The sequence below is a fragment of the Vicia villosa genome, unplaced genomic scaffold, assembly GCF_029867415.1.
Source record: "Vicia villosa cultivar HV-30 ecotype Madison, WI unplaced genomic scaffold, Vvil1.0 ctg.003239F_1_1, whole genome shotgun sequence".
Taxonomy (NCBI): domain Eukaryota; kingdom Viridiplantae; phylum Streptophyta; class Magnoliopsida; order Fabales; family Fabaceae; genus Vicia; species Vicia villosa.
The window spans coordinates 96,979-169,067 of NW_026706147.1; the positions used below are offsets into that span (position 1 = coordinate 96,979).

At 35.4% G+C, this 72,089-nt stretch overlaps 1 protein-coding gene and 2 long non-coding RNA genes across 3 annotated transcripts; all 3 read left to right on the forward strand.

Moving 5' to 3' along the window:
- Positions 1-27,654: 27,654 nt before the first annotated feature.
- LOC131640615 (uncharacterized) lies at positions 27,655-29,749 on the forward strand. Its single transcript, XM_058910996.1, has 5 exons — positions 27,655-28,151; positions 28,251-28,371; positions 28,456-28,677; positions 28,823-28,924; positions 29,138-29,749. Exons 1-5 carry the CDS (start codon positions 27,655-27,657, stop codon positions 29,747-29,749), a joined length of 1,554 nt encoding a protein of 517 aa, XP_058766979.1.
- A 19,786-nt stretch (positions 29,750-49,535) lies between these two features.
- LOC131640612 (uncharacterized) lies at positions 49,536-50,028 on the forward strand. Its single transcript, XR_009295289.1, has 2 exons — positions 49,536-49,628; positions 49,707-50,028. It is a non-coding gene; the product is annotated as an uncharacterized LOC131640612 (long non-coding RNA).
- Positions 50,029-61,389: 11,361 nt separating this feature from the next.
- Positions 61,390-61,885, forward strand: LOC131640613 (uncharacterized). Its single transcript, XR_009295290.1, has 2 exons — positions 61,390-61,485; positions 61,564-61,885. It is a non-coding gene; the product is annotated as an uncharacterized LOC131640613 (long non-coding RNA).
- The last annotated feature ends 10,204 nt before the right edge of the window (positions 61,886-72,089 follow it).

The window sequence follows — 72,089 nt, forward strand, 5'->3', positions numbered from 1 at the left end:
TGTGATCAGGATTCTCTAGAAGACTTAGTCGTGGGCTAAGTGGAAAACCATTGTAATCTGTTGAGATTAGTGGATTAAATCCTCAGGTGAGGTAAATCACTCCGTGGGGGTGGACTGGAGTAGTTTAGTTAACAACGAACCAGGATAAAAATATCTGTGCAAATTGTTTTTATCGTTCAAGTTTTTTGACTTCACTTATTCAACCCCCCCCCCCTTTTTAAGTGTTTTTCTATCCTTCAATTGGCATCAGAGCGCCGGTTCTAAGGTGCAAGCACTTAACCGTGTTTAGAAAAGATTCAGGAAGAGAAAAACGCTTCAGTAGAAGATGGTTGGTGAAATTCCAACAAATCCATCTGCATCTACATCTGGCTCTGCTGAGCAATATATTGGTAACAATGGTTATACTAGACCACCAGTATTTGATGGTGAAAACTTTGAATACTGGAAAGATAAACTGGAAAGTTACTTTCTTGGTCTAGATAGTGAACTATGGGATCTTCTGATGGATGGTTACAAACATCCAGTAAAAGCTAGTGGCGTAAGGCTTACAAGGCAAGAAATGGATGATGATCAGAAGAAGCTTTTCAGAAATCATCATAAATGTAGGACTGTTTTGCTGAATGCTATATCTCATGCTGAGTATGAGAAGATATCTAACAGGGAAACTGCCTATGATATATAGGAGTCATTGAAAATGACCCATGAGGGAAATGCTCAAGTCAAAGAGACTAAAGCTCTTGCTCTAATCCAGAAATATGAAGCCTTCAAGATGGAGGATGATGCAGATATTGAGAAGATGTTCTCAAGATTTCAAACTCAGACTGCTAGATTGAGAGTTCTGGATAAAGGCTACACCAAGGCTGATCATGTAAAGAAGATCATCATAAGCTTACCCAGAAGATGGGGTCCAATGGTGACTGCATTCAAGATTGCAAAGAATCTGAATGAAGTTTCTTTGGAAGAGTTTATCAGTGCCTTGAGAAGCCATGAAATAGAGCTGGACGCAAACGAGCCTCAAAAGAAAGGTAAGTCTATTGCTTTAAAATCTAATGTTAAAAAATGCACTAACGCTTTTCAGGCTAGAGAAGAAGATCCTGAAGAATCTGAATCTGAAGAAGAAGATGAACTGTCCATGATCTCCAGAAGGGTTTCTTTTAACATTGTACACTGTTGGTTTTGATTAACCCTGAGTAATAACTTTCTGGTTTGATTTTTTTGTTTTTTCAGTTGATTTGAGTTCAATACTGCTGAGGTTAATGAGAGGTATGTTTAGTTAACTTTGTGGTTCAACATTTTCTATTGTCATTTTGAAGATTATTGTATTTTTTTTTCAAGATTACACTTTTATTGAGTATTCTTGCAATATTCAATTTATAGTATGATTTCATGAGATTGATTTTTCCTGTATGCTTTTCTTCAAGTACAATAACAAGGATTTGCTATTGGTAATTATGACAAGGATTTGCATTTGTCACATGGTTTCATGTTATGTTTTACATGGTTGTTCAAAGTCTACACTTTGGTTTTGCTTGCAGTTTGCTTACAAGATCAGTTTTGGTGAGATTTACTTGAGTAAACCTATGATTATAGAAAATGATGGAGAAACTAAGCCTTTACTTTTTATAATAGAAGCTCTCGAAGGTAAATCCGCTGAAATTGTCACTGAAAACTACGAATATATGTTGCTGATTTTGTTGTTGCATATCTCTGCTCATATACTTTAATATATGTTGCTGATTTTGTATAGTTTTGGGCTCATAGTTAAAGTATATTTTCTCTAAATCACATGATTGAGTATATGTTCCTTTCTCTTATTTTAGTTTTAGTCTTTAAACTCTGAGAAGATTTGAAGTGCGGAACTTGTCATAAACCTTTGCATACGAGTGCAATGAATTAACTCTATTTTATGTTTGATTTCTCTTATGATGTTTTTGTATTAACTTCTATCTACAAAATTTTCAGATCTTCATTAAAAACATATGGTAGATAGGTTTGTAAATGTTGAAACAATCGAGAAATAGACTGAAACTAACTGGACAAAAGCTATTGAAATTTTGATTCAAGTAAGCCACTTAATGAACTTCTAAATCTTTTCATTATATTCATGATGAAGGTGATTTCCAATCCTGTTTATTGAGGATTTTTGTCACACTTGTTTCTTCTATTCACGATGAAGGTGATTTCCAATCCTGTTCAATTTGAAGAAAAAAACACACCATATATATGATGGAATTTTTGTTTTATTCTGGATGTTCTGAATTTTAACATGATTGCTAAATGCTACTACAGAATGATATAAAAACTGGTTATTCAGGTGAAGGCTAAAATTTGTGGTTGGATGGACCTGATGCATATGGTGACTTCGCTGATGAAAGACAAAATTATGAACAAACAGAACCAGCAACCTACAATAATGCTCCTTTTATAGGTGTTCTTGCTCGGCTCGGTGGCGATCATGGTGGTTATAACCAACTCCGTTCAGGTATTGTCATCACTATTTGCCTCACTCTTACTATAAACAAATTTTCTGGTGATAGTAAAAGTAATCGTTGTATTATTACTATTGTGGAAGTTTGCTCATCTTTGTTACCCCTGATTTTCAGTGAATGTGCAGCCTCTGTATGGTTCACCTTCAAACTTTCTATGTGGATGATGCTCCAATCAGGGTGTTCAATAGATTAGGCTTGAGCATTAGGTCGTTAAGGTAATTTATTACGTGCTCTTGCTATACCTTTTATGCTGCTTTTGAATTTTGATCTGTGTAGGATTTTTGGATGTTGGACCGGAAAACTAATCAATGGGAACAACATGTCCACTTTAAAGCTTTGTTTTTTAGTGGTTCATGAGCCAACTATTGTTGCTTTCATCAGAAACAAACAATTGAATCATATTCCAAAAATAACAAATTTTATATTTATTAATATTACTTGTGTAGGGAAAGTTTCCATCTCTACTTTTTCCAGTTGAAGTTAAGAATATCCAACTAGGCAAACATGGTAGTGACACCGGAGTTTATGATGCTGAAGGAAGGTTTGTTAAATAAAAGTTTAAACAAATCTTCATCAAACATGCACATACACATCCAAATGCTTTAACACATGATGAGCTCGGTGAGTTGATTAAGGCTAACAGAGAGCCTAAAGATATCAAGGAAGGTTTGTTTGTTTGTATATGATGCATATGGAATTTCATTTTTTTGTATAAGTTAATTTTTTTCATTATAGAAATATAATAACCATTGATGTATGCTGACGTGTAGCAGATTCACAGTAATGATTAAATCGATACAAGCTAACAAGCACGAGAAATTAGAAGATACTAGCTCTGATTGTTTGTTAAAGATGATGAAGGAAGATGATGTTGAACCGTCTCACGTTGTGCTGCGGAGGATCCGCAAGTGATGTGTTTGTTAGAAATTTGTATGATAATCCTGGATATCTTTAAGAATCGTGTTCGTTCACTTTCCGAACAAAGTATTTCGACCCTATTCTTGTTTGGGTTCACGAAATCTTTGCGGGAATAATTCTCGAAGAACAATTTGTTTCTGACAATGGAGAACAGATCACAGTGTAGAGGAAGTATGTTTTTCGTATTAGAAACCGAGGCCAAATGACTCCTTATATAGGAGATCAACAATAGAAACCGAAATGACACACCTGTTCGGTAAAACAGTTATGTTGGTTGGGAAACGAAGCACCTGTTCGGTAAAGCGGTTATGTCCGTTGGGAAAGGGTGCAACTATTCAAACAAAAATTTTGCTCGGGACGCTGCCCCGCACCCCGCCCGCTGACCTGGCAGCGGGACCCCAGCCAGGGGCGCTGCCCCTTGGACCTCGGCAGGGCGCTGCCCCGCACCCCGCAAGGGGATCCGCCCCGACGGGGCGCTGCCCCGCACCCCGCCAGGGGCTCCGCCCCTTGGAACCCCGTTTCTATTATTCGTATTCAATTGCACGTTTGGCTCTACGAGCGTATACTCCGCACTACCCTAACTCGTTTCAAGCTTAACGCGTAATTGCATCGGCCTACAGTAAATCACATTATTACCAAAATACATTAATGATACTAAAATCACCAACAAACTCCCCCCATTTTAGTATAATCCTTGATTTACTTACAGGTATAACGATCAAACAAATGCATAGAAGAAAATGTCTTGCGATTGAATTTTCACCTTAGTACAAATACACATTCCAAATATTCGAAAATCGGGGTGTCACAATGATTGAACTCGTCAATCCATTTGAATATCTAAAGATATACTACACATATGTTTCTTACAATACTCTACTATTCATACTTGACACTTTACAAGCCATGTGTCCTTATCCATTAATAAGCAAAAAGGAAACCAAGTCCAAGCTTCTTGAAGCGGCAAAACTTCATGCTCACATAGGTGATTCTTTTAATCTTGCACCTGCATTAGCAATTTTTCAAAAGAACCATTAAGAAGATATACTTCAACCTAGCCATCACTTGCAGGTCTGAGCACATACCTTGGAAAGATAAACACAATTGCTCCAATCTTTAACTATGATCTTTCCACATTGAATTCTGCTTCTAACGTTGTATTAGAAGGGAATTGGGTATACCATAACTAATAGATTTAAATGGACTTTAATCCCATCCCAATTACCGACTTCTTCACTAAGTCTCTTGCTAACCCCTTCGTCAAGTGGTCAGCTAAGTTTTGTTGCGACCGAACAAACTCAATAGATATCACCCCATTCATGATTAATTCTCTAATCATACTATGTCTAATACCCAAATGTCTAGACTTTCCATTGTATATTTTGCTATATGTTTTAACCAGTGTGGCACTACTATCACAACGGATAGAAATTGGTGATATCGATTTAGGCCATATCGGAATCTCATATACCAAGTTCCTTAGCCATTCCGCTTCTTTACCAGGAGCAGCTAATGCTACAAACTCAGATTCCATTGTGGATCTAGTTATACATGTTTGCTTCTTGGAAGCCCATGAGATGGAACCTCCCCCAAGCAAAAACACCCATCCACTTGTAGAGGATTAATCTTCAACATTATTTATCCAACTAGCATCCGAATAACCCTCTAACACCGAAGGAAATCCCATATATGACAATCCATAATTCATAGTACCCTTCAAGTACTTGAATACCCTAGTTATCGCATGCCAATGATGTCTACTAGGATTACTAGTAAATCTGCTCAACTTTCCAACCGCATAAGCAATATCCGGTCTAGTGCTAATCATAGCATACATCAAAGAGCCTATAGCTCTTGAATATTCGAGTTGATCCACAGGTTTACCTGTATTTGGCATAAGCTTTTCTCCCGGATCCATGGGAGTACTTACTGGAGAACAATTTTCATAATTGAACTTCTTGAGTATTTTCTCAATGTAGTGAGATTGTGTAATTACAATCCCCTTATTCTCCCGTTTAATCTTAATACCAAGAATAACGTCTGCTTCTCCCATATCCTTCATGGAGAACTTTGATGACAAGAAATTCTTTGTTTTATCAACTTGATTTTGGTCGGTGCCAAAGATCAACATGTCATCAACATATAGACAAATGAAAACTCCTTTACCGGATGTATCGAATTTGCTATATACACATTTGTCAGCTTGGTTTAGAATGAAACCATTAGATAAAACAACCTCGTCAAACTTTTGATGCCACTGCTTCGGAGCTTGTTTCAGCCCATACAACGACTTAACTAGCTTACATACTTTGTGTTCATTACCAGGCATTACAAATCCTTCAGGTTGCTTCATATACACTTCTTCTTCCAAATCACCATTCAGAAATGTTGTTTTGACATCCATTTGATGGATCACTAGATTATGAATAGCCGCCAAGGCAATTAACAATCTAATGGTAGTGATACGGGCAACTGGAGCATAGGTATCGAAATAATCAATCCCTTCTTTTTGTCTGAAGCCTTGGATAACTAATCTAGCTTTAAACTTGTCAATTGTACCATCGACTTTCATCTTCTTTTTGAAGATCCATTTGCAACCCAATGGTTTGCAGCCTGGTGGTAAATCAGATAATACCCAAGTATTATTTTCCATGATAGAACCAATCTCTTCATCAATTGCTTCTTTCTAAAACACAGAGTCTCGAGATTTCACAGCTTCATCATACGTTCTTGGATCCTCCTCTATACTATAGAAATAATAGTATTGAGTCTCAATCTGATCCTTTGATCCCTCAACTAAATATAGTTGAAAATCAGATCCATAAGATCTAGATTTTCTAGCTCTTTTGCTTCTACAGGGTTCAAATGTCTCACTTGGTACATCATTTGAATGATCATCCCTTAGAGATTCCTATGAATTAGGTATAGATATCTTTGGTCTAGGTATAGAAGAGAAACAATTCTCATCAAATATGGCATCTCTTGATTCTATAATTGTGTTAATAGAAATCGAGTCATTAGGTTCTATAACATAAAACCTATAAGCCTTGGAGTGTTCAGCATATCCAACAAAGATGCAACCTACACCCTTTTCGCCCAAAGTTTTCCTTTTTGGGTCCGGGAGTCTAACCACGGCCCTACAACCCCAAACACGTAGAAATGTTAAGTTGGGTCTTTTCTTATACCAAATTTCATATGGGGTAGTCTTGTTCCTTTTATTAGGAACCCTGTTTAACAAGTAGCAAGCCGTTAACATAGCTTCTCCCCAAAACCCTTCACTCAAACCAGAGTAAGATAACATGGCATTTACCATTTCTTTAAGAACTCTATTTTTCCTTTCAGCCACACCATTTTGTTGAGGTGTATAAGGTGTCGTAGTCTCATGAATGATTCCTACGGATTGGAAAAATACAGGATCATAATATTCACCACCTCTATTAGTACGCAATGTTTTAATCAACACATTCTGTTGCACTTCAACTTCAGTTTTATAAATTTTGAATTTATCTAAGGCTTCATCCTTAGCATGCAACAAATAAACATAGCAGAATCTAGATGCATCATCAATGAAAGTGACAAAATATTTTTTATTCCCTAATGATGGAGTAGCATGCAAATCACATAAATCACTATGTATTAACTCAAGAATGATAGATTTCCTTGTTATACTTTTAAAAGGTTGTCTAGTGATCTTTGTTAACATGCAAGTTTTACACTTTTCGTTATTTTCATCAAAAACAGGAATTAAATCGTTTTTAGACATTTCATGCATTCTTTTATAATGTACGTGTCCTAGACGAGCATGCCATAATGAAAAATTGATAATATTCGAAGAAGACATAAATATAGAACCAGAATCTTTAGGAACTCCATTCAAATTCATCATAAACATTCCATTATTATAATAACCAAATCCTACAAACACACCAGACTTTGATAAAACATATTTATCGGATTCACACACTTGCTTGTATCCAAGCTTATTCAATACAGGACCAGAAATTAAATTCTTACGTAACTTAGGAACATACAATACATTAAACAAAGTAATAGTCTTTCCAGAACTGAATTCTAGCACCACGTTTCCTTTGCCTTCAACGGGAGCGAAATGATCATCTCCCATGTATAGAACCGAACCATCTTCCATTGGAACAAATGTCTTGAACCAGAAACGATCCTTGCAAACATGTGTTGTGGCGCCAGAATCAATCCACCACGCGATAGCATCATCCTGCACATAAAATGCCTCAGAAGTTAGTGAAACCGAATGTTTAATCAAACTATTCAAATCACAAATTGATTTCTGACCTTGGTTTTCGGATTGGTCCTTAGACCCCTTTCCTGAACCACTTGCGTTCGCGTTGTCGTGCTTTTTGCCAAAACGACAATCCTTCTTGAAGTGGCCTGTTCTGCCACACTTCCAGCATTCTAGTTTCGGTTTCTTGTTAACACCGAAATTACCCTTTTTGTTATTGAAAGCACGTTTCTTTCCTTTGTTTTTGTTGTTATCGTTCTTACCACCCTCTTCGATCATATTAACCGAGGGTCCAGTTTCTTTGCCTTTTCCTTTTTTATCCTCATGCGCCCGTAGAGATTCCTCTATGCCCAAGTGACTTCCAAGTTGGATCAAAGATAGTTCGTCTTTTCCATGTTTCAGATTGTGTTAGAAATCCTTCCATGAAGGAGGCAACTTGTCTATGATGCTTGAGACAGATATTGTTTCATCCATATTCAATCCATGCAGTGTAAATTGTCCAAGGATTCGGAGGAGTTCATTGAATTGTTCCATGACAGACCTCGATTCAACCATTTTGTAATTATTGAAGTCGGTCACCAAGAACTTTTTACTGGATAAGTCATCTTCCATGTACTTGGCTTCAAGACAATCCCACAATTCCTTTGCAGATTCCACGTTTTGGTAAATATCAATTAAGGGATCAGACATACCGTTAAGAATGTGTTGTCTGCATATGTAGTCGTCGTTCTCCCACTTTGATCGGCGTCTCAGATTTTCAACCGTGTCATCCTCCTCAAGTTCTGGAATTGGTGTAGACAGGACGTGGGTCACCTTCAACGTTGTCAACATGAAATGCATCTTCTTCTGCCAACGCCTGAAGTCTTGTCCTTGAAACTTGTCCAATTTTCCGAAACTTTTAGTCATCTCCTTCACGGTGCTTCCTCCTCCAGCCATGATTATCAGAAAGTATACTTTGTTCGTTTGTTAGAAATTTGTATGATAATCCTGGATATCTTCAAGAATCGTGTTCGTTCACTTTCTGAACAAAGTATATCGACCCTATTCTTGTCTGGGTTCACGAAATCTTTGCGGGAATAATTCTTGAAGAACAATCTGTTTCTGACAATGGAGAACAGATCAGAATGTAGAGGAAGTATGTTTTTCGTATTCGAAACCGAGGCCAAATGACTCCTTATATAGGAGATCAACAATAGAAACCGAAATGACACACCTGTTCGGTAAAACAGTTATGTTGGTTGGGAAACGAAGCACCTGTTCGGTAAAGCGGTTATGTCCGTTGGGAAAGGGTGCAACTATTCAAACAAAAATTTTGCTCGGGACACTGCCCCGCGCCCCGTCCGCTGACCTGGCAGCGGGACCCCAGCCAGGGGCGCTGCCCCGCACCCTGCCAGGGGATCCGCCCCGACGGGGCGCTGCCCCGCACCCCGCCAGGGGCTCCGCCCCTTGGAACCCCGTTTCTATTATTCGTATTCAATTGCACGTTTGGCTCTACGAGCGTGCACTCCGCACTACCCTAACTCGTTTCAAGCTTAACGCGTAATTGCATCGGCCTACAGTAAATCACATTATTACCAAAATTCATTAATGATACTAAAATCACCAACAGTGTTGTGGTGTGTAGAGCTGTGCTGAGTTGTTATTCTCGGCTGAGGAAGTTGTCGCGAGTTGCCTATTCGTTGATGTCGGTGTTGATTGTTATGGCTTACGGTTGACGTTGTTTACTTCAGTTCTGTTGTGATGATATTGTTGATGGTTGCTTGTGCAGGTTCCATTGTTGTGTTGCCTTGGCTGATGCAAATCGGCGGATCGATTCAATTTGAAAGATCACAAAGATAGTATGCTACTGCAAAGACGATGATGCTGTGAGTTGAAATTGAGAAATGTTGAAAGAATTTGAAGGTGAATTGCAAGGAAGTTGAATATTGTGAATAGGTGGAGATTTGGTGTATATTATTATGGTTATGATTGATTTTCCTTTTGAAGGTTGTGGCTCTTTTTATGGTAACAAATGCATCTACTTTGGCCAAGGTTGTGAAAACAATGAAGAAGAACATTAGTTAATGTATTTTAGATGTATTTTAGATATACTTGTTGTTTCCATTTTCTATAATTTTTGTTAATTATAGTGAACACTTTCTACAATATTATCATTCTCCCAATTCTATTTGACATTTGTTTCCTTTATTTGTATTAGATTATATATGATTGCTTTCTACATTTGTCTCCTTCATTAGTATTAGACCATGTCGGCTTTGATATAGGACATTTCTTTCTTTGTTACTCAATGCAGCAAATCATTTCTTCATACATGACCATGCCGGCTCAACCAACCACTGTTTGTAGAACAAATTGGAGTAATATATCTAAATAAATATAACGGTCTTTAAGTAATATATCTCCTAAATATTTTTTTTTTGACAGATATCTCCTAAATATTTTATTACCATGACTATCATCTCTTCTGTTTCTGCATAATATATCAAGCGTAATTTTACTGCATTATTTAAGTTTTATATCAACAATTGTTTCAAACTTTATAAACTAACTAAAAAATGATCTCCTAAAAGGATTCAAGTTTCCTATCAAACATTGTTCACCACAAACATTTTTTAATAATCAAACTCAATTCTCTCTTTTGAACTAACCCTTACATATACACTGTATATCACTGTTTTTTCAATGTATAATATGGAATTTCATACCGATTTTTCTAATTATATTCAACATTTCCAGAATCATTCAAATCGTATTAAACAATTCTGTTTCATTAATGTTTTAATATATTGATATCACTTCCAGTATTATCAATAGTATTAATATTGGATGATATCAAACTCATAATTATTTAAGATGAAGATTTATGAGATTTAAAATGTTTTCAGTATTTTTCATTTTCCATATCGGAATTTTCAGTTTTTTTATTTATTTTAAAATGATGATTTATTACATGTTTAAAAATGGTCAATTATTTTTGAAAGTTTTAATATACTATTTATTTGTACACTAAAATTATATAATAAAACTATAATTACAAATGCATATAAATACTTTTTAAGCAAGAAAAATTTTTTTAAGTTCATTGAATAAATAATGTATTCGATCATTATTTTTTTTCTTGCTTATTATATTTTTAAGAGGGTATACCAATTAAAACTAACGGATCAGTACGGACGTACAAATCCTTCTGTAAAGTTAAAATTAAACGATTTTCAATACAAATTGTCCGATGATTGTATAGATAATTAGTAGAAGACCCGTGCGTCCGCACGGGTAAATCAAATCTTAAGGTGAATAATGTATTACAAATGCAAAAAAAGAAGATTAAAAACTCGAATAAGAAATGTTAATTTAAGATTCAGAAAACATAATATAGATGAAACGAATCTATATATAGTAACTATGTAAAAAAAAAACTATGTAAAAAAAACATGGAAATGGAATAGTCATTCATATCTTACAAGTATAACTAATAACTATAAATATTTACAAATATCACTTATAATTATAAATATTTATAATATTTTATTGTTTAAAAAAAAGGTATTGTGGTGATAGTGTCCCGTGAAAATAGTGAGTTTATGATAATTATAAATATTTATTTAAAAAAGTATTGTGGTGATAGTGTCCCGTGAAAACTTCTTAGATGAATAGTTTTTAATTTTAATTGGTATATAATTTATTTAAATACAATTATAAAATATGAAATATAGTATTTCTTAGATGAACACTGATTAATGAGATAGAGAAAGTAAAAAAGTAAGTATTTTTTTATCACAGTAATTATTTTTCTTTTAAGATTTAAAAATAAAGTAATTATTTTACATATACAACCAATAAAAACTCTTACATTTGCCATGTCATTTCAGTATTTTTTTAAAAAAATTGAGATTTATTGTGATATATATATATATATATATATATATATATATATATATATATATATATATATATATATATATATATATATATATATATATATATATATATATATATATATATATATATATATATATATATATATATATATATATATATATATATATATAATTATTTTTAAAGCAATTTATATGATCAAATTTAATAAAAAAAGTGATCTTAAAAAATCAAAAAAGACTATAGGAATTAATTACCAAGAGAATGTTTCAAATGCTCGACAAATACATTACCAAATGAATGTTTCAAATTCTTGACAAAGAAGACACTCGTTCAAACCATTTAATATGATGTTTGACTTTAATTTGAGTACAACTCTAGTTTTGCTTTATCATTTAACTATTAACAATGTTGGATGATTTGCCAACTCTTTTTTCCAATTTTTAAAGGCGTTTCAATTTCAAGTTAAACTAATACTACAATTTAATACTATAGTATGCATATTGAAATTTAAGTTGCTTATGTGTTTGAACTTTAAGTAAAATATGAACAAAAACATAAATTGGTCTCAGTAATACAACTAAACAAAATATTATAAGAAGCTATATTTAGAGACATTATATTACCTCATTCAGGTTCAAATAAGTCTCGATAGTTTTCACGATATCATCATCATTAAGTGATACAAGTGAGCATTGTCAGTACAATGTTTGATACTTCACATGAAAGGCAAAATTTAAACCTAGAGAAAAACCACAGCAACATTATGTATGTAGATAGTTAAACATATAAACAGAAACAAAATAGCAGAATCAAAACTGACTTTGTAACATCGACATCATCACTTGCACCGTAGCTGCATTGAAGAAAAGAACGTCATTATCAACATCATGAGAAAAGAACATCATTAGTATAAAAATTAGATCTTTGCCATTTTGTTTCAATATCCTTAAAATCTCTAACAACAAAATCAGTTACTTTGACATTTTGTTTAAAAATCAGAACTTTATAGTTACTTTGACATTTTGTTTCAGAACTTTGAGTTTAAAAATCAAAATTTTGAGAAAAGGGAGAAATGAAGAACATAAATAGTTTAAAAATCAGAACTTTATAGTTACTTTGAAGAACATAAAGACAGAAAATCAGAACTTTGAGTTAAAAATTCAGAACTTTGAGAAACGGGAGTAATGAACAACATCAAGGCTAAAACCAAAACGTTAGTTTAAAAATCATAACAAAGAAGGAAGAGTTTCGGGATCAAGGCTAAAACCAAAACGCAGAAGGAAGAGTTTCGGGAAGCAACAGTCATTTCTATACGCTAAAACCAAAACGTAGCAATCATATATGCCGTGAATCAACAATCATTCATGAAGAAGAAGAAGAAGAGATAAGACCATTTACAATGGTTGGTTTAATGAAACTCAACACCACAAAATCAAGTGCAATGGGGTGTTTAGTGGAGTGTTGAGTGTGTGTTGGAGGAGAGAGGTGTTGAGAAAACTCAACACCATGTAAACTGCCACGTGGCTGGTTTTGATTGGCTGGCCAGATTTTTATCCATTTAAATACTTTGAACACAATTATTTCGTTGCAAATTAATTTTTTATTTTTTATTTTTTATACCAAAATTCACGATTTTTTTTTCTCTATAAATAGAGACTTGGTTCATTTGATTTGGACACAAAAAAAAAACCAAGTTTTTCACTATCTTTCTCTATTATTATCTTTCTATTAGTGTTCTTTTTAAGTTAAGTGTCTTTTTTTTAGTGAAATGGATTTCAATAATCATTTTATTACAAAAAATTAAAAATAAATTATTAAGTATTTATTATTTTAATTTAATTTTAATCGATAATTGTAATTTTATGTAATCATAAAAATAAAAATAAAATTTAAAGAAGAATATGAAAATAAAAAGTGGTGGGGTAGGGTGTTGAGTGAAAAACCATTGGAGAGGGTAAAAGTTGAATGGGTGTTGAGTTATTAGGTGGAAGAAAGAGAAAATGATGTGGAGTGTTGGGAGTTGAAAAAGTGGGTGTTGAGTTTTTCAACCATTGTAAATGGTCTAAGGGAGAAAAGGGAGAGTATTACCGATTTTTCTTCAATAGAGGTGTGATGAAAGAATGGTTTATGCGCTTGGAAAGTGGTGAGAGAAGACTCGGTTGGAGAATGATGGTTAAAATGCAAAAGAGAGAAAAATATTGAAAGGGTTTTGTCTAACATGTAAAAGGGTTTACTCATGTACCGTATTACCCAATGGATCAAAGACATAATGAATAGATATTATGGGCAAAGCAAATGCAAAATTGAGAAAGGGGTGCCACTTGGAATAAAGGAGAGACATTATTGGTTCATAAGGATTTTGATTTAGCAAATTACCACAATGGGCATTGTTTAGTGCAAATTTTAAAAAGCAAAATGGTAAATTAGGGTGTTAATAGGCATATTCTAATCTTAGTTAGGTAGTTGATTAGATTTTCATCTCACGGGTCAGTATCTTAAGTAACTCATTTCAAATTTATCAGGTGTATTTAAACTTTTTTTGTGGATCATTATTTTAACTTAGAACTTAATTTTCATACTATTAATATCTTTTTAGTAAAACTTTTTCTTAAATGGTTAATTTACATTTTATATATGTAATTTGGTCAAATATTATTTACTTCACATTTTTCGTATCGTTTAAAAAAATACTATGTTCTCTAATTAATATTATGTTTTATATTTTTTTCAAACACTTTAAAGAACTATTTCTATCAATTTATAATCAATCAAACTTATCTATAAATTTATTTTTATGCAATCATATGTTTGATTTATAGCACATTTATAAAAATTAAATACGCGTGCGGATGTACTATTAAGTGTTTTTCTTTTAGCGTTCAGAGTATGAAGCTCTGATACCGCAACATGTTCTAATCATGTCCTTTGGTGTACCAAGTTTAAAAAAAAAAGATATTGCTTTTGTACTTTCATAATGTAGTATGATGTAACCTTTGCATGAATTGTGAATCTTTATTGGTTAACTTCTTACTTGGTTTTTCTTTTTATTCAGAGACATCCTTATGAGTGGACAACGTTTCGGTTCGGTTCGGATTCGGGCCCAAAATCCAGAACCAGACCAACTCTCGGGTGGGATTGTTAGGCCCAACTTCCGACCGTTACACCATTCGATTATCTCGGGTTCGGGTTCATACAGTTCGATTAGCAGTATCAGTTTTTTTTGGTTTATTTATTATTTGGTCAATTTGAACATCAAGCCCAACCAGAAATTTTTACTTTTTTCCATGTTAATTTTACTCTCAATTATTGGGCCGGTTTCAAATTCTAGCCCAATTAATTCATTGTTAAAATTTGTAATTAAATTGTTTTGACTATTAAAAAATCATCAAAAAATAATTAAACTATTATATTTCATTAAATGTTTCTTCTTTAATCACATAAAACCTAGTAAATCTTTACTAAAATTATTTTAATTAAAGCATTAGAAAAATATAGTAAAAATATAATATTTAGTGATATTTAAGACTATAACACTATTACAATATACAACTTATAGGACATTAATATCAAATGTGAGATAAAATATTCTTGCCATGATTCATCCAACTCATTCATGGAATACCTGTCATCAAAAATTTAAATAAGTGATTAATAATAGTTAATAAAAATATAAATTAATAATGAATAAAATTCAGCAATTACCAAAAATAATAATTATACTAATGATCAACTAATCAATAGTAATAATAACAATTTTGTTAAAAAAAACAATTATTTTAATGATTATCAATATTTGATTTGAATACCAAAATTAAAGCTTACAAATTCTCTTAAAACATCCATTAACATACACATTAACAAGAGAAAAAAACATTTTTATTGGAATAACAGAAAAGATAAATTCAAATGAAGAAATAAAATAAAATATTTTATAATTCATTAAAATAGGTCAAATTAAATGTTAAAAAGTAATAAAGGAGAGGAGAGTTGAATTTACCTAAACAACACAATCATGAAAAATGTTTCTAATGATTTCTTCAGCTTGAGGATGTTTATCAAAAAGCCCTTATATTCCACAACAAGTTAGGAAGAGATATGGTGAAAAGAAAAATTACTATAACAAGCACAAGAAAACATTCAAACAATAAACTTAATAAACAGAGAAATACTATTATTGACATAAGAACACTTCAAGATCTAAAGTGATCTTTAGCATGTGATAAGGATTAGGACATATATAAACTATAATCTAATAAGCTAATTACAATTATTGTGGTATAAAAGTTAGCTTACTGAAATTTGCTGGGAAAGTAGACAGTAGTTTCTATGGCTCTTCAACCTGCACCGGAACCTGCATGCACTTGTACCCTTGAGTAAACAAACAAGTAGAGAAAAATGAACAAGTTCTACAATAGACAGAGAAGTAAAAAAAATCTTCAGCAAATAGGCAATTAGAAAACTCTGTGTTAAGTTTTTAGCAATATCTTTGTGTCATTAAAAAGTTCCCTTTTCAAGGGCCTATAATTTTTGGAAACTTAATTATCTTTCAAGCTGCAACAAGATTACACAAACTATAAAACAACTAAGAGAATAAATAAAACTTAAAAGAATATAACAATCATAGTCTGATTTCAAAACCTTAAGAAATAATAACCTTGAAAGAAAAATAACCCTTCATTACACCACTTTGTTTTATCTTGAAACACTTAGTTGAACCTTGAAATCATAGCATAAATAAAATCAAAACACATATGACTTAATCTAAGGCTTTGCTAACCCTAAAGGTTTACAAACAAAGCCTAAAGGCTTTCCTACAACCTATGTTCAGCTGTAAAATAAACATATCCTGCAACCTTCATCTTCAGTTGTAAAATAAATATATGTTTGATCTGGTTAGTTAATTTGCAAATAATTTATACTTAATTAGTTCATATAAGATAAACCAGATTTGAAATAGGAAGCTAGAGCCAAGAAAAACCCTTGTTCAAACTTCAGATTTTATCAACTTTTAGAGCCATCTTGCCACCAAAACATGTGCTTAGGCAATAATAATAATAACAATAATGTTACTCATTAAAACTTTTCCATAAACACAGAGTGTAACAAAAATATTAAAAAATGAATAAACTTACTGGATCTGACATGAATGTAACCCCATTATTTCTAATCTTTCTGATCTACGAATGCAAGCATTTTTTCTTATGTTTTAATCCTTCCTTCCACTCAGCTTCCTTTTACAATGCCTACAAACATCCACACACATGCCGCCGATGCTTTTATAAAACCTATCAGTGTTATCAAATGAGATTTCAAAGAAAACTTAAGGGTGTGTTTGGTTCGAAGTAGATGGAGGGGAGGGGAGGGGAGGGGAGGGGAAATTTTTAATTAAATATGTTTGGTTCAAATTTAAGGAGGGGAAGGGAGGGGAGGGGAGCAAAATCCCTCCAAACCTCACTTTTTGCGTTCCTCCGAATTGGGGGGATTTGGAGGGGAGGGGAGGGAATCTGAATTTTAATACGTAAAAAATTATTATATTTATTAAAATATCCTCAATTTAATTTTAATATTTCAAATTTTTTTTTCGTGTTAATGCTTCTCTTCTATGTGAGTTTTCTCGATTATTTCCATCAACTTATTATAACTATTATCCAACTTCAAATTTTTTAACTTAATACAAATCATAATCATTACATTATTTTTATAATATTTTTAATGTTTATTTATGTTATTTTTTCTTCTAGTTTTGTTATGTAACCTATTACATTTTCTTTATATCAAATTTTAAATTATTTTTTTATTTTATTTTTTTGTTTATTCATTTTATTAGAAATTTAAATTATTAGTTTTAATAATAACTTATTTTATGTATTTGTTTTGTTAGATGATTCATCACTATTTAAAAATTATTATTAGCATATAGTTTCATTTGTGTCTGAGAGTTATAATATGAATCAAGTGTACTCAGTTTATTAACGTTGTGGTAAATTATAACGTTTTAGTCCGTCAATATTAAAAAAATTATTACCAAAATAACATTTACGAAATTTTCATATTTGAATATTATATCACTTATATAAGATCATAATGGTAAAAATGTAATTCATTTATAAAACCTCTCCCCTCCCCTCCTGAGTCAAACATATTTTTAATTAAAATCCCTCTCTTCCCCTCCCCTCTCTTATTTTGAATCAAACACTTATTTGATTAAAAAAAATCCCTCACCTCACCTCCCCTCCCCTCCCCTTTCCTCCTTTAAATCCCCTCCCCTCCCCCTCATTTGAACCAAACACACCCTAAATGGTGACTACTTCATTACCCAACAAAATAAGTTGGGTAACATTTACCCATATGAATTGTAAGCAATACATTGGTTCAAGAAAATACCACTTGACATATCATTATGAAAATCGTATATTATAAATTGTAACATTATATTTTTTAATAATTATAAATTTATCCATGTCATTAAATTCATGTTAATTCCCAACGTACAATTTAAATTTATTAGAAAGACCATATATAGATTACTTCAATATGCATAGAAAACTGACACAATTGATTTCTTTTTCTTTCTTTTTTTTCATTATGCATGCTTCGGTTTTCTTTTTTTTCTTTTTTATTTTTTATTTTTTATTTTAATTCTTATATTTTTAAATTTTGGTTTCAAATACTGTTCATAATAGTAGGATTTTTAATTTTATAAAAATAATATGATATAAGTAATTAAAATATATTTGGTGACTATTCCTCTCATAAAAATTTATTTTATTTAGATTGTGTGCATTTTTTTAAAAAAAAATTAAATAATTAAATATATTATAGTATTTAGTAAAAAAAATTATGAGTCTTAGTTCAATTAAGTGAATCTTTCAATAAGATAGAGTATATCATTGAAAAAAAAGCTTATTGATATTTTAAAGGGGAAATTATTTTGACATAAAAATATTGTAAATGAGATTTATTGTTATAAGCCAAATATATTAGCAAAAAAAGACACAAAATAACCAAATACACAAAGTTAATTAATTTAAAATGGTTCTTAAATCGGGTTATTTAAATATAAGGATCAACAAATACTTAAAAAAAAATTTAAAAACTAAAGGTAGTGTAATGACAGTATAAATTATTTTTACACATACAACTAATCAAAATTTTTACACTTTACCATGTCATGTTAGTTTATTTAAATTAAAATTGTATTTTAATTGGATACATGGTTGTGATTGGTTGACAGTGTAAAAATATTTTAGTGCATATTTTATTTTTCTCTTAAAAAATATTGAATTTATATTAATAATGTTAGTATAAATTTTAATTTTATAAATATATTATATATGATTTAAATTATGTCTTTTAAGGTTGTGAAATCAATTATTTTATTAGTGATCGTACCTGATCAGACGGATCTTCAAGGCCTGCACGAAACTGGATCTTTGAGAAGTGGAGGGGGGTTGTACCTGCAAGGTACTCCGATGTTAAAGTGAGAAGACGAGCAATCAGAGTACAAGTACAAGTACAAGCTAAAGGTTAGAAGAGAATGAATACCTGACCCTCTAGTGAAAGAGGGTATTTATAGCCCCCAACGTTGGGCCATGATCTCGCTACTGCGCTGGATTCCCAGGTCCAATTAGGAGACTGTCAGGTTTCCTAGGCGGAAATATCGGAGATGCATGAGTGCTCTCCGTCCTGGTCAACCACTCCGAAGTTCAAGGGAGATGCGGTCTTTTAGGAACCACGTGGGCTCCGTATTATTCGGGGAATGGATGTAAAGGAACCCTACGAGGAGAAGGGTCCTCGGCGGAGTAGGTGCTCGCGGGGAGCACGCTTGACATGCTTGGGTCTAGGTGAGGAGGTAAGTCCTCGTCACGTGGGGTGCTCGCGAGGAGCACTCATGTCAAGCACCAAATAGCTTGCTTTAGTGTCGTTGGGTCCTCGAGAAGACGGACATTGTTTGTTCTTCATGGGTTCAAGATGCTTTGGGCCTCCAAGGTTAAGTGGACCGAAAGTATACATGACCGAATCTTGGTCCAGTCCAGAATAATTAGGGAGTTGATATTTTTTTAATAAAAATTAATAAATATCTAATTATTAATATGACAATAAGTAAACTCAACATCTATCTATGTGTAATATAGTTTTCTCATGAAGTATATAATTTTTATTTAATTGTTTATTTTTGTAAATATGTTTTATTAATATTTAATTGGTAACTAAGAAATCAAAACTAATGTTTGTTAGTTAATTTTTTTCACTTAATATTTTACACTTAAAATGAATTAAAGTATCAGTTTAAATTAGTTAAATGTGCCTCAATTAAGGAAAGATCATGTGAGTGCGAACACAATCGTACACCATCTAAAATTTTCTAAAGTATATCAGGATTTTTCTAAATAATAATAATAAAAGTAAATACAAAAAAGTAGAAAATTAAATAAATTACACGTGGATCTTAAAATTAAATAAAAAATAAAATAAAATTACAGTGACTGACAAGTCATTGAAAAATGGAATCTAGGCAGCACGGGGGTTATATCCATAGAATCTGAAAAATTACGAGGGTGATTTTAAATAAAAAAAACTTTACCAAAAGCTAACACTACAAGAAAAAAGCTACCCAGCGACCATTTTTTATGTCGTGGTATACATGTGGGAAAATTAAGGGAGTTCCGACGTGTGTATAACGTCACTATAGTATTTTTAATGTATAATAATAACAATCAGATAAACACATGGGGTGTCAGTAAAAAAAAATTAAAAAAAAGGCTTGTGACATACATTCCACGTCGCAAAATTCAAATTAAATATTCAGTCATTGGAAATTGCAAAGTCAAAAGGTGGGAAAACAAAATTTTCAAATTTTTTTGTTGTGACATGTTGACCACGTCGGAAACAATTAAAGCTGTTTTTTAGTGGACTTGAGCAGGCAGTGGCAGGTGAGTGCAGAAGAAAAAATTAATTATTTTGAACGTTGCACATTTAGCGACGTGGCATTTATGACAGAAATTAGCGACGTGGGTTGTTGGACGAAACGTTTCTAACCGTTGGATGTTGTGACGTGGAGACCACGTGGGAACGTACTGATGTTCAATTCACGTCGCTACCTTCACCATAATTATTTCAAATACGCTCGCTCCCTTCTCACTTCTCCCTTCTCATTTTCTCTTCACTTCTCCATTAACAATTTCTTCCTCTGCATTTCTTCCTTTCTTCCATATCTCCATTAACAATTTCTTCTTCAACTCTTTACATTTTGTTCCTCTTCCTCACACCATTTTTGAAGGTAAATTTATTCTAATTCTATTTTATATTTAGTTTATTTATTATTTGTTATTTGTATTGATTATGATTCTAATTATGTTAATTTTTTTATTCAAGATTTTGAAGTATGTTTTGAAGATTAAGGAGATATAAATATTGAACTAGAAGATTGGAGGAGATTAGAGATTGAGGTATTTCTATAATTTTAAATCTGATATATTAATTAATTTATTGGTAGATTTAAATTAGATTGTTTTTTATGTTATATTTGTGTTAATAGATAAATATTATGTTTTTTCTGTAATATTTGTGATATATTATTTAGATTATTAAATATTATTAGGTTAATTTAATATGTAATATTTGTGATAGTAGATAAATTTTATATTTTTTCTGAAATTTTTGTGATATATTAATTAGATTGAATTTATTATGTTTATGTAGGAATTTATGGTAAATGATAGATATATATTTGTTGATGTTTTTTAATAAAACAAATTATATTTTTTATTATGTTTTTTATTAAAATAGATTGTGTTTAATAGAGAAATATTTTTTTAGTTTATGGTAAATATATATATTTTTAAGAAAATAGATTATGTTTTTTATTTTTAAATCTATAATATTATTTCTAAAAAATATATATAATTTATTAAAATGAAATATGTAACACCCTTCTAACCCCGCGACAATTAATTACATAAATCAGAGTAACATGTACAAGAGTGTCACAATTCATAAATAAAATAAACAACATCGGTCATATGTCATGCATTCACTAAGGAACATTTCATTATAACTCATAATTCATAATATGTCATGTTGACACAGCGGAATAACATCATCAAATTACATCACATCATCGATGTATTAATCCTCAAATAAATTAAACAAAAATGAGTTATTATCATAAACTAAAAAACAGCGTTTCCCCCAGTGTTACACCTATCAGAGCAAGACCCGACGCTAAACAACATATCGACTCATGAGCTAATCCTCACCGAGTCGGAGCCGTTATCCTCAATCTGAAAAATATAGTGTAAGGGTGAGTCTCATTCGCAATTAGCAAATATTATTGCATTATAAATAACAGTACATCAATAGTTATATTATTCACCCAACTCATCTATATCCAGATTATCCATCACTACACAAAACACATAACACCAAAACATAACAAGGAAATACATTCAGTCATGTTATCAAATTCATGCATATGAATGCAACTGACTCTATGCATGTGGTACCAAACATCACCAGTGGAAATCATCCACCGACCGATCTATCATCATCCAGATACGGCCCTGCCAGCACAAATTCCACACAATGGGAATTCTGCCATTCACTGAATCCTCTCATCATCTAGGATTCAGCCCTCATCAATGTTTATGAATGCATGCAATCATATATATAACATACTTTCATCATCACCATTCTATGAGTAGCATCATCTATACTCATTTCATCATCATCATCATCATTATTAAGCATGTTCATATATACATTAACATCATTCATCACAACTCAATCATCATCACCATCATTACAGAACATACATGTATTACACAAATCATCATCATCAAAATTAAGGATATACATGTATTCGCATCTTCCAAAACAAGTCAATCATCATTGTACAATTCTCAACAATCATCACATAATCATGTTTTAAAACACGTCTTATATTGTCGCATCTCATCACATATGTCAACAATATATCATCCATCAAACAAATAAAGTATTCACATCATACTCATATCATCACATGAAATATCTCACGAATTCCATTACACAATCAAACAAGATCATCATACGAATCATGTTTTAAAACATAGCATGTATTGTCATATCTCACCATATATAGGTACAATACATCATTCATCAAGCAATAAATTCATAATTCAAAATTAATTGAAAGATACACCTCATTTTATCATTTAAACTCATAGGTTATCTCATAAGGTTCATCATACTCGAAACGGCACTAAAAACGGAGTTACGGATCAAAAATTACGCATCATTGAACTTTCGAAGAAAATCACAAAACAGAATTTTTACACACAAAAGCCATACGAGTATGGCACCTCCCATACGCGTATGGCCCAAACCCATACGCGTATCAGCCATCCCATACGCGAATCAACAGAACCAATTTTTACACTGAAATTTCCCATACGCGTATGAACACACCCATACGCGTATGGCCTCATCCCATACGCATATCACCAGACCCATACGCGTATGGCCTCATCCCATACGCGTATGCCAGAATTCTATACGCAAAACACCAGTATTTCTCCAAAATTATGCAATTTCGCACCAGTCTGTTTTCCACTCGTTTTCACTAATAACAGGCTATGATTTTAGGTTTAAAACACCATCTTTTCACACATTAACATATGGTATTCATCCAATTTCATCAATCTATTATCCTATGTCAGTTTTACACATTAAAACCTAACTTTTTATACAATTATTGGAAACCCATAACTCAGATTCAGTATTCAGGGAAGAACACAACAACACAACAACTGATACAATACCCACAACACAACCATCAATTAACATACAATTCTATATAGAATTCACAGAGGTATTCATCAATTATTCACTTCTATTAAAATTATCCCAAAACCTAACTCTGACATATGATCAAATTGACCCAAACAATATCCCTAATCACGCCCTATCATTCATAACACGATAAGAGATGATAATTGGAAGAGTCCCCCCTTACCTTAGCCAAATTCTTGATCTTTGGTTCTCTTCATCTTTGGTTCCTCTTTACGTTCCTCAGCTCCTCCCTTCCACTTCTTATTTTTCAAGTTCTGACTCTTTTTCCTTATTTCCTTAATTTTATGAAAACCTAAAATAATTTGTAATGGGCTTACTCACTTAGCACTCCCATACTACTAATCTCACCATCCGGCCCAATGGCCCTTAATCCATAATTCTCCAATAATTCAACAAAATACCAAATAATTCTGAATAATAATTTAATTTCCGATTAAATTAAAATTAGAAAATATGGGGTGTTACAAAATATATTTTTAAACATAAAAATTATATATGTAAATTATTATTAAAATTAAACATTATATATATATATATATATATATATATATATATATATATGTAAATTATATAGACAACATTTATAATATACAATTTTTTTAAAAAGTTTAATATTTATTATTTAATGAAAAATAGAGGTTTAATATGTATTGAAAAATATAATATTTATTAAAATGGTAAAAAGAAATTTATTATATACGTGTATATGTTAAAAAGGTAAAAAGAAAATTTAATTTGTATATAGTATGTTATAATGTTAAAAAATGGTAAAAAAAATATAATTATATATTAATATGTTTTGGAAAATACAATATTTTTAGAATGGTAAAACAAAAATTACTAAATATGTGTATATGTTAAAAAGGTAAAAAGAAAATTTAATATGTATATTGTATGTTGTTATTATGTTAAAAAGTGGAAAAAAAATAATATATATATATATATATATATATATATATATATATATATATATATATATATAACTTATATAACTTATATATATATATATATATATATATATATATATATATATATATATATATATATAACTTTTATATATATATATATATATATAAAAGTTATATATATATATATATATATATATATATATATATATATATATATATAGATATATATATATATATATATATATATAACTTTTATATATATATATATATATATATATATATATAACTTTTATATATATATATATATATATATATATATATATATATATATATATATAAAAGTTATATATATATATATATATATATATATATAAGTTATATTATATTAGGGTATAAAGACAATTTATATTATATATATTTTTCTTCTATAAACATATTGTTTATACTTTTATATTAAAAACATGATTTATACATTCTATTTTTATATATATTTATATGTAAGTTATTAAAAACATGATTTATACATTCTATTTTTTTTAAAGAATAAAGTTTATATATTATGTGAGAATATGCTTGTTATATGTTATAGATTTTGTATAGCTAATATATGTGAGAATATGTTATACATTATGTGAGAATATGATAAATAAAAAAGTTATATAGTTAACATAAATGTTATAGATTAATTAGTGTAATGATTGTACAAATATGCAGTATGGAATATTATCTGTACTATCGTAGTTGGATGTACGATAGATTGGAACCAGGAAGACGTGCACTTAAACCAAATTTCGTAGAAGGAGTTGATGGGTTTATCAAGTGGGAATTTGTTCAGGAATGTTGTCGAAGTGAAGGGGGAGTTAGGTGTCCTTGTCCTAAATGTGAATGTAGACGTATAATTAGTGATCCAGAGGAAGTAACACGTCATTTGCATAGAAGAGGATTTATTAAAAATTATTGGGTGTGGACGTCTAACGGTGAAAATTTGCCGATGAACGTGCCAGAGACTAGTAGTACTTATGCTTCAAGCAGTAGACCGACTATGGAATATGAGGAAAACTTTAATATGATCGGTGAGATGGTTGAGGATGCTTTTGGCGTGAATGTGGCCTATGATCAACCTGAAGATTTTGATGGGGAAGAGTTTCCAAATGAGGAAGCGCAGATATTTTATCAGTTGTTGAATGAGATGAATATACCGTTGTTTGAGGGGTCATCAGATTCAAAATTATCGATGTGTGTGAGATTATTGGCTGCTAAGGCAAGTTGGAATGTTCCAGATCAGTGTTTGGAATTCTTCGCAAAAATGATGTTGGACTCAACTCCTATGAAAGACAACTTACCTACAACATTTAAAGATGCAAAGAAGTTGGTGTCGAAGTTGGGTTTAAATGTAAGAAAAATTGATTGTTGCACTAATGGTTGCATGTTGTTTTATGCCAATGAGTTTGGTACTAATGATGGATTGTTGGATGAATGTAAGTTTTGTGAGAGTCCAAGATATCAAATTCAAAGTAAAGCTATTGACCGTAAGCAAACACGTGTCGCAGTGAAGTCCATGTTTTATCTTCCGATCATACCAAGGTTAAAAAGAATGTTTGCTTCAATGCATAGTGCAAGTCAGATGACATGGCATCATACAAACAAAGCAAGTCTGGGCACTATGCGACATCCATCTGATGGCGAGGCTTGGAAGCACTTTGATCGAATACATCCTGATTTTGCCGCTGAACCTAGAAATGTCAGGCTTGGATTATGCTCTGATGGATTTACTCCATATGTCCAAGGGTCGGGAACCGCATATTCTTGTTGGCCAGTTATTGTAACCCCTTACAACCTCCCTCCTGAGATGTGCATGACAAAACCGTACATGTTTCTGACATGTATCATTCCAGGACCGTCGAGTCCAAAAGTTGGAATAGATGTGTACTTACAACCTCTAATTGATGATTTGAAAAGGTTGTGGATTGGAGTATGCACCTATGATATATCCCGTAAACAAAACTTTACTTTGCGAGCAACCTTGATATGGACGATTAACGACTTTCCAGCATATGGCATGTTGTCTGGTTGGGGTACACATGGAAAAATGGGTTGTCCGCATTGCATGGGAAGCTCTACGGCGTTTACGTTAGAGAAAGGGGGGAAGAGCTCGTGGTTTGATTTTCATTGCCGATTCCTACCAATAAATCATACTTATAGAAGAAATAAGACAGATTTCAAAAAAGACAAAGTGGTAAAAGATCTTCCTCCGCCTCGACTGTCACCGGGTGCAATATGGGAACAAGTTTGTCACTACCCAAAATTCACAGATACGGGTAAAGCATGTAGAATTCCAGGATACGGGGTCGAACACAATTGGACAAAAAGAAGTATATTTTGGGACCTCCCGTATTGGAAAAATAATTTGTTACGCCATAATTTGGATGTTATACACATTGAGAATTTTTTTTTGATAATATATTTAACACAGTGATGGATGTTAAAGACAAAACAAAGGATAATGAGAAGGCGAGACATGACATGAAAAAATGGTGTAATCGAAAAGAGTTGGAGTTGAAGCCTCAACCGAATGGCTTTGTTAAACATATCTACGAGTTAGTATACAATTACTTGGACTCGGAGAATAAAGTTGTTTTGTTTTACTGCGAATGGTATGATCCAACTAGAGGCACAAAAATAGACAAGACATATGGTACTGTTGAGATTCAAATGGAGCGAAGGTACAAAGAGTACGACCCTTTCATAATGTCACATCTTGTTAGGCAAGTTTATTATGTTCCTTATCCTTCATTTGTACCACGTAAGCGAGGGTTGTGTGTTGTTATAAAAACAAAACCAATAGGCCATATTGAAACTGACGATATAGTGGAAGATCTTGCTTACCAAGTTGATGAAGTTGGACTAATTAATGATGTCATTGCAATTGAGCAAATTACCAATTTGTCTGATATAAAAAATGAGGGGTATGAAGTTGATGCTTCTGTATTGTTGGTTGAAGATAATGTGAATGAAGAGCACGAAGGCGTTGGGTCTGAGGATAGTATCACATCAAATGATGATAATGATATGTATGAAGAGCCTGTAGATTTAGAATAATAAATATATATATAAGAGAATGTGTTTTTTGTAATTTTACTTAATGAACCATCTATTGAATGTGTTAATGAATGTATATGAGAAACATGTTTGAATATATTTGTGTGAATGTATATATTTTATTAATTGTGTATTCTCAATAAATAGGTAAAATGTCATCCCGATCTGAGAAGGGTAAGGGTCAGAAGACCCGACGCCCAAGGCCAGTATTATGCCAGTCTCCTCAGACAGCAGTGTGCCCCCCCCCCCACAGAGTCAGTTACATTACATGTCCATGGCCAGTACCCAACCTCTTACGTCATTACTCTCCTCTCAGGGGAGGCCTATGTCTGGGTCACCATCTTTTATTCGCCCACCTGTGGACTTTAGTTATCCGTTTCAGCAGACTGCAGAATATAGTTTTCCACCTAACACACAGGTGCCCCCAGGATTCCAGCTGACTGGAGGATCTGCTAGCTTTCCACCTAACACAAAAGTGCCCCCAGGATTCCAGCAGACTGAAGGATCCCACACTCTATATCCCACACAGGTGCCCTTATCCTTCCAGCAGATACAGGGGCCCCCACGCTTCCAGCAGACTGGGGGATCCCACACCCCGCATCCCACTCATATACCTGCACGTGAGGATGATCATGTGGAGCCGGGTGGGGATGATACTGTGCAGGATGAAGATGATGTTCAGTCTGATGGTGATGATGTTCAGGGGGAGGATGATCCGAGTGAGATTCATATCATTGACGGTAGATATTATATTTGGCCTGCTGGAAATTCGTAAGTATCTTATATATTAAATTTTTATTAAGTTTACATTTCCTTTTTTTAATATAAATTTATATTTAATGCATGCTAATTAACATAATTGTTGTTTAGGTTTGGGCCGAGTCGGACTGCTGCCAGGTGTGTGTACTATGTGATTCAGCAAATGTATAAAGAAGCTTGGACGACTATTGGAGATGTTCCAAATAAAAATGCTTGGTTTAATCGTTTTAAGGTATAATTAATATATTTTTTCGAGTCATTGTTTTTTAAATTTTTTTTACTATAGTTTTCTAACATTTTAATTTAATGTATTCAGGAAAAGTGTACGTGGGATCCAATGAGCGAGAAACTTGTTAAAAAAAATTATTTCAGCAGAACATCAAAAAGACTTTCTGACACGTTGCGAAATGTTAGAAAGCGTTGGGAACGTGATGGTAGTCGTCCCGAGTGGTTGGGCCAAGAAGTTCTTGAGAAACTTATTGCATATTGGAATTCAAAGGAATTTAAAGCTAAATCTGAAAATGCTAAAAAAATGAGGGCATCTGAAAAAGGAGGTCACCTTAATGCAGTTGGAAGTATAAGCACTTACGAACATTCACGACGCATGGTAATTATTGCCACTTTTTAAAGTTATGTTTTGATTAATTATTTGTTTTTTAATTAAAGTTAATTTTATTTTTTAGGCTAAAAGGTTGGGGAGGCAACCACTCATGATCGAGTTGGTTAAAGAAACTAGGACAAAAAAATCGGGTGATTTGGTTGACGAGCGTACTCGAAAAGCTTTGGTAAGTTATTCAATTATTATTATTTTTTTTATATTTAATGGAAATTTTGTGATGTTATTTTCACGTGGCAACTAAAAAGTTCTGGCGTGATTTTCATGTGGCAACTTTGATGTTGTGTCATGTAAATCACGTGGCAACTAATTTTCAATTTATTATTTAATATAACTTAATTTAAGTTATATATACATAATTTTTATTCTATTTTATGTGTAGGAGGATTATCAAACAAAGCTTGTGTATTTTTTGGTCGCTAATCCCAAATATACTCCTAGAGAAGGAGAGCCGCTTCATACAGATGTTGATTTTTATATTTGGAGTGAAGTCGTTGACGGAAAAGGGCCTAATGGATGTTTTTTTGGTGCGGGAAATTTGGCGGGAAGCTTGAGAAGTGGTGATCGAAATTTATTTCAAAGAGTTAGAGATGGGGAAGGATCGTCACGTCCAACACAATTGACACCGCAAGTAATGGAAACAATAAGACAGTTGGCTCTAACTGAGGCGAGACGCGAGTTAGCGCAACGTGAGGCGGAGCTAAAGGCCCAAATGGATGAACGTGAGGCGGCGCTAAAAGCACAAGTGGAGGGGCAACAACGACAAATAGAGGCAATGGCGAAGATGCAAGTAGAGATGCAACAACAACAAATAGAGCCAATGGCGAAGATGCAAGCAGAGATGCAACAACAAATGCGGTTATTTATGCAGTCTCAACAAAGTGGTGGTCAACCGTCTAGAGGAAACGTGGGAGCAGCTGACACTGAGGAAGAGAATGATGATGATTTCAACCTTGATAATTATCCCGATCCCGGTGATGATTTTTTAGGATGAATTTTATTTTTATTATAAATTAAAATTGTGTGAGATAACAAAATTTTATTTATTATATGGTAGTATTTTGGATATTATATTATAAATATAATTTATTTTAGTAGTTTAATATATTTTTGTATTTAGTTTATTATTATTATTATTATTAATTTAATTAAATAAATATTTTTATTAATATTTATTAATTTCCAACAAATAATATTCATAATAAAACTTTTTTTATAATAATAAAAATCAGATTTTTTTTTAAAAACATTTTAATATTTGTGGCATGTTCTCCATGTCACTGATTTGTGACATGTAAACCACGTCGCAACTTTAAAAAATAATTTCAAAATTAGCGACGTGATTTACATGTCACAAATCAGTGACATGGAAAACACGCCACAACTTTTCTTCGTGTACTGTGCCATCCTGCTTTTTGCAGACATTGTCTGTCCCAGTTGCAGATGGTGGTTTGGTAATTGTGCAGAATTAGCGACGTGCCTTCCATGTCACAAAGTTGTGACGTGATAAACACAACACAATAAAGTTTCCACGCACTCCCAGGCGACGTATACGTTCATGTCGCTAATTTTAGGTTCTGACGTGGTTTTACATGTTGTGGCATGGCATCCACGTCGCTACAGACGTGATTTTTTGTAGTGTAAAACCTAAGCTCGCTAACATTACAGGGGATGAAACTCGCTAACATTATAGAGAAATTATAGGGAAATGGGGTGATCACAATATTTGTCATTGTGTGAAGTGAAAGAAAGCCTTAAAAAATCTGCATGTAGCTGATTGACTAAAGCTACTTCCTAAAATATCAGGTTCATCAATTTTTTTTATATATTTATTAGTTATACAAATTTTACTTTATTTATTATTATTATTATTATTATTATTATTATTATTATTAATTGTACAAATTTTAATGTTTTTTCATTGTTAATTTATTATAAGTTATATATTCTTTTAATATAAACTCTTTAATATATATAAATTCATAAAACCTTTTTTTTATAATTTATTTGTGAAAATTTTAAAAATTTATTTTTAAATTTCTGATTTGTTAAATTATAATTTTATTTTTAATTACTCATTTATCTTTAATTTTTTTATTGGTTCAACTTTGACATTCTCTATCTGATTCAAACTCAACATCGCGGATTTGAGCAAGAACAACAAGAAATTCCAGGTTTTAATTTTTTTCATTCTTCAAACATGTCTTTTAAATTGCCTCCTAAAATTAGAAAGTTTGATTCTGGATATGAGAAGCGTAAGAAAAAGAAAAGACTTGATGAGTTAACTTAATCTCAATTTGGAGCTCTTGATAAATTCATAATAAAAAAATAAAAAAATAAAAAAAATAAAGTTGAAAATCAGAATGCTGATAATGTTGATATAGAAATTCTTGAAAACGTGGTTACTACGCAAAATATAGAAGATAATGGTGATGTTAATGCTACTGAAAATGATAACTTAGACATTGAAACAGATGATGTTGAAAATGTTAATAATGTTAGTGACAATGGAAAAGATATATTTGATTCGAGAGTTTGGGATTCTCTTGAGTCCAAAAGTATTGATTTATTAGCTACAAAAGGTCCTAAAAGAGATTTTTATATTGTGAAAGGTCCTAAAGATAAATTATCTAGACGGTCTACGACTAACTTGTATACGAGAGTTTTATCAAATTGAGAGAAGTGTGATAGAGATTGGCTTGTTTACTTAAAAGAGCTTAATAGAGCATTTTGTTTTTTTCAAAGATTTTTAAAAAAGGAATTGGTAGAGGTCAATTAGAAAATGAGGGTTTTAGTGATTGGGCACGTGTTGGTGAAAGACTTAGAGAACATGAAATAGGCATGGAACATATTAAGAATATGACTACTTGGTATGAGTTGCGTCATATAATGCAACACTTTGAGACTATTGAAAAAATATTGTTAGGAGTGAATTATTGGTGTTTTCATATGTTAAATTAACTACCTTTTGAGCTAAAAGTGAACCTATCTTGTGATTTTTAAGGACTTTATAGTTAAAATTGAACTTTCGAGGTTCAATGTTAATTGTAGAACGACTTGCGTCACTTTGGGTGTTAATTGTACAGATATTGAAGTTAAGAAGCAAAGACGAAGGAACACGCAAGCGTAAAAGCTCTGAAGAAGAGGAATCACAAAGAATTGGGCTAAAGCAAGTGGCGAGCTGCGCCAATCATATGCGGGACGCGCGAGAACCTTCTGACTTGGGTTCGCGCCGCGCCAGCCCGTGTCGCGCCGTGGCGATTGCGTTATAAAGAAAAAGGGCTATAAATAAAAGCCCTAATCCTCATAAGAAATAGTACAAACTTTTGGGTGAGCGAAATTAGGAGAGCATTCTGATTCTGAAGCTGAGAACAACAATTGAAGGTGGATTCTTTACCAGTTGAAGACATTCCTTTGATGAAGATGAATTCCTCCATTGATTCTTGTGTGTTCTTCATGTCTATGGAGAGCTAAATTCCTCTTGTTGAGTTTAAGGTAGTAGTTAGCCTATGAATATACAATACCATTGATTAATTCCTATGAACAATTGTTTGAATTTATTATCAATAAGAAACCTTGTTTTTATCTTAAATCATTGTGGAGTCTTTGATCGAAAGAAAAGATTCTAACTTTTGCCCTAGGTTACTATATTGATTCAATCTCAATTTGCAGAGATGGAATTGTGATTGGGTTTTCATAATTGTCGTTCTTTATTAATATTATCGATATTGATATTTGGAGAGATCGAATCTCATAACGGTAAAAGTTTATCTAATTTGATTTGTAGACATGGAATCATATTTGAGGATAAGTGAAGATAATAATTCAAATGATTGTTCTTGAGATTTAATTAACAAATTGTATAGGAATAGGTTCCCTAAATCTCAACATATCTCTTTAATCGTTAACCAACTTTTAGAATTTGCATTTAAATTATTGTTTAGATTTAATAGCATAGTTATAATCATAAAACAAATCCAACTACTTTTTCTCACTCAAAATAACCAACTATAGAACGGAAGTAATATTAAACCAATCCCTGTGGATCAATATATACCTAAAATATTTACCCACAAATACTTTCAACAAATTGGCGCCGTTGCCGGGGATTGGTGTCAATATTGCACGCATTGCAATAGTTTTTATTTTGAGTTTTTTTACTATTTTATCAATTCAGTTGTTTCACTCGTTTGTTAGTTTGTGAAGAAATTCGTGTATGTGCAGCAAAGTTCCCAGTGATCAACTTCTTTTTGATCCAGAGATCGAAAGGACCGCTAGGAGATGAAACAGCAAAACACGAAGAAGAGAAAACATAGCAAGAGCAAGAGACAACGCAACCGCGACATCGTCACAACAACTAGAAACAATTGACGAGTCGCAATAAGGACTTTTCTTTCACGAACTATTCGCTGAAGAAGAACAGGAAGTTATTATACAACCTACTGTTGTCAACATGGCTGCTCCTGGTCAATGTGCAAATAGTCCAAGACTCAACCCACAGTTCGTTAGAACTGCCGCTAACGGGCGAACTTCAGCATTGAAGACCGGTATCATACAGTTGATTTGTGCAAGTCCTTTCGCCGGATTGAACCACGAAGATCCGTACACGCATCTCAATCGGTTCTATGAGTTAGCGGGTACAACTGGTGTAGCTCAAGCTGATGAAGAAACACTATTCAAGAGGTTGTTCCCACATTCTTTGTTATCTAAGGCAAAAGATTGGTACTTGGACCAACCCGAAACAGTGATGATCGAATGGAATACCTTAGAAGAAATTTTTTTGGAAAGGTTTTACTCTCAAAACTGATTCTTTGAAGCAAAAACAACCATAGCAGTATTCTCTCAAGACAGTAATGAATCATTGAATGAAGCATGGGAAAGGTATAAAGCTATGTTGAGAAAGTACAAAGGACACGGTTTTGCAGAAGTTGATCAAATCCACATGTTCCGTAACGGTCTCACACCCACAAACAAGACACTCTTGGATGCCACAGCTGGTGGTTCACTCATGTCCAAGACACCTGCTGAAGCTACTCAGATAATTGAGCGAATGGCTCTGAATGATCGTCAGGGAAATCAGGATCGAACTGTCAGAGATAAGAAAGCTGGAATTTTGGAATTAAATAACAGTGATGCTCTGCTGGCCCAAAATAAGTTACTAACATTGCAAGTGGAACTTTTGACACAACAAATGTCTAAATTACCACAACAACTCAAGGAGATGAATGGTGTATCTAATTCTTATCAAGTTGCAAAGTGTGAGTTATGCAAGGGAGAGCATCAGACAGGATTTTGCTCACCGATGTTGGAAGAAGAAGTGAATTACATAAACAACAACCAAGGACAAAGGCAGAATCAATACCAGAATCCTCCGTATCAACAAGGTTATCCACCAAGGAATAACAATCAAGGTTATCAACAAAGGCCACATAATCAAGGATATCAACAACAAGCCTTTTAACCTTCCACTCAACTGTCGCCACAACAACAAGGAGGACAATCTAAGTTGGAAGAGACCATGAATCAGTTCATGCAAATGTCAATGACAAATCAGAAGAACCAAGAGGCAGCTATAAAGAATTTGGAAAATCAAGTGGGCCAACTGGCTAAACAGATTGCAGCTAATCAATCAAATGCAACATTCTCAGCCAACACTCAAGAGAATCCAAAAAAGAATTTCATAGAGGTGATGACAAGGACTGGGCAAAAAGGGAAGAATGACGAAGTTGAAATGAATGATGAAGAAGATGAAGAGAATAAATCATAGTGAGCACCACGAGTAAAGATGCTGAAAGAGAAATAGATGAGACCAAGAATGAAAGAGGGATGACAGAAAAAAGAAAAAGTTCCAAGAAGAAGATGGCAGATCATGTGATACCAAGCCAACATCTACCGTACCCCCAGGCCCCATCAAAGAAGGACAATGCCAGGCAATATACCAGGTTTATGAACATCTTCAAACAACTTCACATAAACATACCATTTGCCGAAGCACTGGAGCAAATGCCCAAATATGCTAAATTTATGAAGAACATGCTCATAAATAAAAAGGGATGCAAGGATGAATCAACTGTGGTGCTTGATGCCCAATGCAGTGCTATAATCCAAAGAACTACCCCGCGAAAGGAATCCAATCCAGGGTGAGTAACCTTGCCGTTAAATATTGGAGGTAATTTCCCTAGTGATGGGTTAATCGATCTGGGGTCGAGCATCAACTTAATCCCTTTGGCCATTGTCAAGAAGCTAGGTGCCCCTATTTAATCTCCTTAAACCTGAAGGAGAGATTGGCGCTAGAAGAAGATTAAATACCAAGTGAACATGAAAATTTGCCTGAGGAAAGATGGAATCCACTAGGGGTGAAAGTGATGTCAACTTTGGGTTGAAAAATGGGAAGTCAACTCTGGGCTGAAACGAAACTAGATAACAACTCTGGGTTAAAAGAAAAGATCAACTCGCGGTTGAACAAGAAAGGAACATCAACTCCGGGTTGAAAGAGATAGACATCAACTCTGGGTTGAGAATGAAAAGGGAAATCAGTATTAGTGGGACAAGATATATGCATCAACTCTGGGTTGAGAAAGAAAGTAAGAACATCAAGTCTGGGTTGAAAACAAGAGATAGACATCAACTCTGGAGTGAGAGAAGGTGATTCAACTCAGGGTTGAAAGAGGAAAGATGAACAATTAGGAATAACCGTCAACTCTGGGTTGAGTGAAAAGAACAAAAGGTGACCGTCAACTCTGGGTTGAATAAAAGATAACCGTCAACTCTGGGTTGAGTGGGAAAGAGAAAAGATAACCGTCAACTTTGGGCTGAATGGGAAAGGATAAAAGGTAACCGTCAACTCTGGGTTGAGCGATAAAGGATAAAAGGTGACCGTCAACTCTGGGTTGAGTGGGAAAGAGAAAAGATAACCGTCAACTCTGGGTTGAGTGGGGAGGAGAAAAGATAACCCTCAACTCTGGCTTGAGTTGGAAGGAGAAAAGATAACCGTCAACTATGGGTTGAGAGGAAGAAAAAGTAATCAACAAGGAATAACCGTCAGCTCTGGGTTGAGTGGGAAAAGAGAAAAGATAACCGTCAACTCTGGGTTGAGTGGGAAAAGAGAAAATCTAACCGTCAACTCTGGGTTGAGTGGGAAAGGAGAAAAGATATCCGTCAACTCTGGGTTGAGTGGGAAAGGAGAAGTCAATTCTGGATTGAATAAAAGATATCCGTCAACTCTGGGTGAGAGGGAGAAGAAAAATGATGACCTTCAACTCTGGCTTGAGTGGGAAAATATAATTAACTCGGGGTTAAAAGATGAAAGGAAAATCAACAATGGGTTGAACACAAAAACATCAACTCTGGGTTGAAGAAAGATGAACATGATTGACTTTGGGAGATGACGCCACAATGGTAACTCTGAGTGATCCAGTGGAATATCAATTGATTGCTTGTAGGGATCTCATATGGTGATTAACTTGGCTTATGCTTCATACGTGATGCTTGATTTGTTTTATGCACTTTTGGAGATGCAATGTAATGAATTCTATATGCAGTGTATTGATTGATCAGGGATTTTGCTTTGAGGAATAGATTAGGTGGAGTTCTGAAACTCTGCTTGATTCAAGATAGGGTGGATGCCTCTGCCTTATTGATGATTGGATCATGCGGGTGAAATGATAATGGGAATGCAATGATTATACATGATGTATGCATGATTATGAATGGAATGATTGTTTCCGGGATACAAGGAGTGAATGGAGTGTGCCCTTGCGGAAAAGTCATTGCTTGTGAAATTGTTGGTGAAGGTGAGGTGTTTGGATTGACCCCTTAACACTTGGCTCGATATCTGACACTTGAATGAAGATGAGGAAATGAATTGTTACCGGCCTGCCCCAGCTTGTAGGATCTCTTGAGATAGGACTCTGATAATGCTTGAATCATGGAGATTTGAAATGGTCTGCCCTGGTATTGATCATGGAATGAATTCCCCAGATTGAAAGGAACTCTTCCACTTAATGGATGCTTGAGGTATTTGCTCAATGGATGACCAACCTTTGCCCTTGTAAGACTACTCGATGGAATTTCAATGTTGAACTTTCCTTGGCATCAAGTACTTACTTTCTGTTAGAGACAATTCTGTTTTGAAAAAAGATAATGAGAATGCAATGCACATGTTAATCTCAAAAGGAAAGTTTTATTTGTCAAAATGTTGTACTGATACTAACACAAGTGACAAGCAACATTAGGAGTCAGTTTTGACATGATTTTACAGTTTGTATGATTTCGGAGCGAACCCTGCTTCAATTAGGACTTCTGAGGGTTGTAACGTGGTCGAGTTCACGGTTTGAGAAACAAAGGATAAAGGCTCAAATTCTACTTAACCCAACCCTTCTTCGTGATGTTTTCTAGTCCTACGTTCAGCTAGTTTGACACGAGTTGTGGCTTTGATGGAGGTGGCAGTCACCCTTTGGTGCTTTTGTTGATGGTCTCACAACAACTTGTCCCTTGGAGGATTTTTCTTTTGTTTTGCCTTTTGCTTTCCCTAATTTTTGCCTGGACAAAAAAAATTCTTTTGATTTTGGTTTTCGTTGTCCAGCGGGATATGCCCTAATTTTTGCCTAAGTCAATTGCTTCAAAGCTTTTTTCTTTTTTTTTTTGACTTAGCGGGTTTTTGTTTTTCTTTTTTTTTTTATTCATAACTTTCTTTCATTTCCTTTTTTTGTCTCGTTCGGGAACAAGTTGTACGGCTTTTGTGATTGACTTGAAGGAAAGGTTGTGACTGCCTTCTTCTCAGGGAATGAGAGACATCCATTGTGGATTGTGCTCTTTTTCTTTTGTTGTGAGATATAAGATATGATTGATCCTCAAATGGAATATCTGAAAGTTGAGCGCTCGGTCGCACTAACTGAAGACTACCCTGTCCCTGGTTAAGATTGGGGGTTTTGTATTTTTTGAAAAGAAACTACTACTCCTTAGGCTCAAAGGAGTTGACGAAGGTTTCACTCCCTTATAACTCCGGTGTTTAGGAATCGAAACAATGCCTGTACATCGTCAGCAGGATCTTTGTTCCAAAAGCATACAATTAGTAGTTCATGTGTTTTTGATTTTCATCATTCTCCTTTTTTGATTGCTTTAGTCAAATGAGTTGAATATCAATGAATATAATGAAAAAAATGAAATGATTTGAGAAAAACATGTATATTGCATTATTTTTATTTATTCAAACAGAATGAGTTTTTTACAATGAGAAGTACTTGATAACAACAAAAATAATACAATTGAAAATACTAAATAAATCTATACAATGGCAAGTTTGGCCTTATTCTAATGCAAATGAAATGTTCTCTGACAAACACAAAGTCTTTAGGCTCCTTTGGTAGAATGTGCCCCCATGAAGAGGCATGGAGTTTTCTGATAGTAGCTTGATCTTGTTTGTAATTCCCCATGATTCTTTGTCTGTTGCCCCTTTGTCAGATATTTGTGTGGAGGAATCATCTTGTCTGATCTGATGGAGAGGAAGAAGGTAACGGTCTTGGTAACCATGGATGCATATGCATGAATGCAAAATGTTAATGGTGATGCAAATGCAGTATAAATCAGGATCAAGGATCAAGGCCTCTTGTGATAATAACTTCTCATGGTCAATAATATATGGTCGAATCCTCTAGGTTCAGAGGTTCGACGTTTCTTTCTTGATAAATAGGCGGTGCATAAGTCAAAGATGGTCGAACCCTCCAGATTTAGAGGTTCGGCGTTGATTCTGATAGATAACTGATGTAGAACTTTTGTATAAGTCAAAGATGGTCGAACCCTCCAGATTCAGAGGTTCGACGTTGATTCAAGATAGATAACCTTTGCATAAGTCACATAAGGTCGAACCCTCCAGATTCAGAGGTTCGACGTTGATTATGATAGATAGTCTGAATGGGCATAGGGTTGGATGGAGGCATGTTTTCCTGCAAAAAAAAATTCCCAACCCCTCTCACAGGTGTAATCTAGTACAAGGTAGGTCAAAAGGTCTCCAGCGTTAACAGTTCTCCTGAGACACCATCATTGTTGCAAATACATGCCAACAATGGTATCCCATTTGAACCTCAACTGGTCGTGGGTCTCATGATCGCAATCAACAGAACTTGACATTTTGTTGGCGCCATGACTATCCACTCTGTCCTAGGTAGCCTAAGTATCACTCTGGCCTGGGTATTGGGCCTTTTACCTCAAATCAGTAACATCCCATCCCAACAGCATAATAATCCATAGTATAGGAAAATAAAATGCAAGGCATAAAGAAATAAAACAATAAAGCAATAAAGCAGTAAAGCAATAAAGCAATAAATGAACACCCAAAGAAAAGAAAACATAACAGAAGCTAGGATCGACTAAGCTAGGGTCCCCAACAGAGTTGCCAGCTGTCGCACGCTCGCGAAATGATGAACAGAGTCGCCACCAATATATTTATCCCATAAGGGAAAGGAATATCAGAAAACCTGGAAAAGAAAGGATAAGATAAGGTCTTGCGACCAAAGATCGGGTAAGAAGTCGGTTACGCAAGGGGAAGGTATTAGCACCCCTCGCGTCTGTGGTACTCCACAGGATCCACTTATGTTTGTTCTATTCTAAAAGGTGTATAAATATAAAGGTTAATGCTAAGGGAATGCATGCAAATGAAAGAAAAGAAACACGGGGAAAAAAGGTTTATAAATAGCTGTGCTCGCTTAGGCCCCGCGACCTAATGCCTACGTATCCTTTTCAGGAATTAGAGCGCCGTAGTTCGGCTCACATGTTTTTGTTTGTTTTTGTGTGTTTTAGTGGACGGAGTTACATTCGCACTCCACTGCTCGACCTCTGAAGTCTTAAGCTAGGAATGGAGCGGACATAACGTGTCCGATTAAGGGAAAGAATGCCCTGAAGGCAAGAGAAAGGATGCCTCGGAGGCAAGGGAGAGAAGAGAGAAAATTGGTTTGTGTCTTTTAGATGTAATTCCATGATGAACAAAACCCAATACAAGGCTTCGCATCACTTCCTTACTTTTTTTAGGTCTGAGCCTTTATTAAGTGTTTTAAGATGTTTTTGATTGGTGATTTTAAGGGGAATTAATCTGCGAGTTGAATCACATAAGAGTGCATAATGGTAGAGAAACAGATTAGGGAATGAATCCCACTCATTTCTCTACATAGTGATCGAGAAACAGATTAGGGAATGGATCCCACTCATTTCTCTCCCACTAAGTGTTTGAGAAACAGATTAGGGAATAAATCCCACTCATTTCTCTCCCACTTTTAGTGAAGTGTGATTCGCCTCTTCCTTTATTAAATGTCTTAAAGTTGAAAAGAAAAGGGAAAGAAAAACTAGCCTAATATGAATAACTAGCCTAAGTGTTTAAAAGGGAATTTCTAGATCCTAATGTTATCATGGTTTCTACCTAAAGTTAGGAATTAAAGAGACATGAAAATAAAGTCACATTAGCAGCAAAAATTGAGAATGACACAATGGTACAAAATCACACATAAGCATGAAATATCGAGTCAAAATATAGCACAACATTGATTAAAAGGACTATTATATCTATGATTTTTATATGAGAAAAACAAGAATTCTAATCAAGCAAAAGAATTAAAATAAAAGCCTAAACTAATATTTTTTTATGTACATTTTTTATATGTCAACAATTGTATTAAAAGTCTAAAAACAAAAAGAAAAGTCAGCATTTTTATTACTAAAAGAAAATGATAAAAAACTAACTAAAATCTCTTAATTAAGAAGGAGACAGGGGGTGTCAATTGATTTTATGGTGGTGATAAGCAGTAGGGGCGCAGGCCCAGAGCTTGGCCCAAGGTGATTATTGTTACAAGTTTTGTTATAGCAAAAAAAAAGAGCATGGGCCAAAGGGGTGTGAATAGCGTAGCAGGCCCAAGATTGTTATTGTTGAAAGGCTTTCAGCCAAAAGAAGGTGATAACAGGCCTCAGGAGAGGTGTACAAAGCAAATTCGTATAGCCCAAGATCCAAGTTGATTATCCAGATTATTATCTTATTCAAATAGAACTCTGGTAAATGTTCAATTAGCTCTTAATTAATTGCAATTAAATTGATTAAAAACGGAATAATTAATTAAATAAAATAAAAAGGAAAATGGAGATTGGGAAATAGGGCACATGTGCCGTTTCAACTCCTCAAACATGAAAACTCGATCTCTCTCCCTCGTTACTCTCACTCTCGCCAGATATCGCCTCCGCCGGCGGTGGAGGTCGAAACGTCCCAAATTAACGGCTACCACCATAAATCAAACTTTCTCAATTCCCCCTCTCCAAACCTTCCACTCAGAAAACCCTAAAGCCGATCGGAAACGAAATTAAGCGCGAACAACTACGAATCACAGAGCAAGGCCATGGGGGAAATATTCTTGGAGCCTTGCTCCTTACAACAGTATCAAGAATCAGCGAAGAAGATGAAGAGTGAAGGTTCATAGAACTTACCTGAAGTGAGAGTCACGGTGGCACCACTGGCGAAATAAACGCGAGGAAAACTTCACGTTAGGTATGCTCGCTTGCTCTACTCCTTCTTGCACTATCTTCTTCTTCTCTCAGATCCTGAATTTTTTTCTTGCGTTCTTATGTGATGTCGTTTTATTCTGATTATGTGAGTTGTTGCGTTGAGCAGTGTTATTGATTTTTCTATGAAGGAGATTGTTGGTATGTGAGATATTGCTGATGAATACTGAGTTGGTGCTGGTATAGATGAAAGCTTTGCATCGATGGAAGAACAAAGGTTGGAAGAGCTGTGGGGATGATTGAAACTGGTTGCGGATGGAGGATGAGTATTGTTACAGGTTAAGGTTGAAGGAGGTTGGAGAGTTGAATTCAGAGGTTGGAGAATGGAAGCAGAGAAATGGTGGAGTGGAGATGATGATGATGATGATGAGTGAAGCAGAGAAATGGTGGCAAAGGTATGGAAATGGTGGAGATTGAAGATGTGTGAAAGTGGTGAGTGAAGAATGGTTGAATGTGAAGTGTGGATGAAGAATGATTATGGTGTGAAGGTGATGATTGGAGGTTACAGAGAGAAAAAGAGTGAGTGATGGTTGAGAAGGTGAAGAAGAATGGAGTGAAGGTGAAAAATGGTGGAGGTGATGATGGGTGAAAGTGAAGAGAGCCCCTGAAGAATGGATCGATGCTTGATTATATATGGCTTTCTCAGGTAAATTCTTCTTCTGATTTTCTGTTAACCGATTCTGTTATGACCTGTTTCCCTTTTCTTCTTTGCATTCTGTTGGTGAAATGTTATACGATTCTGTTAGGGTTAGTTGAAATTCTGTTATGATGGATAGGAAGTTACAACTGATTCTGTTATATGTAGTTAGGTGGTTAGAAGTGAGTAAGAAGTGGAAATGTTAGTTATACAACTCTGTTAATAAGTTATAACTGACAGTTAGTTAGTTAGGTTGATTGAGTTTGGTAGTTAGAAATAGGGTAGTGAATTGGAATGTATACGTGTGTATGTCTGCTAATTGATTGGTTATGAAATTGGTTTAAAAGGTATAACTGTTATGAATGGTAAGTTAGTGGGTTTGGTTTGTCACGTGGATTGATATGTTTATTTTTTTGTTTAATGCAGGAATGTAGCAAGTATATGGCATTGGGTTATAACATAGGTAAACTCGTGTGAAGATGAAGGAAATGAAAGTCCAGATATTAAAGCCTCTGATTGTGAAATGGAAGAATTTTCATAAAAGTCTGAACCGGTTTCGTCATGACAGTTTGAGATTACAACAGGATGAGTCTAGGCGCATGGTTTCATTTGGATGTGAAGAACCAGAACTTTTAATATAATTAGATGTGTAATGTTGTAGTGATATGTAGATGGAATTGATGTGTAACAGGATAATGTAAAGGATCTTTTTTTTTTGTAATTTAATGAACACGGGTTGAGTAATGAACACATAATGATGATGTGTGGATGAAGTAGAAGCAGTGATGAATCCTGATGAACTTTTGAGATCAACTTTACCTTAAATCAAACCTTGTATGCACTCCAAACATCAATTTACTTTAAGTATCATGCTATATCATTAGTGTCCTTTTCTCGATTGTACCACGATAAAAGTCTCATAAGTTAACAAAAATAAATCTTGAATCGATCACTTTGAAGAGATAGAGACAAAGAATACCATGCCACAATATCTTGTAATCTAAACCTCAGTTGATTAGAGAATATGCCACGAATCGTCTTAAGGACTCTTCGTACAAAGGTTTGTTAATTCGGTGAAAAAGTATTTGAATCAAAATTCTAACCTCCCCCATCATGATTAGCAAAGAAAAAGCTCGAATCTCTATTGAGGCACAGTAAAATCCCAACTCTTCGATGTCTTTGATCCCCATTCCCGATTTATTGATTAATGATGCATGTCATGTTAGATGTCCTAATGGAATGTATGCAGATGAAATGTGAAGATTAAGCTAGTTAGAAATAAAATTAGGAGGGCAAATTTTGGGGTGCAACACTAGGGAATGTGGTAATGAAGCCTACTAGTATGACACTACAATTGGCCGACAAGTCCATCACTTCACCTTATGGAGTGATTCAGGATCTGCTAGTTAAAGTAGACAAATTCTTCTTCCCGGTGGACTTTGTGGTAGTGGACATGGAAGAAGGTCATGAGGTACCAGTAATTCTAGGAAGGCCATTCATGAAAACATCCCGAATGATGATTGATCTTGATGCTGGAATCATGAAAATAAGGGTGCAAGATGAAGAGGTAAAATTTACTCTGTTCAAGGCCAAGAAGCATTTTAAGAACAAGAGTGATGTTTTCCAAATCGATGCAACTGAGGGAGCAACTAAAGAAGATAAAACCCATCCTCCGGGACACTATCAAGTTGGACAAAAGGTGCTCCTATACAACTCAAAACCAAGATGTCTCCTAGGTAAAGCAACACAAAGGTGGTCTGGACCATTTATAGTAAAAGAGATATGTAACCATGGAGCCATTATAGTAGAGAATCCGCAGACAACAGAAAGGAGAATTGTTAATGGGAAAAGGTTAAAAGTTTACTTCGAGGGAGTGGAGCAAAGTACACCACACCTAAAATCTTGAAAGCATGCCTCGTCGAGCTTGAACGACGTTAAACAAAGCGCTTGTTGGAAGGCAATCCAACGTGGTAAGAAAATTTTAGTTTTTCAGCAATTTTTATTTCTTTATTGTATCATCAAATCACAATGGCAAAAAGGAAGGGGGCAAACAAAAGAAAATTTTAAAATTGAAAACCGGCGCGTCGCGCTAGTTAAAGAACGCGCCGCGAGCCCAAACAGAAGGTTCTGCATCCCTCGCCAATAAGGACCGAGGCGCGACAGTGCGTCTTTTAGTTTTTTTAAAACTCAGAAATAGGGTTTTAATAAACCCCACTTCATTTGTTTGCCCCACACCGAGCAGCCACACTTCTCCAGCGAGCCTCAAACCAAAAATTTCTCAAATTTTCTTCATTCTCATCATCTGCATCTCATTCTCATCACAACTCAAGGTATGTATCTACTTTTTTGCTTTTCAAATTCATAAGAGAGGGGTGTTGAAACCCTAAGAATGGGTAATTAGATCTAGGCTCTTGAATGACCAAAATCTGGAAAAACCCTAGGTTAGAAGACGAATTGAAGTACTATGGTTATGGTAAAAACTATCAAGTTAGTTGTGTGTGGATGCCCCTATGCACCACCATGACTGGCTGAAAATTTCGCACACAGTCGCGCCGTGCCACGGATTCGCGAGCCGCGACTGTGTTAAAATTTTTTGCAAATTCTTTGTGTACATTGTATAATGTTGTGTGTGGGTGCTGTTATATTTTTCTGTGCAGATGCAACCAGCCAGGAGAGGTCGCACAAAGTCCACAAGTGTCGGTCCTCGTGGTGCCTATCCTCGAGAACCCATTGTCCGACGCTTCTTAGGACCTGCCCAGAAAGAGAGGTTTACTCAATTGGCCTCTCGCACCATTCTCCCAGAGAAGTTGATTGTCCCGAAACCTGAAAGCGACTACAAAATGCTGGAGTTACTTTAAACACAGGAATTGGGGCCGTGTGTTTGAACCATACACTGAGATCAACATGGATATTGTGAGGGAGTTTTATGCAAACGCTCTCAAACTTACTCTTAAAACTGTTGCCTAAAATTACGAGACGTTTGTTAGGGGTCACACAATCCGCTTTGACCGACAAGCGATCAACGAGTTTTTAGGTAATCCACTGGAGTTACCTGAAGGTGAAAAATGCTATTATAGGCGTCATCTATATGAAGGATCATACAGGTTGGATGATGTGACTAAGAAGATTTACACCAAAGTAAAAGGACCGGTACTTGGAAAGAATGGAGCCCCAATCTACTATCATAGGAAAGATCTAAATGTCGATGCTCGAGCTGTGTTGTCAATCATGAGTTACAACATCCGACCTCGGGCACATGTAACCACGATTCCTATGGATGCAGCTTTGCTGATGAGAGTCCTCATGTCCCGACACTCAGTGGATATAGCTACGACTATGGCACAAGAGCTAAGGAGAGCAGCTCTGAGTGATACTGAGCATGGGATTAATGACAGATGTGTCCTACTGTTTCCTAGTCTGATTATGGGTTTGTGCCATGCTGAGGGAGTGGATTGTTCTGATAAGGGACATCTACTGATCCACTCCACTATTGATGATGTTTATATTGACAGGTTTTGCAAAACTCCATTTAAGAAGGAACAGCAGGCTGCAGCAACAAGCTCTCAGGAAGGACCGTCTGCTGGACCTCCTCCCACTTTTGATCCGCTGGTAGCACATCACTACTATACCTCCATGTGGGAGGCTAGTCAGTGGTCTCATGTTTTCTTGCATGATGCGATGCAACAACAGTACAGGAACACCATTTATGCCTCTGAGGAGCGTACCTTTCCCACTCGAGAGAGCTATTTCACATATTGTGGATGGCCGGAGTCCGATCCTTTTCCTGTAGGGGGTGGGGCCACGAGTGGAACTGATCAGCAAGGGCAGCCTGAGCAGGAGCATGAGGAGGACAGTTTGTCAGATGATGAGCATCACATGTGGTGATCGTGAGGAATGAGAGATTATTATGGATTTCTTGCCTTTTGTTATTATTGTCTGATGATATTTTTAATTCCTGTCATTTAGTAATTGTCTTGGTTTGTGAATCTAAGGTGGCATTTTTGTCACCATGACTCAGTTTAGTTTTAATATTTATGTTTGAATGATTTTATTTTATTTATGTTGTCCCCAATTTAGAAAGAGTACTACCACAACAAAAAGAAAAGCTCAAGTGAAGAGTAATGAAAGTACCAACAATGGAGCAACATGTATGAAAGTGGTAGTTGTCGCACGCTCGCGAAAAATGAACAGAGTCGCCACCAATATATTTATCCCATAAGGGAAAGGAATATCAGAAAACCTAACAAAGGAAGGAACAGGGTCTTGCGACCAGAGAATCAAGGTACGGGAGTCGGTTACGCAAGGGGAAGGTATTAGCACCCCTCGCGCCCATCGTACTCGATGGTATCCACCTATGTTTGTTTCTATCTAAAGGGTGTGTGACTATGTCTATGTCTAAATGCGAATGAATGCAAAATGTAGGGAAAATAAAGAATTGTACTCGCACGGGCCCTACCCCGCTGCCTACGTATCCTTTTCAGGAATCAGAGTTACCGTAGCTCGGCTCACGATTTTCTGTTTGTTTTTGTGTTTTTTAGTTGGGCGGAGTTAACGCTCGCGCTCTTGCATAAGGGACAGCCTAGGATGCAATGGAGCGGAGATAACGGTGCCCTTAGGCAAAAGAAATGATTGGTTTGTGTCTTTTAGGGTAGATGAGTGATGAACAGTTCCCAATACCGGGCCACTCACCACTTTCTCTACTTTGCTTTAGTCTGAACCATTGTTAGGTGTTTTAAAGTGTTTTTGGTTGTGTATTTTTTAAGGGAATTTACTCTGCGATTCGAATCACATAAAATGTATAATGATCGAGAAGCAGATTAGGGAATGAATCCCACTCACTTCCATCCCATTATATAATGTTTGAGAAACAGATTAGAGAATGAATCTCACTCATTTCTCTCCCATTAATTAATGTTTGAGAAACAGATTAGGGAATGAATCCCACTCGTTTCTCTCCCATTAAGTAGTGACCGAGAAACAGATTAGGGAATGAATCCCACTCGTTTCTATGCCACTAAGCGATTGAGAAATAGATTAGGGAATGACTCCCACTCATTTCTCTATCACTTTCTTAATGTGATTCACATCTTCCTTTTATTAAGTATTTTAAAGAGGTTGAAAAGAAAAAGAATGCAAACGGGAACTAATCTTAAATTCTAGTCTAAGTTATTCTAATTCCTATTGTTAACATGGGATAGATTCTAAAAGAAGCATACAAGCGGTATTAACAACATAGGCCAAAAATATGGCCAAAAACAAGTAATAAAGTCACACAACAATTATACAAAAATAACATGGAACTAGCACAAAACAATTCAAGCATTAGTACAAAAACGAAACTAAAAAAAACTACCATTTTTATGGGTTTTATAAAAGAACTTTAAATGTCAAAATTAACCTAAGAGAATCTACTATTTTTTATAAGCTTTTTATGGGGGATTCCTAATTCAAGTCTAAATTGCACTTAAAGAACCTACATTCTAATAAGCCTAAACTAATGTTTTTATGTGTCCCTTTTTGCGTCAAAAATCATGGTAAAGTCTCAAAGTAATAGTAGAAAAATTAGCATTTAATCATTAAAAGAAATAACAAGAAAAACTAATTAAACTAAAATTTGAATTAAAAGATAAAGGGAAACAGGGGTGCAAATTGGATATGCTGGTGTGAAGAGCAAAGGGGCGCAGGCCCTCTGGTATTGGCCCAAAAGGCATTGTTTCAGATTTTTGTTTAGCTAAAAATGGTGCAGCAGGCCACAAAGGGGGGTGCGTTCAGCAACGTGGCCCAAACGTTTTTTGTTTTTTTATTTTCAGATTTATTAAGAGTAAAAAGGGAATTAACATTCAATTAATAAAATAAAAAAAAAATTGAGAATTGGGAATTAGGTTTACTTGTTGAGACTATTGGACTCCTCAGACTCTCTTCCTCTCCCGTAACGGCGCGACGGCCTCTCAACTCCGATCGTCTCCCTCTCTCATCTCCGCCGTGACAACAAACAGCAGAACAAACTCCTCACTCGTCTCATGTCTCCGTTTCTCCATCTCAGCTTCGCTCTCTCACCGACTCGATTTGACGAAGGCGATCTAGTGCTTCTCTGACTTCGTGACGATGGTGATTTGCTATCTCAGATGAATCTCATAGTTGATGGTGTTTTGAAGACGCAACGATTATTGTGATGCGATGAAGTCGTCGATGAAGATGATGATACCTCTGATGCGTGTCGAAAACGAAGACGACGATAAGATAAGGTTTGTGATGAAGGTTCAGGGAGATGGATGGCGCGTTGCAGAGTGAATGAAAGTGCGTTGAAGATGATGCTGAGATGAATAATGATGTTCTCGGAGGTCGATTGATGATGATGAACGATACTGAGGCGTGGAGTCGAAGAGAATCGAATTGAAGATGATTCTTTGCGTTTATCCCTAGAGATTCAGAGTGTGAAGATTGGTTTATGGAGTAGTATGAAGTTCAGTTCCGAGGGGGAGGAAGAGCATTGAATCGGGAAGTTTGTTACGTTCTTCTTCAGGTTTTGTTACCACTCTCCTTTCTTCTCTTATCATTCTTTTTCTCTGAAGTTTTCCTTTGCCCCCAATTTCTGTTATAACTCTTTTTTTTGTTATTTCTGAATTCAGAGAGTGAGAGGATGACGAGAGATGAAGATGGTGGAAGGATTGAATGAAGAACGGTTGAAGAAAATGAAGATGAGAAGAAGAGAATTGGATGATAGTGATGGTGATGAATGAAGGTCTAGAGAGAGAATGGTGACTGGATCGAGAGAAGTAGACCTCAATGTGGAGGAGGGAAGTCCTGATTTATAGCAACTGCAGGTTGGTTTTCTCTTTACCTTTTTTCCGAACTCTTCTCCTCTTTCTCTGTTGAATCAATCTGTTCGGTTCCAATTAGCAGTCAAGGATTTTATTATGGGATGAAGGGTGAGATTGAGAGGTTAGTTTCTTCTGGATTTTTCTGTTATGCCGTTAACTGAATTCTGTTAGCTGTTATAATTCTGTTAGAAATCGGTTAGATGGAAAATGTTAGTTACAAAATGATAGGTTGGTTAGCTAGTTAGTTATGAATTGGTTATTTCTGTTAGGGAAGTTATGAGACTGTTTTGGCTTTGGGTTAAAGGGATTAGTTTGTAACTGTTGACTCTGTTATAGCTATACGTTTGTAACTGTTTCAGGTAGTTAGAAGGTGATTCAAGTTAGTTATAGGTGAGATGAAAATTCTGTTATGGTTGGAAAATCTGTTATGTGGGTATCTATGTATAATGATAGGTTATGTGCAGTAAGTTGGGTAATTGGGTTAGAAACAGTCAGGGATTAAAGGATATGTATGTGGCTGTTTTGTTTTTGATTTGCAGTAGGTGCTTCTGGTTTTGTAGGTCTTTTCATGTATGCAGTTAACACATTAACAGGTTATCTTGTTTTGCTGTTAGGAGAGGATGGGGAAGTGTAGTTTCTGAAACTGGGTTGATTCGAATGTACTGAATGTTGGCTGAATGTATTGGCCGGGTTTTGTCTTGGTTTGAACTGTTAGTTTTGTCTCAGAATTTTTGTTAGAATTTTGTTATGAAGCTCCTCCAATCATCTTGAGTTTTCTTCTGTCTGGATGCGATTTGCAGGGCTGATTTTGATGGTGTATGATGCTGAAAGTGACGTAATGTATTGTTTGGATTTTGAAACTGGATGTGTATGCACAGGTTCAATGATGGGGCTGTTTTAATTTCCTGTTAGAAGTTAGACTGAATGTTGTGAACTGATGTGATTCGACTCTGCAGGTTTATGGAATTGGCATGATTCGGGAGCATGGTTATGGTTTGAAGACTCGAGAAAGAGACCACCGGGTAGACATCATGGAAACTGGCGGAGCAAAGCTTGAAAGATCGGAGTCATGATGAAGCTTTAGAGAAAACTAAACTTTATGATGTAATAATTTGATTTTTGTAGTATGTAATGGTACTGAGATAGGAGTGGAATGGTGGAATATATCTTTGGTGTGATGGCAGGGACATGTATTTGGAATGGACTTTTGGTAATATTTGTAATGAATATTTTTTGTATTGAATAGAGACATGGGCTTTGGCTTATTTGAATGATGAATTTGTTTGAATGGTGTAATGTAATATACTTGAACTTGTGATGAATTTGTGATGGATTTGTTTGAATGGGAGTAATGAAAATGGCTCTTTTTTGTAATTTTGCAAATGAACTTTGAATGGTGTAAAAGATATTTGAATGACGAATTTGTGCACACAGAAATTGGGCTTTTGTAATGAATTCATGTAAAGAAACTTTGAAAGAAGTTTGGTCTTGGATTTTGAATACAACCCGTGGATGAAACTTTGAGTGAATTATCTTGACTTGACGGATGAAATCAATGAAAAGCCTTAAATAACATTGTATTCCCATTTCAAATTTTGCATAGCAAACCTGAATTCAACCTCCGACACGATTCCCTTTGCATCCCAATCAACAAATCAATGAGATAAATGATAAAGCTTCGATCACAAGCGATCCACGACCTCATTTCTTGCATCGTGTATCCAGTATTTTAGCTTGAATTAAGTTCTCAATGAACAAAATCCCTTGAACAAAATTTGAATAATAAGGTCAATTAAATCATCAGATTCATCCTCAAATCACCGTGACCTTAATTCATTCTTAATCCCTCAATTCAAACCAAACCACCAACCAATTATGCATAGTGGCGCCTCGAACACAATGAACCCGCAAGTCTAATTCTCACGCCATGACATGCATTGTACTTCAATCTGACATAACAACAATTCTTTGAGGAATTCTTAAGGGAGATAAGAATTGGAGCACATAAGAACACCTCAACCTGAGAACCACTGAATCTCAGTTGAATTAACGATTGTAGCCACTGCGCATAAGGACCATAGTCCTCTTGTCCTTGATGAATCTTCATAGAGAAAAACCTTGTAGCTTTAGAAGAAAGAAATCCATCATGAACGACCATACAAAAACCATAGCTTCCAAGATCCTCGATCCAATGCAAAGTTATTTGATTAATGAATGTGTGAATGTTAGATGACCTAATGGAAATATGTACATGAGATTGTGAAGTGCATAAGTCTAAGCCAGATAACACTAAAAGGGGTAGGACAAATTTGGGGTATGACAGCTGCCCCTATTTAATCATCTTAGACCTGAAGGTGAGATTGGCGCCAGCCTTTCGAACATTCGAGGTGGAAGAAGATTAAATATCACAGTACCAGAAATTTGTCCTGAAAAGATGGTATGAATGCTATCCTTATTTTTATTTTGATATCTGCTGGGGAAAGAGAATTCTTGTTTTTCTGGTGGAGAAATATACAGTGGGTAATGGGTTTGAATGGAGATAGCTTATAACGTGGTAGCGGTGCCGACACGGGGTTTTCAAAGAAAATGGTTGTATGAAACAATGATCAAAAGAAAAAGACCTCGTGCGATTTACGACTCAACGACAGGACTGAAAGGAATAAGATCTCGTACGATCTATGACTCAACATCGACTCAACATCAGGAGAAGACCTAAGCATGATCTTCAGGACTGAAAGAATAAGATCTCTTACGATCTATGACTCAACATCGACTCGACATCAGGAAAGGATCTCGTACGATCTTCAGGACTGAAAGAATAAGATCTCTTACGATCTATGACTCAACATCGACTCGACATCAGGAAAGGATCTCGTACGATCTTCAGGACTGAAAGAATAAGATCTTTTACGATCTATGACTCAACATCGACTCGACATCAGGAAAGGATCTCGTACGATCTCCAGGACTGAAAGAATAAGATCTTTTACGATCTATGACTCAACATCGACTCAACATCAGGAGAAGACCTAAGCATGATCTTCAGGACTGAAAGAATAAGATCTCTTACGATCTATGACTCCACATCGACTCGACATCAGGAAAGGATCTCGTACGATCTTCAGGACTGAAAGAATAAGATCTCTTACGATCTATGACTCAACATCGACTCGACATCAGGAAAGGATCTCGTACGATCTTCAGGACTGAAAGAATAAGATCTTTTACGATCTATGACTCAACATCGACTCAACATCAGGAGAAGACCTAAGCATGATCTTCAGGACTGAAAGAATAAGATCTCTTACGATCTATGACTCAACATCGACTCGACATCAGGAAAGGATCTCGTACGATCTTCAGGACTGAAAGAATAAGATCTTTTACGATCTATGACTCAACATCGACTCGACATCAGGAAAGGATCTCGTACGATCTTCAGGACCGAAAGAATAAGATCTCTTACGATCTATGACTCAACATCGACTCGACACCAGGAGAAGACCTAAGCATGATCTTCAGGACTGAAAGAATAAGATCTTTTACGATTTATGACTCAACATCGACTCGGCACCAGGAGACAAAAGAAGACATTGTGTCAGACACTCATCAGAGATTGAAGATACCTCGCATCGGCACCGTGGTTGGAAGAGATTTGAAATGTAGTAGCAGATATCAATCGGAATTTGTAAGGACAACTTTTTGTGTGGGGATGTATTATTGTCTTGACTGGGTGCGGATTTGTATTATCTGGCTTATGCTTTGTTATGCATGTTTGAATTTTTCTGTGGCGTAATGCTCCATTTTGATGGATATGCTACGCTTTTGAGGATGCAATGTTGTATGTAGTGAACGCTATATGCAGAGTGCCAAATAAAGGCATTAGTGAGGGAAACACCAGGGAGAATCCCCTTAATGTTAAGGACCATGTGGAGGTGCCAATAGATATTGGACTTTGATTTGTAAGATGCGCTTTTTCTTTGACTTGAAGAATGATTTCTGACTTCTCACCATGTGCCACTGCTCGGGGGATTTTCAGTTTGAGGAGATTCCCTCGATTCACCATGTTGGGAATAAACTCCTATGCTTGAGGAATGGAACAAAATCTCGGGAGAAATAAAATCCATGCTTGGGGAGAGACCAAGGTTCTAGGAGAAATAAACTCCTATTAGGGAGAGGACAATAAAACTCAGAAGATCGTGCCCCAAGTTTCATGACCCATGAAGGAACTTGCCCCAGTGGATCTTTGGAGAGATTTGTCAAATCTCGACGTAACTGCCCCAGATTGGTTGAATTTGAGAGAGATTCCTCGACATGATTGCCCCAGATTGATCAAGGCTTGAAGAGATTTATCGACATGATTTCCCCAGATATGCCGAATTTGAGAGGTCAAACCTCGGCTTAATTGCCCCTGATTAGGTACATCTTACTAGAATCCTCAAGCTTTCCTTGTTTTGATGCCAAACAAACATGGGAACAACTTTACCACACTCAACGGAGTCTTCAAGGTAATCAAAGAAAGCATTAAGTGTTCATGCCCAACGGAGTTCTTTTAGAGGAACTGCCCCTTGATGGTCAGCATTTGATATGATTAGCCTTTATTCCTCGGAGTTCTCAAGTCTCTTGTACTTTGACATGATCAAGTTGCTCACTGATTCTCATCCTGAAATTTCTTTGATGTTAAGCACATTTTTGTATGCAAAAGAATGTTAATTCTAAGAATGATGATTCTAATGCAAAGTGTACGTTAGTCTTGAAGGTGTAAAAAACTTTTTATGAAATGAGGTTGTGACCTCTTGTGACCGAATCACTAGTTGACACAACCTCGATTTTTGCATGTGGAAGATAAAGCAAGCATACGATACCAACATGGATATGATTCTCGCTTCATTGGGAGTCATTTAAACGCTATCTCATCGGAGTGCGCTTTCAAAATAAACCCTACTTCAATTAGGACTTTTAAGGGTTGTAACTTGGCCAGGTTCACGGTTTTTTTTAAAAAACAAAGGATTTTTAGGCTCGAAATTATTTGTACCCACCCCCTTCGTGATGTTCTCCATTCCTATGTTCAGTTAACTCGACACGAGTGTTCATCCCTCACAAGGAGTTTGAAATGGTTGAGGAATCAATGAGGTTTTTTGGACATGGCAGTCACTTCATCTTGCATTTTTGGTGTCTGATCACACGACTTTGTTCTTTTGATAAGGATTTTTATTTTGTAATCCTTATTTTTCGCTTCTGCTTTCCCTAACTTTTGCCTGGACAAATTCTCCTGAATTTTATTTTGGAGTCCAGCGGGATGCCCTAACCTTTTTGCCTAAGTCATTTGTTTTCATGTTGTTGACTTAGCGGGCTCTTTTTTTATTTTTTTCTATTCACCTTCTCTTTTTTTTTGAACAAGTCATGTGATCTTGAATCTTTGATTTGCGGGAGGTGATTGTGACTGCCTCGTTCTTTGATTAATGAGGGATAACCATCGTTGTGTCGTCATCTCTTGACCCCTTGATAGGATAAGGATAACCATTGAGGTTTTGACATTCCTCAACCTTTTGAAGGATATCCATTGTTGTATCCTTAGATGCATACCTTTCTGGTGAGTTCTGAACACTCGATCAAGTTAAATGAACACTACCCTGCCCCAAGGTTAAAATAAGGGTTTTTATGATTAGAAAAGAAACTCCTTCTTCAAGGCTCAAAGGGGTTAACGAGGGTCTATCTCCCTTATATCTCCGGTGTTTGGGGATTTGAAATAATGTCTGTACATCCTCAGTAGGGTTTTTATTCAAAAACACATGATTAGAGATTTTGCATTTTTATTTTTTATCATTCTCCCTCAGCTTTTTGCATAAGCAAGCAATTAGTAAAGTTGGTATCGTAATGCCAAAAACATTTTATGAGTGAAAACGAATGGATTGCTTCAAGACAAACATAAACAATGTATTATGATTTTCATTCAGAAATTAACAAGTTTTTACATGTATTGATGCTTAAACACACAAATGAAAAATTACAATGAGAATGCAGTAAGAAACTAAATGGGTGTCGTTGTTGAGGAGACTTGACTCCGTCTGGACTTGTTGAGCTTGAATACTTTCTGCAGTTCCTTCCAAACACTTCAGATTACTTCAAAAAGAGAACTCCAACAAAGTCACCCAAGAGTTGTAAACTTTTGCCTTGCTTTAGGGATTCGAGCAATGCGAGTGATGCAATGCTCAAGATAAGAGTATGTCTTGCTTATCCCTCGTGCGGGAGCCCCAAGCATAGTTGCTAGAGTAGTAATCGCCATCATAAACGGGAAGAATCTTGTATGATCATCAACTCAAGAGAGCTACTTGTGGTGAAGAAGACCCAATACTAGAATCTTAACCAATTGTGATTCCAACAAACAAGGAAACGAATGAGCACAAGGCAATAGAATCACATCAATTTGTTTCTCATGTTCTTCTTGTCTCTGTTAACAAACGGTGGCCACCGAGAAGGAGATCTTGAGAAAAGGCAACTGATATATGAAGTAGAACCTTGAGAATGAGAAGCATTGTGAAGAACACTGTTGATTATCACATGGAAGAAGATTCTTACGAAGTCACCCAGGAATTCGTAATGCTTTTAGGGATTTGAGCAATGCAAATGACGCAAAGCTCAAGATAGACCAGGTCTTGCTTATCCCTCGATCGGGAGCCCCAAGCATATTTATTGAAGAAGTATTTGCCATCAAACATGGAGGGACCTTGCGTAGTCACCAAACTTAGAGAAGGTATTCGTTGCAAAGAGAACTCAAACACCAACTGAAACACCAACCCCCACGGATACAACTGAGCATAAGAACCTTGAGAATGAGAGATGCTTCTACAAAACATTCTTGATTACTTTTTGAAAAAGATTCTGACAAAGTTGCTCGAGAATTTGTGGTGTTTTCATTATTATCATACCAACGAGTTCAAACAAGGAAGCAACTTTCTACAAAACAGGAAATACTTGAAATGAGAACACAGAAAGGAAATGATGATTGCCATAGTTGAGGAGACTTGACTCCTTCTGGGCTTATTTCTATTTGTGACACTCCATGGAATACGGACATTCACTTGGGCACGGGCATTCCGTTCACCCACATGTTTCCTCCTTGAAGGGTTATATGTCTCTCGTCGATCAATTGTTGCACCTTGGCTTTGAAAGCGTTGCAGTCCTCAGTTGAGTGCCCTGCCGATCCAGCGTGGTACCTACATTGCACATTAGGGTCATGCCCAGGTGGAAACGGGCGTGGTGGAGGTTTCAGAGATTTGGGGACCACCAATGAGCTTTGCACTAGATATGGCAGAAGTTTAGTGTATGTCATAGGAATCTGGTCCAGAGGAGCATTTCTTCGCCCCAAATTACTTCTAGGTGGGTATTCATTCGGATGACCTTGTTGATGATTCTGTTCGGGTGTCTTCCTCTTTTGATCTGGCTGTGAAACAAATGGAGACTGATGAGGTGGGAAACCTGGAACCCAAGATGGTGCATTATGCTTCTGATTTGAAGTAGATCTGACATAGAAGTATGAATCAACCTTTTCTTCTACCGCAGTTGGAACCCCATTTCCTTGAACAAACATACCCTCGGGGGTGAACAAAATCACTTTTGAATCAATGAGATCTTGAATTTGCTGCTTCAGCGCCCTACAATTCTCAATATCATGACCAGGTGCCCCAGAATGGAACTCACATCTAGCATTGGCATCAAAGGTGGGGGGAAGCTTTTCAGGCATAGCCAATTCTCGTAGCTCAACCAACTGAAGCTCCAGCAAACGGGGAAGTAACTGAGCGTAAGGCATCGGGATAGGATTGAGAATTCTCTGAGGTTTCTTAGGCTTTTTCCCACACATTTGGCCTCCTTGAAGAACAAATTGGCATGGAGGTAATGGCACATGGGGTTGAGGAGGAACTTCCCGAGGTATTCCATGAGTGGGAAGGGATCCTACTGAAGAGAAGGGATCAACAACTTCTGTTGCAGCAGTAGGAACAACATCCCCTTCCTTTCTTAGTACTGTTTTCAGAACTTCCATGACCAAGCTCAATTGGGTCTTCAACTGACTATTCTCCTCCTTTAGTGCCTCCTGATTACGGACCAAGTCTCGCATCTCCAACATAAGATGACCCATTTGTTCCTTCATCTCATCCATTTCCTCACGGAGTTGTTCCATAGTTGATCTTGGAGTTGTGGCAGTGAGAAGTCAAATCTGTTGTTGATCTTGAAATCTGGATAGAAATGGTCCCATAAGTCTTTGAAAGAACCATGAAATGCATGATAGTATGAATGCATGTTTCATTTATGAGAGATCCTAAAGTCTTTTCACACACTTTCATTCTTCTTTTTTTGAATTAAAGCTTCCTTTTTTTGTATAGAATATCTTTTCTTTTCTTTTTTTGCTTTTCTATTTCCTTTTCTTTTACATATCTTTTCTTTTCTTTTCTTTTCTCTTTTTGCTTTGGAAATAGACTTTAGGATCTCTCATAAATGGAGTGGACAAAGCAATGATGTTATGCAATGCAAAAGCATGGGATCCACGGTCCATATAATCTTAGTAACCACTGTACAATCCTCTGAATAACTGATACAGGTCAAATGTCACAGGATCAAAGGTCCGACACCTTTTTGAATACCAGGAAAACCAATAGTCACCAACGGAACAGAATAGTCACCAACGGTACCTGTCATGTATATCCCACCCCACTCACAGGTGAATCTAGGTCAAGGTAGGTCAATGGCTTCCAGCGTTATCAGTTCTCCTGAAACACCATCATTGTCGCAAATACATGCCAACAACGGTATCTCATTTGAACCTCGACTGGTCGTGGGTCTCATGATCGCAATCAACAGAACCTGACATTCTGTTGGCGTCATGACTATCCACTCTATCCTAGGTATCCTATGTGTCACTCTGGCCTGGGTATTGGGCCTTTTACCTCATAAAACATCCCACCCAACCTGCAAAACAGAACAGAAGACCCCAAGGAACACAGAATATAATCCATATGCATGATGTGCAAACAGAAATAAACATGATATGCAAGCAGAAAAGTAAACATGCAAACATATATACAAGGTATAGACATAAAAACAAATAAACACCCAGTAAATAAACAAACAAACGCAGGCTAGGATCGACTCACTAAGGATGGACCAGCAACAGGTCTAGCAACATCCCCAGCAGAGTCGCCAGCTGTCGCACGCTCGCGAAAAATGAACAGAGTCGCCACCAATATATTTATCCCATAAGGGAAAGGAATATCAGAAAACCTAACAAAGGAAGGAACAGGGTCTTGCGACCAGAGAATCAAGGTACGGGAGTCGGTTACGCAAGGGGAAGGTATTAGCACCCCTCGCGCCCATCGTACTCGATGGTATCCACCTATGTTTGTTTCTATCTAAAGGGTGTGTGACTATGTCTATGTCTAAATGCGAATGAATGCAAAATGTAGGGAAAATAAAGAATTGTACTCGCACGGGCCCTACCCCGCTGCCTACGTATCCTTTTCAGGAATCAGAGTTATCGTAGCTCGGCTCACGATTTTCTGTTTGTTTTTGTGTTTTTTAGTTGGGCGGAGTTAACGCTCGCGCTCTTGCATAAGGGACAGCCTAGGATGCAATGGAGCGGAGATAACGGTGCCCTTAGGCAAAAGAAATGATTGGTTTGTGTCTTTTAGGGTAGATGAGTGATGAACAGTTCCCAATACCGGGCCACTCACCACTTTCTCTACTTTGCTTTAGTCTGAACCATTGTTAGGTGTTTTAAAGTGTTTTTGGTTGTGTATTTTTTAAGGGAATTTACTCTGCGATTCGAATCACATAAAATGTATAATGATCGAGAAGCAGATTAGGGAATGAATCCCACTCACTTCCATCCCATTATATAATGTTTGAGAAACAGATTAGAGAATGAATCTCACTCATTTCTCTCCCATTAATTAATGTTTGAGAAACAGATTAGGGAATGAATCCCACTCGTTTCTCTCCCATTAAGTAGTGACCGAGAAACAGATTAGGGAATGAATCCCACTCGTTTCTATGCCACTAAGCGATTGAGAAATAGATTAGGGAATGACTCCCACTCATTTCTCTATCACTTTCTTAATGTGATTCACATCTTCCTTTTATTAAGTATTTTAAAGAGGTTGAAAAGAAAAAGAATGCAAACGGGAACTAATCTTAAATTCTAGTCTAAGTTATTCTAATTCCTATTGTTAACATGGGATAGATTCTAAAAGAAGCATACAAGCGGTATTAACAACATAGGCCAAAAATATGGCCAAAAACAAGTAATAAAGTCACACAACAATTATACAAAAATAACATGGAACTAGCACAAAACAATTCAAGCATTAGTACAAAAACGAAACTAAAAAAAACTACCATTTTTATGGGTTTTATAAAAGAACTTTAAATGTCAAAATTAACCTAAGAGAATCTACTATTTTTTATAAGCTTTTTATGGGGGATTCCTAATTCAAGTCTAAATTGCACTTAAAGAACCTACATTCTAATAAGCCTAAACTAATGTTTTTATGTGTCCTTTTTTGCGTCAAAAATCATGGTAAAGTCTCAAAGTAATAGTAGAAAAATTAGCATTTAATCATTAAAAGAAATAACAAGAAAAACTAATTAAACTAAAATTTGAATTAAAAGATAAAGGGAAACAGGGGTGCAAATTGGATATGCTGGTGTGAAGAGCAAAGGGGCGCAGGCCCTCTGGTATTGGCCCAAAAGGCATTGTTTCAGATTTTTGTTTAGCTAAAAATGGTGCAGCAGGCCACAAAGGGGGGTGCGTTCAACAACGTGGCCCAAACGTTTTTTGTTTTTTTATTTTCAGATTTATTAAGAGTAAAAAGGGAATTAACATTCAATTAATAAAATAAAAAAAAAATTGAGAATTGGGAATTAGGTTTACTTGTTGAGACTATTGGACTCCTCAGACTCTCTTCCTCTCCCGTAACGGCGCGACGGCCTCTCAACTCCGATCGTCTCCCTCTCTCATCTCCGCCGTGACAACAAACAGCAGAACAAACTCCTCACTCGTCTCATGTCTCCGTTTCTCCATCTCAGCTTCGCTCTCTCACCGACTCGATTTGACGAAGGCGATCTAGTGCTTCTCTGACTTCGTGACGATGGTGATTTGCTATCTCAGATGAATCTCATAGTTGATGGTGTTTTGAAGACGCAACGATTATTGCGATGCGATGAAGTCGTCGATGAAGATGATGATACCTCTGATGCGTGTCGAAAACGAAGACGACGATAAGATAAGGTTTGTGATGAAGGTTCAGGGAGATGGATGGCGCGTTGCAGAGTGAATGAAAGTGCGTTGAAGATGATGCTGAGATGAAGGATGATGTTCTCGGAGGTCGATTGATGATGATGAACGATACTGAGGCGTGGAGTCGAAGAGAATCGAATTGAAGATGATTCTTTGCGTTTATCCCTAGAGATTCAGAGTGTGAAGATTGGTTTATGGAGTAGTATGAAGTTCAGTTCCGAGGGGGAGGAAGAGCATTGAATCGGGAAGTTTGTTACGTTCTTCTTCAGGTTTTGTTACCACTCTCCTTTCTTCTCTTATCATTCTTTTTCTCTGAAGTTTTCCTTTGCCCCCAATTTCTGTTATAACTCTTTTTTTTGTTATTTCTGAATTCAGAGAGTGAGAGGATGACGAGAGATGAAGATGGTGGAAGGATTGAATGAAGAACGGTTGAAGAAAATGAAGATGAGAAGAAGAGAATTGGATGATAGTGATGGTGATGAATGAAGGTCTAGAGAGAGAATGGTGACTGGATCGAGAGAAGTAGACCTCAATGTGGAGGAGGGAAGTCCTGATTTATAGCAACTGCAGGTTGGTTTTCTCTTTACCTTTTTTCCGAACTCTTCTCCTCTTTCTCTGTTGAATCAATCTGTTCGGTTCCAATTAGCAGTCAAGGATTTTATTATGGGATGAAGGGTGAGATTGAGAGGTTAGTTTCTTCTGGATTTTTCTGTTATGCCGTTAACTGAATTCTGTTAGCTGTTATAATTCTGTTAGAAATCGGTTAGATGGAAAATGTTAGTTACAAAATGATAGGTTGGTTAGCTAGTTAGTTATGAATTGGTTATTTCTGTTAGGGAAGTTATGAGACTGTTTTGGCTTTGGGTTAAAGGGATTAGTTTGTAACTGTTGACTCTGTTATAGCTATACGTTTGTAACTGTTTCAGGTAGTTAGAAGGTGATTCAAGTTAGTTATAGGTGAGATGAAAATTCTGTTATGGTTGGAAAATCTGTTATGTGGGTATCTATGTATAATGATAGGTTATGTGCAGTAAGTTGGGTAATTGGGTTAGAAACAGTCAGGGATTAAAGGATATGTATGTGGCTGTTTTGTTTTTGATTTGCAGTAGGTGCTTCTGGTTTTGTAGGTCTTTTCATGTATGCAGTTAACACATTAACAGGTTATCTTGTTTTGCTGTTAGGAGAGGATGGGGAAGTGTAGTTTCTGAAACTGGGTTGATTCGAATGTACTGAATGTTGGCTGAATGTATTGGCCGGGTTTTGTCTTGGTTTGAACTGTTAGTTTTGTCTCAGAATTTTTGTTAGAATTTTGTTATGAAGCTCCTCCAATCATCTTGAGTTTTCTTCTGTCTGGATGCGATTTGCAGGGCTGATTTTGATGGTGTATGATGCTGAAAGTGACGTAATGTATTGTTTGGATTTTGAAACTGGATGTGTATGCACAGGTTCAATGATGGGGCTGTTTTAATTTCCTGTTAGAAGTTAGACTGAATGTTGTGAACTGATGTGATTCGACTCTGCAGGTTTATGGAATTGGCATGATTCGGGAGCATGGTTATGGTTTGAAGACTCGAGAAAGAGACCACCGGGTAGACATCATGGAAACTGGCGGAGCAAAGCTTGAAAGATCGGAGTCATGATGAAGCTTTAGAGAAAACTAAACTTTATGATGTAATAATTTGATTTTTGTAGTATGTAATGGTACTGAGATAGGAGTGGAATGGTGGAATATATCTTTGGTGTGATGGCAGGGACATGTATTTGGAATGGACTTTTGGTAATATTTGTAATGAATATTTTTTGTATTGAATAGAGACATGGGCTTTGGCTTATTTGAATGATGAATTTGTTTGAATGGTGTAATGTAATATACTTGAACTTGTGATGAATTTGTGATGGATTTGTTTGAATGGGAGTAATGAAAATGGCTCTTTTTTGTAATTTTGCAAATGAACTTTGAATGGTGTAAAAGATATTTGAATGACGAATTTGTGCACACAGAAATTGGGCTTTTGTAATGAATTCATGTAAAGAAACTTTGAAAGAAGTTTGGTCTTGGATTTTGAATACAACCCGTGGATGAAACTTTGAGTGAATTATCTTGACTTGACGGATGAAATCAATGAAAAGCCTTAAATAACATTGTATTCCCATTTCAAATTTTGCATAGCAAACCTGAATTCAACCTCCGACACGATTCCCTTTGCATCCCAATCAACAAATCAATGAGATAAATGATAAAGCTTCGATCACAAGCGATCCACGACCTCATTTCTTGCATCGTGTATCCAGTATTTTAGCTTGAATTAAGTTCTCAATGAACAAAATCCCTTGAACAAAATTTGAATAATAAGGTCAATTAAATCATCAGATTCATCCTCAAATCACCGTGACCTTAATTCATTCTTAATCCCTCAATTCAAACCAAACCACCAACCAATTATGCATAGTGGCGCCTCGAACACAATGAACCCGCAAGTCTAATTCTCACGCCATGACATGCATTGTACTTCAATCTGACATAACAACAATTCTTTGAGGAATTCTTAAGGGAGATAAGAATTGGAGCACATAAGAACACCTCAACCTGAGAACCACTGAATCTCAGTTGAATTAACGATTGTAGCCACTGCGCATAAGGACCATAGTCCTCTTGTCCTTGATGAATCTTCATAGAGAAAAACCTTGTAGCTTTAGAAGAAAGAAATCCATCATGAACGACCATACAAAAACCATAGCTTCCAAGATCCTCGATCCAATGCAAAGTTATTTGATTAATGAATGTGTGAATGTTAGATGACCTAATGGAAATATGTACATGAGATTGTGAAGTGCATAAGTCTAAGCCAGATAACACTAAAAGGGGTAGGACAAATTTGGGGTATGACAGTAGTGAGTGAATGTTAAAAAAAATTCAGTTTCCACTTTTTTTTTCAATAAGTAATAAGTCAGGTATGAATTTTCAAACTCAAACTCCTAGTGTGTGCATGAAACATAGGTTGTTAGTAAATACTTGGCAGAAGTTCTTTATGGTACACTATTTTTGATTGAATCGGCTTAGCCTTAACCATTGTGAGGAAAGCTTTCCATTATTTACTATATATGCAGGAGACCATCGATTATTTTGACTTGTTTGTATCATGCTAAACCATTTGTCGCATCGTTTGTGGAAATCTGTGGAAGTGATTTAGGCACTTGTTTGAATCTGAGAGTTCTTTGAGCCGATTCCATCTTAAAATTTATTTCCTTCTGTGAGAGTGTGATCCTTTGCTAACCATTATTTGAGCCTGAGGTCAAGATAAATTTCATCATATGCACCAAGGAAACACCTGGTGAGTTTGATCTCAATGAAAAAAGTTATTTTGGACCATCAACCATAAAATTTGGTAATGTGTTTTCTCTTTCACCTTCATAGAAAGTAAGGGAGCATTCATAGAATCTGAATACAGGTTGATCTCCAAGTTGGGTAGAATCATAACAAAAAGAAGAGTAAGTCTGTAGGTGGTGATTTGCAAAGAACGAAAGAAATTCGTAGCTTGAAAAAAAAAAGAGAAAAAAGAAACAAAAGAAGAACAATGTTTGAAAGTAAACAATTGTTGAAAAAAAAAAGGAATAAGAAAAGCATCGAGCTACGAATGAAAAGATGAAGGATGAGAAAGTTTGAGGTGTAATAGAGAAAAAGAAAGGAGTGTGATTCGGATGCTTCCCTATAATAGGAACAACCCTCGATTATCTTCTTTTCTTTGAATCTAAAACCACATTACAGCCCTGGAAAGACCTTCTGATTCTCAGTTTCCACAGGACTCAACGTGAACAATATGGTAAACGTATGATATGGAATTTTGTTGATTTAATTGCTTGGATGAGTGTTTAACCCCTCTATTATTCATCATACTTTTTGATGAGAGTGATTAGTGCTGATTCAATTACAATTGTGTAGTGTTTTGAACTTCTGGAGGTAATTTTCTTTCAAAATCTGTTTCATGTATGTGTTTTGAGTTTGCAGGGAGATGAGGAGTATCTGATTTGGTTGCTGAATTGAGCAACTTGATAAACCTTTTTGAAAAACTTATGGCATGATTGTTGGTATGTTTTGTTATTTCGTTGAGTTAAGTAATTTTGTTTAGGGACAAACAAAACTCGAAGTTAGGGAGAGTTTGTTAGGAGTGAATTATTGGTGTTTTCATATGTTAAATTAACTACCTTTTGAGCGAAAAGTGAACCTATCTTGTGATTTTTAAGGACTTTATAGTTAGAATTGAACTTTCGAGGTTCAATGTTAATTGTAGAACGACTTGCATCACTTTGGGTGTTAATTGTGCAGATATTGAAGTCAAGAAGCAAAGACGAAGGAAAAAGCAGGCGTAGAAGCTCTAAAGAAGAGGAATCACAAAGAATTGGGCTAAAGAAAGTGGCGAGCCGCGTCAATCATAGGCGAGACGCGCGAGAACCTTCTGACTTGGGTTCGCGCCGCGCCAGCTCGTGTCGCACTGCGGTGATTGCGTTATAAAGATAAAGGGCTATAAATAAAAGCCCTAATCCTCATAAGAAAGAGTACAGACTTTTGGGTGAGCAAAATTAGGAGAGCATTCTGAAGCTGAGAACAACAATTGAAGGTGGATTCTTTACCAATTGAAGACATTCCTTAGATAAAGATGAATTCCTCCATTGATTCTTGTGTGTTCTTCATGTCTATGGAGAGCCAAATTCCTCTTGTTGAGTTTAAGGTAGTAGTTAGCCTATGAATATACAATACCATTGATTAATTCCTATGAACAATTGTTTGAACTTATTATCAATAAGAAACCTTGTTTTTATTTTAAATCATTGTGGAGTCTTTGATCGAAAGAAAAGATTCTAACTTTTTCCCTAGGTTACTATATTGATTCAATCTCAATTTGCAGAGATGGAATTGTGATTGGGTTTTCATAATTGTCGTTCTTTATTACTATTATCGATATTGATATTTGGAGAGATCGAATCTCATAACGGTAGAAGTTTATCTAATTTGATTTGCAGAAATGGAATCATATTTGAGGATAAGTGAAGATAATAATTCAAATGATTGTTCGATTGAGATTTAATTAACAAATTGTATAGGAATAGGTTGATGAACCCTAAAGCTCAACATATCTCTTTAATCGTTAACCAACTTTTAAAATTTGCATTTAAATTATTGTTTAGATTTAATAGCATAGTTATAATCATAAAACAAATCCAACTACTTTTTCTCACTCAAAATAACCAACTATAGAACGGAAGTAATATTAAACCAATCCCTGTGGATACGATATATACCGAAAATATTTACCCACAAATACTTTCAACAAATATCTCAAATATTGATTAATAAAGAAAATGATCACTGGAAAAGGGTTTTCAAAAGAATTATTTCAATGGTGAAGTTTCTTGCTAAACATGATTTAGCCTTTCGTGGTTCTAATGAGAGAATGTACCAAAATAGCAATGGCAATTTTTAGGCTTAATTGAAATGTTCGGTGAATTTGACCCAATTATCCAAGAACAAGTTAGACGTATTACAAATGATAATATTCATGTTCACTTTCTTGGACATAACATCCAAAAAGAGATAATACATTTGCTGGCTTCTGCAATTAAAAATGAAATCATTAGAAAAATCAAACAATCAAAGTATTTTTCAGTGATACTTGATTGTAATCCTGATGTCAATCACCATGAGCAAATGTCTTTGACAATATGATGTGTGAATGTTTCTTCAATTTTCGTAAGTGTTGAGGAATATTTTTTAGGATTTATGAATGTGGATAATACAACTGGCCAAGGGCTTTTTGATGTTTTACAAAATGAATTGAAAAAGCTTGATCTTAACCTATTTGATATGCGAGGACGAGGTTATGATAATGGGTCAAATATGAAAGGAAAACATCAAGGTGTACAAAAAAAATTCTAGACATAAATCCAAGAGCCTTTTATACTCCATGTGGATGTCATAGTCTTAATTTGACGTTGCGTGACTGTAGCGGTGAAATTGGTGAGACTAAAGCCATGGGAAAGACTTAGCTCATTTTGTTTCAAACAGAGTCGCCACCGCGCTTTATTGTTTCCAAAAAGGAATGGGAGAAAGAGCGAATAAATTCTCACAGAAGTTTTTAAAATCAAAACTAATAAACTTATCAGAGATTTGGGTAAGCTGGTTTGTTATACAAGGGGGAGGTTTTAAGCACCCCTCATATCCATGGTACTCCATGGGAACCTCTTTGAAAATGTTATTGTTTTTGTGTATACCTTTTGAAAAAAACATATGTGAATTTGTTGAAAAAGAGTGTGGAGATGGGAAAAGAAGTTTTTAAAAGTGAACTCGATAAGACATCGCATCTTAGGCCTACATACCCCTTTAACAATAGGGAAGTCAGAGCTTTTGTAGTTTCTCTTAAAAGGAAAATAAAAGGGTCAAAGCGGCCAAAATCTTATTGGGTGTTGAGTTTTAACAATACTAAGTACAAAGATAAAAGAGATTGGAAAAGAGATTGAGTACCTTGACAATTTCAGTCAATAGAATTCTCATTCCTTTGGATTTTTCAACAACAACTTAAGCAATCAATACCTCGGAAATCATTTCATGTATGAATGAAGATGATGAATGATGGATGGATAAATATCTCATGCAATATGGTTAGTACATAATGTATATGTACAATAGATAAAGTACCAATGTACAAGGATAAAAAACAACAAGTATATGTACATAAACAAAGACAATGATCAAAGAAACAAGTTATATTGATATGGAAAAGCTAAAGATCAAAGATTCAAATTAGGGTTTTAAAGACAAAAGTTTCACATTCTAATCGCTGCAATGATGCTTATGAGGTTATGTTTTAATCCTTCCTTCCATTCAACTTCTTTTTACAATGCCTACAAACATCCACACGTGTGTCGTCGGTGCTTTTATAAAACCTATCAGTGTTATCAAATGAGACTTGAAAGAAAACTTAAATATAGAAAAGAGGAAGCAATTTTCTTTTCTATTGGCGGTTGTCTTCCATTGTCAGTTGTTGCATGTTGTTAGGCATATTGAAATGCAAATGGGCTTAAAGCCCCCGAAGTAATATTTTGATAATTTATAAAAAAATATTAATGAAAATACTTTAAGATAACGTAAAGCATACAAAATAAAAAAAATATTAATAAAAATAATTTTAAAAAATGTTAAAAATAATAATAATAATAATAATAAATAAAAAAAGTAAAAAATTAAACAAATTACACGTGGCTCTTACAAATTAAATCAAAAATAAAATAAAATTACAGTTGGACTGACAAGTCATTGAAAAATGGAATCTAGGCAGTGTCATACCCCGAAATTTGCCCATCTCATTTCATCTGAAGGGTACAAGAGATTATAGGTCCTCCAAAAGTCAACAAGAAATACCTTTTAGGTCAAAGATCATAACTTGAGCATGGAAGATCCAATCGAGGTGAAAAAACAAAAGGAGGTTTTAAAGGACTCATCAGGCTTTCTAAAAAGTCCTGGAACATGGTTATATGACAAAGATTGAAGGAGATACAAGGCTTAGAAGTTGGTCGATTTTGGAGAAATACATAAAACCCTAACTAAGTGATTTTGGTTTTCTTGACCTATAGGCCCAAGATGTAGATTTCAAACTTGCTTATGGGCTTTATAATGACTTCTAAAAACAATTATTTTATTTTTATAATATTTGTTTTCATTTATTTGAATTTTAATTCATTTAAATACTAATAAATTATATAAATATGAATAAATTATTTTAAACTCAAGATTGATTCAAAAATTAGTTTCAATAGTCTAAATATATCAATTATATGAGTAAAAAAATATATATATAGAAAAGGGTGGAAAATATATTGGATTCAAAAATGGCAAGTTTTGGTGGAGAATTTTTAATCAAAGATCCAAGGCCTTTAAACATGGATTTATCCTTGTTTTGTTGACCTAATATGCTCATATATATTCTTAAAAGAGGCTGCAACCTGGGGGGGACGAAAATTTGGGCCAAAAAGGACTAGGGTTTCAATCTCCAAAATTTCAAGAATAGGTGAGTTTTTATATCTATCTTTCCAAGCAATCTCATGACCAAAGGTTTATTTTATTCGACTCTCCATGTAAGGTAGTGTAAGTAGAGGTGACTTGTAGCATGTGAAGACGTCTATAGCACTCACACCATGATTCATCGTATTCATAGTTTTTTGGTTTCTTTCGTATCCGATATTACACAGCGTTTTAACGTTATATAACCATTTGTATGAGTTTCCGGTGTGTAATAGAGAAGCTTTGCATCGTTGGAGCGGAGTTATAGAGCCGGAATTGCCTTCCACCATTGTTAGGGCAAAGGAGAAGCATGCTTCGGTTCCCATGATATAGACACTTTCAGATCAAAACGAATTCACCATTGAGCTCATAAAACCTTGTTTAGTGGATCTAGGCCCTTTGTATTTCCGTTCACCGCGTGTTTTTGATGTTTTAAATTTGCAGGAATTCGAAGGGTGAAATCTGTAGGTAATATCACATCTAAAGCTGAAGCTAAATCCGAAGGTATGGGGAAGGAGATGATGAACAGTCTCCTTGACCCCTTGACCGTAACGCGTGGACGTTTGGTGAGAGGTTATTGGATGGTCAGCATGATTCAGATTCTCCCCTCTCTCTCTAGGCGCGTGGATGATACTGAGTGGCCAGTCAACATTATTGCGATTCTCTCTCTCTTCTTCATCGGTGGTTCAACACTAAGAGGGGGCCACGATTGACTGCTAGTTTCAAGGTTGGATTGTTTTCTTTTTTTTTATTTAATACCATGCGCTACATTAACAGATAATGATACTAGTATGGATGGTAAGCAAGGGCTTCACGTGACTCAGAGGGAGGGGGTTCGAATCCCAGGTATTGTACCTTCCTCCTATAATTTTTTGTAAAAGGCTATCACATTATTTCCCAAGATCCAGCGTGTTGCTACTGTGCATACTCATGATGCACTCTCACATGTGAGCCATTGGATCGAATCAAGAACACATCCAACGCCCAGAAAGGATGTTGCCCACCATGCACACTCATGACTGCATAACACAGTATAACTGCCAGGTTTTTTTATTATTTATTATTTGTATATTGTAATTGTTTAATCACAAATATATTAATGTGTATATAACTTAATTTTTGAATTAGGATTAAACTAGGGTTTAGGATTAGATGTCTCAATTATTTCGATTATATCGATTTAATTTACTTAATTAATTTTAATTAGTATTAAATCATAAAAACCCTAGAGAGGTGATATTCATTAGGGTTTGCCCGATCCCATTGCCCATTGGGTGAAACAGTAATATTCAATCTAATTTTCTCCTCGAACCGACTATACCTATTAGTCACATTAGACTGAGATAAAAATAATAAAACATTAATTCTTGAACAATTCTCTCCTCGGCCCGACTAAAGCTATTAGTCGCATTAGACGAGAGATAAAAAATACATAAAATCCAAAACACATATAATTTGCTGCCCGCGACGATCAATCTATCGATCTGAGTAACCAGCAATGCTCCTTAATCCGTTAGCTATACTGACCAAATCTATTGGTCATCGCATCTAACGGTGCCATATCAAATCAGGGTTGTACGCCCAAACACTTAAAACACATCAAACCATAAACCACAGATTTTCACCTCTTCAATACTGCGAAACTACGAAGGTAATTCAAAATACCTTTTCAAAACTGCGAAACGGTAATTCAAAATACCGTCAACACATTCATATCAAATTACAAGGCGTACAATCCTGTGCCCGAACTACGTTGACTCTGATTCTCCCTAAGGAGATACGTAGGCACTTGGATAACCAAGGCGAGTCCCCCACCCTAAAATCTCAATTTTTCCCCTATTCACTTCCTTAGCTATAAAACCTAGATATTTTAGCCATTAAACTGTTACCTTAGATTCAAAGCCATAGGAAAGGGTTGAGGGTTCCTAACACCTTCCCTCGACCTGATTATAATAACTTACCCTGAATCTCATAACTACGTAGGGTTTCCTATTCGCCCTTCAGAATATGTGGCGACTCTAAAAGCTTAATTTTTAGGGCAGGTTGCTACAGCTGGCGACTCTGCTGGGGAAATACACTATAGGTGAGTTATTATGCTCCTAAGGCTTGAGAGGGTTTAGGTTTAGGTTTGTGGAAAACGATTTAGGTTTTTGGCAAAATTTTTAGGGTTTGGCTAATTCGCCATTTTAGGGTTTATGGTTTATTGTAAATTTTAAAATTTTTTTATTTATTTACTTGCAATTTCAATTATTTACAACAATTACATTTATTTACAGTAATTTAATTAAATATTTGTTTACATGAATATTTGCTATTTTACTGCACTTTTTGGTATATATAAATTGCGTTAAACCTAAGCGTGGGAATTATAATAATGACCAGAGGGGAATTACATCGCCTACGAGTCTTATTATAATTCCACTCAGAGTGGGTTGAATATCCGGAAAGATCTGATACGAGGCTTGACCTTGTTGGTGGCTGGACTTGGTATTTGGCGGATCTCTCTGGGAACCTACCCCTAAAACTCGAACCTCATGGATAAATGAGTTGTTCTAAAATCCAAAGAGACAAAAAGTCTCGGCGGCTACGAACGATCCCATGAGACCTTCTAGAACATACCAATGGGAAGGGTAGGCACCCTAAGCCTTTACGTCAAACCTATGAACCTAGGGCTTATGTGCTTATGTGCTTATTATGTGGTTGCAATTTATATACTGCAAATGTCTTGCGTGGTAATTTTGCAGGTACGTCTACGCGTTCCCTGGCCTATAGGGACCCTATTTCTAAGACAATGTCCTTCCCACGAAGGACCCTCCATTTATGCACGTTGATTGGCCTCTTGATGGCCATGAGACTTAGTGACTGTCATGAACGGTTACTCCGCGCCTGTATCTACGCACTCCCTATCCTGTAGGGACTTTCCTTCTATATCTTCGTATTTTACAACTAAGTGTCCTTCCCACGAAGGACATCTTCGTTTACGCATGTTGATTGGCCTCTCGATGGTATGAGTTGCGTCATAGAATATGAAATAGGCATGGAACATATTAAGAATATGACTACTTGGTATGAGTTGCATCATAGAATGCAACACTTTGAGACTATTGATAAAATATCTCAAATATTGATTAATAAAGAAAAGGATCACTGGAAAAGGGTTTTCAAAAGAATTATTTCAATGGTGAAGTTTCTTGCTAAACATGATTTAGCCTTTCGTGGTTCTAATGAGAGAATGTACCAAAATAGCAATGACAATTTTTAGGCTTAATTGAAATGTTAGCTGAATTTGACCAAATTATCCAAGAACAAGTTAGACGTATTACAAGTGGTAATATTCATGTTCACTTTCTTGGACATAGCATCCAAAACGAGATAATACATTTGATGGCTTCTGCAATTAAAAATGAAATCATTATAAAAATCAAACAATCAAAGTATTTTTCAGTGACACTTGATTGTAATCCTGATGTCAATCACCATGAGCAAATGTCTTTGACAATATGATGTGTGAATGTTTCTTCAATTTTCGTAAGTGTTGAGGAATATTTTTTAGGATTTATGAATGTGTATAATACAGCTGGCTAAGGGCTTTTTGATGTTTTACAAAATGAATTGAAAAAGCTTGATCTTGACCTATTTGATGTGCGAGGACGAGGTTATGATAATGGGTCAAATATGAAAGGAAAACATCAAGGTGTACAAAAAAAATTCTAGACATAAATCCAAGAGCCTTTTATACTCCATGTGGATGTCATAGTCTTAATGTGACGTTGCGTGACTGTAGCGGTGAAATTGGTGAGACTAAAGCCATGGGAAAGACTTAGCTCATTTTTTTCAAACAGAGTCGCCACCGCGCTTTATTGTTTCCAAAAAGGAATGGGAGAAAGAGCGAATAAATTCCCACAGAAGTTTTTAAATACAAAACTAATAAACTTATCAGAGATTTGGGTAAGGGGGTTTGTTATACAAGGGGAAGGTTTTAAGCACCCCTCATAT

What these genes read in the sequence shown, in the direction of transcription:
- LOC131640615 (XM_058910996.1), top strand. Translation starts at nt 27,655, where the DNA reads ATGGCCAGTACCCAACCTCTTACGTCATTACTCTCCTCTCAGGGGAGG. An exon ending in CTTGGTTTAATCGTTTTAAG is followed by an intron (nt 28,372 to 28,455) that starts GTATAATTAATA and finishes TAATGTATTCAG; the next exon opens with GAAAAGTGTACGTGGGATCC. An exon ending in AGCGTACTCGAAAAGCTTTG is followed by an intron (nt 28,925 to 29,137) that starts GTAAGTTATTCA and finishes TTTTATGTGTAG; the next exon opens with GAGGATTATCAAACAAAGCT.